The following is a 67,537-nucleotide window of genomic DNA, read 5'->3' as shown; positions in this document are numbered from 1 at the left end:
TGTAGCGCTATGGAGCGATAATCTTCCTCAGTAATACATACATCCAGCGCACGCATGTGTGCATAGAACTTTAAGACGCGCGTCCAAAGTTATCTGCAGTACACGAGTAAAATTTGAGACTCATAAATCATAATTTTTAATTAATAATTAATTTGATCATAATCCTAATCATAAATAAATGATTTGGTAGTGCATTCCATTGGCATTCCATTTCACCATAGATCAAGTGAAATGAAAAAATTTGACAAACACCGTCAGTAATACACACTAAATAAATGTTCGCTGCGAGAAAAACAGTATTTTATTGCTAAGAAAATTGTCAATCTCTGAGCACAAGAAGCATGTCACCAGCATGTCACCATTCCTGGATTATCATGGGCTGCCGGTGCCATTTCCACCCTACGCGTCAAGCGCGCGTTTATACGTAAAGCAATGGGAGCGCATTAAGTCACATATATCCGGCTGTTAGACTGGCCATAACGAGCCCAGTCTCCTTGCCGCTGGCCACGGAATCTAAGACTTGTTGCATGTGGTTAAAAGCAGTTCAGTTTCCGCTTGATTATAACGCCACTTGACGGATAAATAATGTTAGGAGTTTTGCGCAGTAGCTAATCGTGGGATTAGTGAATCGATGCTATTTTCATGCTATTCGAAGAATTGTTATCTGCATGTTGATGCATGAAATATTTTTTTAGCAACAAGATTGCTGATGAGCTTTCTAGCATCATTGCACACTAAGGAGCATGGGTATTTGACATAACTTAATTACTACTGGCATGTAAGACGCACATGAATATCGAACTTTATAAGGAGGATGAAAGATTAACTGGCCCATTTAATTGGAATTCCAGCCAGTAATTTTCAACAACATGTTAAGTGGTTCCACACGCATCGCAACTCTCAAAAGGCTATAACGGCGTAGATAATTCTGAGAAAATCTTGGCAACTTCATCGTATAATGTTCTAAGGGCGATATATATAATTTCTAGAATGAGGCGATAAGCTGAATTTCACGTCATTAATGAAAGAAACTTTATGGTTTCCAAGCAAGTGATTTAATTGAACCACATAACCATTCCGATAATTACTGCTAACTCAATCTTGCACATGGCACGTGTTATTAAAATGGTAATAAAAGAAATAAAACCTTACAGTGAGCAATAATTTATAAACTACAAATATTATTGTCCAAGAGAATGGGTCAAATTTTCCAGCACATTAAGTTGTGGAGCTCACGACTCAATAATAAACGGCCGGATCTGTAGCTCGTGCGAGACCGCAACGTCTGTTCACCCAATGCTGGTGTCGGCCTTCACGCTCTCGCGGCCTGTGTCTCCACGGCCTTCTAAATAATTAATCAGTTACATCGTGTATAGGGTCCCGTTAACGGTCAATTAAAGCGTACATGCGGTCAAGCGTTCTCTTTGAGGAAGCGAGTAAGCTGAGTATCGTAGTAATCAAGTGATTAACTTGCAACGTATATCGTAGAACAAAGCTGTGCTTAATTGGAGTAATTTTCTAGCATTACAAGATGTCACTTGTAATTTCAAGCATTATTAGATGTCACTTGAGACGCGTTGAGACGAGGTAACAAGAAATTCTACCTGCTCTTAGAATTGTGACAGAGTACTGTATCCTGCTTAATTGGTTCGCCGTTTCTCTGTTTACAAGAAACCATGGAGAAAATTACGCGAGAAATTCTCCAGAAAAAAAAATATTTCCAAAGCGAAATTTGTTCATGCAAAGGCATTTTAAATGAAGCAATTCGATCATCGTCTGGCCCGCGGAAATATTGAATAAGTGCAATGGGAAAGAAGTGTAGTTACTCGGGACAGGATTGATTTAACGAGACGCTTATAGTTCAATGTCACATTTAATCCGCGTTCGAGTCAAAACGCTTACGCATTGACCTCGGTTTTAGGACGCGTAGCTTTCGAGATCCTTTAAGAGGAGAGCTCATGACACCATCAGTTTAAATCAGTGAAAATCCCAGCACAATGAACGATTTGAATGAAAAGGTCATCATATTAGGGATTATTTGCTAGTCACGACCGCTCGTGTGCAGCGCACAAGAGGTGCCCTGCAGCCCTTATAATCAGACACGATTTTTACCTCAGGGACAATTGCATGCGCGTCCCATTTAAAGTTAAAAGAAGCCTTCATTTAAAGCCGAGACATCCATCATGCCAGCAGTTCCTGCTCCTTACTTGTAAGGAAATTCACGACCTTCATTCCCTTTCTTGACTGTCGTGCTCTGCCATTCGAGGATGAGGATATGGGAAGTGAGTAAGTGATGAGCATTACTTTATTCTTAACAAGCAAACGTAAGTCTTTGTATAAGTTACGCCATTTTTGTCTTGTGAAAACATCGCCGGGGCCACCATTCATTGTCGCTGAAATAAAAAAGAGAAGCGACGACTTCATTCTTCTCCATGTATATGAGAAATATATTTTTAGAAATGGAAGTTTTTTCGTTCATCGAATGAGTTTGAATTTGATTCAAGTTGAATTGTTGGATTTAAAATCTGTCTTCTTCATTGCGTTCGAGCCATTGTTAATTGGCTCAACTCTCTGCTTATTTTATGATAAAAACGTGGTGCCTCCTATGTCGATGAATGCATTGCATAGCTTTTTCATATTGTGGCTTTACAAGACCGAAACGATGACAGGTGAACTGTAAGAAAAAATCATGATTTATAAACAAGAATCCCCAAGCCTGATATTTACACGTCGAGATCTTTTTTGCACCAGAAAGTAGCAATTCTTCTTGGGCGACGAAACTTTAAAGGTAGAGTCAAAGGGCATTTTATTTCATAATTAATTATCAGATTGTCCTTTAAAGTGGGCCAAGTACCGGACGCCTTCCAGAGTGCAGCCATTAGCTTGTCGCACTCGATCAAGCAGCGATCTTCATCGATCTGCTTTTAATTTCAGGTCTTGGAGAGGAACAAAAACACGGTACAGTTGAGTGAGACGGTATTTGAAGGTGATGGCCTAAGTGAACGTTCAAATTTTTATCAGTGCAGCGATTGCATTAAATAATATATCGCTTTTTTATATTAAGTGACAAACTAATCAATGAAGAAACTCATACATGCAAAATCTTCGCATGTATGAGTTAGTTTCATTTGACTTTTGATAAATGAAAAAATACGACATAAATTCATAAATTAATTCTTGATAAATTTTGATGATTTTAAATCAGTACATCTGGACTCGTTAGCTTGCTTTTTTGACTTTGAATTTTCAACTATCTGTGTTCCAAGCATTTTCTTGTTGTCTCAGCCAATTAAATATGAATAAGTGCAAAATTACCTTCTTCAACACAAAAATAAAGTCAATAATTCGATCATAATGCAAGTCGAAAACACATACATATCTATCAGCTGATGTACAAACCCGCAGGTGGCCGCAATAAAGAAGTAGTTTTTGTTAAAACATTTCTACAGCGTTTTTTGAATGCAATAAACATCATATCTAAATTTTAGGACCCCGTACATCAAAAAGTAATTATCATTGAATGAAGAAGTTTATAACAACGAACCTGCATGGCGCTGGCGTCGCGCATGACCGCGGTGGGCAGAAGGATAGAGGCGACGCGGAGAGCGATTCCATCTATCAAGACAAGCCTTTCTTATCGCACGAACGCCGCTCTTCTGGCGTAGGTTTTTTCAGTGACCGAGCCAATGCTAAAGTGAAATTCATCGCATATGATATTGATTAGCTTTTCTCGTGCCCCATTTATCAATCCAAAAAGTGAGCCTGTCTTGAGGAGATAACGCATTTAAATATTATACCGCCCTTGAGAAAATCAAGATATATATGCGACCGGAGGTTAACTTTGAGGTTACCGATCGAGAGCAAGATTGGAAAGTTCAGATGATAATTTTTCAGGATTTGAAATTGATGCGGCTGCAGCAGTAGTCGGTAATTTTTATAAGATGATTGCTACCCTTGATGACTCTATGGCTTAATATCTCGGTACAAGCACGACGTTATAATGCTTAATAAAACTGCTAGCGTTAGAGGCTAACTGCTACAATTGACAGCTCTGCAGAAGCCGAGAATGGTTAAGCTCTAATACGCAACTTCATTCACCCAACGGCATAATCGAAAATTTCGTGGCATGAAACAACTTGCACGTTAAATTGGATGAAACATATAATCTGAAGCCAAGTTTTTTTAACCACTCAGTCACAAAACATCAATAAAAAAATCTATGCAATGCGGAATAGCCGAAACTTTAAACCCTAGTACTACCATGAGACGAGAAGGAAGAAGAAAATACTGAAATTGATGGTTATTTGAAGACAAGGCTCAAATTCAAGTCTAAATGGAGCCTTTTCAATAAAGAGGAACCATTATTCCTGAAGATATAAAGTCCTATTGTCGCCAGAAGATATAAACCAATTGCCCTATTATGACCGTCTTCTTGCCTCTCGATCAGCTCGCCCACCGACGATATCGTCGATGATCAAAGCTGGATCATCAAAGAGAAGGTTAAAAGCCCTCTGATTATTAATTATAGAACATATATTTCCTAATTTAATTTTTTGTTAATACAAAAAAACTAGTAAGTACATATCTTATTAATACACGTGCGATTTAGCGCATTTTCTCATTAATGGAGAAAATGCACTATATTGTGCTCGCCATATCTGTCTGTCCGTCCGTGACTTCACGTTTTCGTCGACAAGAAAATGCGCTCTCTGTCACTCACTGCAGTGAGTACTGAGTTACATTTTTGTTTATTACCGACGTTTCGATGCAACAAACATTCATTTTTGAAGAAGCATTATAAATATTGCAATTTTGATGGAAATAAGTACATAATATATGCAACTAGGTTACAACAGTAAAATTTTGTACCAAATATCACTCTGAAAATTCTCCCAGAGTTGAAACAAATCCGGTAGTTATAAGATAATGCTAGAGTCCAATGTGTAGAGATGAGGGGTTCAGCTATCGTCGGTCGGTTAATTGTTGTCGGGCCACTGCTTGATCATAATGCCGCTTAGTTCCTTCAGCGCAATGCGAGTGACGGTCTGGTTGTGAGCTTAATTTAAATTAATCTCTGATAATTTAAATCAACGAATTCTCTGGTAACCAATCGCACGTGTATAAACTAGCAAATTCTACCATCTAATACTAATCTTATTAATAAAGCATTCATAGAGCATAAAGAAAAATACATTTATGATTCACTTGATCTATAAGAACTCTAAGTTCATTTCTTCAAATAACTACTAACTTGCGAAGTGAGCGGCGCTCCGTGGCTTCATATAACAGCAAGTTACATTCGATCGCCTCACATTAATCCGTGAACATGTGAGGCACAGGTCAGGATTCGAATTTTTATTAGTCCAATGGAAACCTAAGTTTTATGGACCACAATTATTATTAACACATCGCTGGAGGCTTCATCATTTCAATTCCATTCGCAGTGATGTCGGCGATGCTATTCACGTTCTTAGTTACTTAAAGATTCTCTAAAGAGGTCGTACATTGCACGAGCAGATTAGTCATATATCATTTTGAACAGCGTTCAAAATGAAGGAACAATCACATGCTAATAAATGACACAACTGCTTCATCGGATTCAAACCTAAGTTCTTATGTGTTTACGTAATCAACAGCAGCGTAAAGGAGCTACAAAAAATTGTTTCATGACAGAAAATTATTTGAAATAATAATTGCATTTACTGTTGAATTGTATCAACAGTAAGAATTATCTATTTGCAGCATTTATAGGTTTTCAATGCTTGTGCTTCCTCTAATATTTTGTCGAAATCTTCGTCTTGTTTATGAACTGGCCACACAACATGGATGCCCAGCATCAAATTAATTTATCCGCTTGAACTGGAAAGAGAAAGAGGCGTGAAAGTCAATGCTCTACTGGAGAGAACATAAAATACGGGACATGTTTGTAGATTATTCAACTACCGTTTTTAATTTCATTAAGTCTAAAATAATTATATTAGCTTTGTAATTTTGTGTGTAATCATCTAGTTCTCAAGATTCTGTAAATGCCTTATTAATAATCGGAATTATATAAATGCTTACAGATAATCGGAAAGTAGAGGAAAGTATGACCTTACAAATGAATAAATTATATTTGGAAAAAATTCCGCTTTTCGTTTTTTATGTCAAAACGGTACTTATTTCAAAAACATGCCACGTATGTATGATAAAAACATACGTACAGTGCAGTGGTTTCAGCGTTCAGGATTAGGTCACGTTTGGCATGTCACCGATTGTAGACTTCAAATAATTCTAACTATCATAGCTACGAGTTTCTGACCAGAGACTAGCTACTCCAATCTTGATGTGCTTAACCACCCGACCACCTTACCAATTTCGCCAATTTTCACAACTAGCCGCAGGTTTCGAATCCTTAATTCGCAACCCCAATCATAGTGGCCACTTGGCATCCAGAGATAAAAGCATGCCTCTAACACTTGATAAATAACATTTTTGCTGGTAATGGCAATTGCTGATGAACTGTAACATTTGCGGCCAAAAACAAGGAATTTACTGCGTTCAAACATGATGTAAGAAGAATCTCATACAAAGCTTGTGTGTGTGTGATTCTTTAGAGTGAAAAACTTGTGCGATCAGTCGTAATTGGGCCTTCAGTTCTATCAAGTTATTTGTTTATTGATAACATAACTTCTGGCTCAATTTACTTAATTCGAAAATATTCTTTTTTAAAACTAAATTTGTGACTCAACGAGTTTTTAAAAAATAAAAGATTTCTTCCCACAGCCATTGAATTTCACGAAGTCAGTGATTTAAACCGAATTTATTCCGTTCCTCTGCAAATTCTGCTCCACCTATTGCTAGATTCGTTTAGTGATCGCCTTGAAGTCAATCAAAGCATTTAGTATACGAGACGAGCGTGATACACTAGGAGAGATCGAGCTATCATCGAGCGTCACCTCACTTCAGTTTGTCTCACTGAACACCGCGTCGACTCTGACTGCATATCGGGCCGAAACTGCCCTGCGATTTAATTTCTATCTGATAGTTAAAAAGTATTCTAATTAAACAGATACTTTTTGTTTGAAACTAGCGTGACACCGGAAAGCCCAGCACAAGTGAACAACATGCATCACTGCACCAGCGCCGCGCGTCTTGCTCGTGCAAGCTGGCAGCAGCGTAACCAGCGGCGGCATGACATGGAGCGAGCTGACCGAGCGATGTTATCGGGCAACGAGCAACTGCTTCAGCGCGAGCACAGAGCTCGTATATTACGATTTATCCAGGCAGAGATCTGACTACACGGGGCAGCTAGGCCATGGAGGCTCTGCTGCCGAAGTAAGAGCCTTGAAAGAAGTGATGTGCGAGGAGTATCATATAAGGCGACTATGGACTAACACCCTGCCACACCTGTATCATCTCCGCAAGCTTTAAACATAATAATTAAATCTGTCGTCTTGAGTTGAGCCTTTGTCAAGTCTAAAGCAATGACATGTAATCGTTGTAACAAATTTAAAAGCATCAGCGTCGATCAGATGACCAGATGATTAGCGGAGTTGGTGGAACGCTAAATGAGATGACGACAAGTTTTTTGGCAGTGATAAACCGAGCTTCAATTCGAGGGCACAGCTGACAAATGTGTACGCGGGTAGAAAATTCCCACTACACTAGCGGCGCTGTAGCTGTGAACGACCTGCAGTTCACGTTGATAATGATTATTTATACTCATTCATATGCTTTGCCGAAAGTAAGTTAATTGAGATGTAATCTATAAATTGCATTGAAAAATTCTACGGCGTGTTCTGACACATCTCCGAGCGTTCACTACAGCCTCTGATATACAGCCAATAAACATTAATTGGAAGCCATGCAGTGGGTCTCTATAATTAGGGTCTTCACTCAACTTAATATGGAGCACACGATCAGGAACCTCGCGAAACCCTTCGTTTGGCCATTTTATTTTTACAATCCTACAATCCTCGTAACAATAGCATAGTAATAAGTGACTAAAACCCAAAATTTAAGTGGTAATGGTCAACCGTCGTTGTCATCGTGGTAAAAATAATCAAGATTTACGACTCGCCAGAATTTCCTGGAATTATCCTGTTTTAGCTCATTAATTGGTCCCAGAGCATTAAATGGGTTAACGAGTATAAAAAAAAACGAATACAGCACAAATTTTCTCAGCATTGGTGCTCAAAGATTAGACATTATTTTTATGTGTGTGCAGTTAATATTTACAGCTCAATGGCATCAGTAGGGAAGATTGATTAAAAATAAGTTCAACAACATAGCTGAAGTAACATTGCAATATATGTATACGTGAAAAAGTTAAATGTATGCGAACAAAAAGTTATTGCAATCGGACATATGAAATTCTATCTGCACGTAAAAAAACACTTGGGTATTTATCGAAAATGAGTGAAATATTCAAATTTAACTTACTATGATACTTCGTCTGCTAATATTTTTCGTTACAACTCTAGAGCAATTACAAAAATACATTAGAATGATGTGCTAAAATTACGCATAACATTCTCAGTAAAAAGAGAATACCGGTATCAGTGAAATTCTCAAATTTAACATTCCAGATAAACTTTAGACGGCACATATGTAATGTATCATAGCTACCACATCAACTGCAGTCTAATTCTCAGCAGTGAATCAAACAGAACGGGTGACTTCTCATTCTTTATTGATGGAGAGCCCTTGGTCTGCATTGAGTATAAATTTGTTGCTAAAATGTGCCATCAGTTGGCAAAATAAATTACAATCGATGCACTTAACTTCAAGCAATTTTCTTCGTGAATCGTTTCTAATATCTTACAGTTCATCTCAACATGAATTTACCCTGCTTGTGAAATGTAGCTAGGGCAGCATTTGAAACCGCTTCTCTCTAGTTTCGACAGAGCTCACTCTGATTACTTAAGGCAGTCTTTATTTTGAAGCTAGCGTCCGAAAAATACATCATTCTAGTAAATGAAAGGTGATGCGCAGAATTATTTAATAAATAATTTTAAATAATAACTTTGTGGAATATTTATATTTTAAAAAAATTTTAATGAAAAACACGAAATCAAATAACAAATCTATGTTTCACTCCCAACGCATCAAAAAACTGGAGTAAACAAAGTAGTTTTTTTTTCAAATACACACATATATGAATTTTGGTGCAATTCTTCAGAAGACGGCTGCAGCTTTTGTACAGTTTATAATACGCGTGTTAAGACTGTGGGTTATAGGCTTAAAAAGTGCGACAGACATTAAACGAGGGAAAAACGAGCACTGTTTTTGTGACTGATAATCTAGATCCAACTAAAGTAAAGTATCTTTAAACTATGCATTTAGCTGACCGCTGCCTGCATATTTTATAGATAGTGTTTTTGCGCCCATCAATCACGCGGAACATTTATTTATAAGCGGGATCAAGACACAACTCAAAGCCATCACTCGACTACAGTAATTGGATGGTAGCTGTGACGAATTTTCATTGCTTCCGCCGAATTAGTTCTATCATATACATTTTCATTTTATTTTCACACTATTAAACATATTTGAAAGCTAAGCTAGTAAATGTCTCATATCACATTATATTGAATATAATTCTACCTGCACATAGTTTTAAACATTTTACAAATTCATTGTGTAATTTGGAAGAAAGTTTTACACGGGATTTAATAGCATCTAAAATATTACGAAGGAGCGAGGAGACTATAGACAATACAATAATTAACCTTATTAACCCTACTCACACCTTAGGCTTAAATGGAACAATAGAAGATTGCAGTTGCAATCGATTTTTCCTTCATCTAAGCCGCGTTGATGCTGACGCACACCTTGAAATATACCTGAACGTAAACCTTATATTGCAGAATGTCTCATAGAATAACTGAATGTGTTGAATACATACATGTATACGAGAGAATAAGTATCGTTTAACGCCGAATGCGAGTGATGTTTTCTTTTCAACATGAGACGCCCAACGCTGCATTGAATGGGGGTGAAAGAACTCGATGTGAAGCGTTAGTAATTATAGCCCCTGAACTAACCAACTAAATTATTAACGCATACCCTGCAGGGCGAGAGTGAATAGAATGTAGAGTGATGGCGACGTACAGCAAGTAGAACGTCTCACCACCCGTCCCAGCACCTGTCGTATTGCCCGTCCCAGCACCCGTCCCAGCACCCGTCCCAGCACCCGTCCCAGCACCCGTCCCAGCACCCGTCCCAGCACCCGTCCCAGCACTCATGTTGAGCCCGCGCATGTTGCGGGTGGTGATGGATGAGCGCTGAGGAACAAGAGCTTTGCAAGCCACGCATGGAAAAAATGGAAGTATGAACGGGATCTAGGTGATTGATTTATATGCATTAAAATCATAATTCGGAGACTCCATAAAAACTGAGGAAAAACTGGGCATGCAAGAGTTCTACCAAATTTGAAATTTACCTCGCTTGTCTTCAAAATCAAAGGAAATTTCATTAGATTTGTTCTTCTTAACGAAATATCCATGCCTACCGAACCGAAATTTCCTTAACATAAATGTATATGTTCACTAGAATACTGTTCAGGTGTTCACGCTGTTGTCCGTACGGTAGCCGGCGCTGATTGATTCTGTTGTAGCTCATTAATCACAATGTCAATTCAACTCCGGCTTCCGTTTTACCCGAAACACATTGGCCGAAAATTAGCATTGTACGGCGAAAACGTTCAAGTTCTGTAAAGTGTCAGAAATTGTGTATGAGGGCCAAGATTACAGCAAGAAATGTCTAGTCGCCTCGCGTTCCGATGGTTAAATTCCCTTCATTAGAGCTCACAGAGAGAATGCAAAGTTCGACTCAGCTTAGTTTAGCCGCTGAGCGTTTTGCCGAGCAGTTCTCGGAGGCCACTGAATCGGAGTAACGCTGATGGACGACCATCCACCTAATTTATGACCGAATAAATTGGCCTAACATGCTTAATTAGATGCTATCATAAGAATACAGCGATTCATTTTAATTGCAAAAGACGCCATCCGCAAACAAGCATCATGGTTTGTCACGTGTGCAAGAAATGAAAAAAAAAAAACAATACATAAAACTTTCATGATGGTCACCCATGGAATGAAAAAATCGAGAAACCCCTCCAAAGTCAATCATTAGGTGGCAGGCCTAATTTATTTCAAATATTCCTCGAAGAAGGCAAGATCGATCAATATTCTTGCAGCCACCTTACGAATCGCCCTGCCATTCTCCCTGAAATTTGCATTTAAAGTGCTAAGACTTATCGATCGCTGATGGACGACCATCCACTTAATTTATGACCGAATAAATTCGCCTAATATGCTTAATTAGATGCTATCATAAAAGTACAGCTATTCTTGTTAATTGCAAAAAAACGCCATCCACTAACAAGCATCATGGTTTGTCACGCGTGCAAGAAATGAAAAAAAAAACATAAAACTTTCATGGTGGTCAACCATGGAATGAAAAAATTGACAAACCCAGCCAAAGTCAGTCATTAGATTGCAGACCTAATTTATTTAAAATATTCCTAGAAGAAAGCAAGATCGATCAATATTCTTGCAGCCACCTTACGAATCGCCCTGCCATTCTCCCTGAAATTTGCATTTAAAGTGCTAAGACTTATCGCTTACAAAAACAGCTTCTATGAGTCCGAACCGAAGTCCTTATTATGGGTTCAGTGTTCATAGAAATGTATTTGCTCTTGAAAGAAGTTTCCGAAGACGTTTTAGAGATTTCCAGACTTATTTTTTTGGTAGAATTGAAAATACTGCCGGCAAGAGCTACCACTGAATTATTTGATTATAACATTTTTGGAAGGACTGAACAGGGTATGAAATTTTCATTTGCAATTGCTTCCTTTTTTGCCATTGAAAACTAATTAATATTAAAGTTCATTATATTAAATTCAAGCAATGTAATTGCAGAAAAATGAATTAATATTATTAATACGGACAGCTTGACTCATTACAGTCATGGAGCACAGGAACATGAACATGAACTCTCAATTAAACTCCTGGAAGAATATTACTATCATTTTAATCAAGCTGCTCAGGCTTCATCAGGGAGATCGATTGCAGATAATAAGAGCGATTAAGTGTGTTAATGGTGCTTTAATCAGAAGCTCATTAGTTTCTTCTCGCGCCCATCAGGGGACTAACATTGACAGATCACGCTTATTTAACTGAGAGTAAATTAGACCTGGTAGTTCGCGTGGACCCTTGAGCTTGTATGAAGTGCGCAAGGTGTCAGACTGCATGACTATAGGCAACCGAAGGTCAATTGAAACATTAATGAATATAAATGAAATTTTTCCGCTGATATATATGAGCCGGTCTCAAGAGACCGTAGTTCTAGGCTAATTATAGTGTTTCTTATCTCGAGTCTCTGGCCACTTCGTGCGCGCATAATGCCGCGGCAGGTCAGTTGAGATAAACGGAGCCTCGGATAATCGACTAATTCTCATGTTGAAGAAACCAAGTTGCGTAACCAGCGAATATAATAAAGAGAGATCGTGAGCTCTAAGCGGCAAACAACTTTTCTGAAGTTGAAGTAGCCATGTTGAATGAAGCCTTCAAGTAGGTCAACTTGACTGCAAACAATCAAGTTAGAAGGCTTAAGGCTCCAAGCTATATACCGTAATGCTTTAGAAGAATCAATCACTGTTTCGCTTTACTTTATAAATTTTATCTGACTTAGTTTCCAAAGCAGGTTTTTTATAGCAATATTAATCCATAATCGAGAATCCTCAATAAAATTTTAGGGCGCAGAATTCTAACGAAATAACTATACAATCTCACAGAAACACCATAGAAAGGATTGCTAGAGGAAAAATGGTTCTTCAAAAATCCAATTTGAGCTTGCAATGATGTGACGCTAATAGACGTCAGAGCAGTTTACGGCCGGTACGTGATGGCGTCGAACAGTAGTCATTTTATTGAGCAACTCCGAAGATAATTGTTTGATTGTGCAGAACTTTCGCTGTTCCGAGCACCGCAATGCTTCGCCGACTCTAGGGACTGCGTACGCATTTAAGTATCGTTATGCGGCGCTCAAACACTCCAAATGTTGCTTAAAAACGCACGGCCTCGAATGAGCTCCAAGTCTAAATAGATGCGTCACGGCCAATGATGATTTTGCGGTTAAAAATTAAAGGAATAAGTTTTTTCCTGGCAGCAATGTATGGTATCAAAACTTGGCATTGGTTGAAGCTGAAATGCGGTTAAAAGATGACATTCCGTGAGGCATCTGGGTGAGTAATTAAGTAAATTGGGCATTTAAAGATCAATTATCTATTCAGGATTATAAGAAACATCTACCAATTTCAGTTCGTTTTATGGCTTGAAAAGGATTTTATACCAACATGCTGCAATCTCCCTTCGAGCTTTTCAAGCAAATAATATTAAACAAACAAATTAAAGACTTTTTATTTGAATGTAAATTGGTCATTGAAGGAAGGCATGTCAAAATAAAATACATTTCTATATGTGTTCACTAATTGTGTAAAGGTTGCTGATCGAATAAAAAAGTATTTAGCAATGAATTTCAGGACGTGCGAATGTTGCACATGGCATTTCCAGGATATTTTCCTGCCAATTAAATAAAGTTACGAAGCGGGAAAAATATTTCAAAGACTAAAATTGGCTCTTCCATTATTTCAAAGAACGATAGCGTGTGGGCAGCCTGTTTTAGCAGCCAGTCACTGAATACTTAAACTCTAATCCATTGAAATTGAGGGAGTCCAAAAAGCCGCTTATTTTCTGGAATTGCACGAGCATTCATTAGCATTAGTGTCAGCAAGAGGAACTTTCTATCATCAGCAACTGCTGAGCTCACCAGCACAACATGCTCACAAATTCATAAGCTGCGCTTTCCTCTCAGTAGAAATGGAGATAAATTCTCACATGTTTGTCTACCGCGGCCACCCGTACAATTTTCCAGGGCGAGGAAGTTAGCGACCTCTCGTTACTTTTTTTCCTCAGCTCCTTCCAGCACAAGAAACGTGGGCGAACAAACTGAGAATCAATTCACTTAAAAAGAGATACAATGATACTACCAATTTAAATTTACTTCATTAGACATGTTCAATATCTTTTGAACTATCTAGAGAAAATAACCAAGAATATTCATTTATTACACGAACGCAGTAAATACAATGCCCAATTAGACGTATTTAATTCACGATTGGAACGCACCACTTGGCACGAAATACGCGCAGCATCGCCCGTCAAATCGACCAATGAAGACGTGAACGTCGAGAAGCTGAATGTCAATCACATGGAGTGTCATTCTCTAGTGTGTTGCTCGCTAATATTCCATATAATTAATATATCAAAACATCGTGACGTTCGTGATTACTATTCTAAGATATGAAACAACACTCATCACTTTGAAGCATTTATTGTTAATAAGAATCATGTCCATAGTACAGGTTTAAAGCCATGGATCATCTTTCTTCATTTGCAAACATCACGAGCTCATATCATGCTCGTAATTTAGGAACATTTGACAGGTGCAGCAACACAATCAAACAATTTTTATGTTCGCTGCCAAAGTTAAAAAAAATTACTTTGATGCATAATATATTTATACGAATAACATCCATGTTGATATTAGTTTTAATGTAAATTGACCACAATGAAGCCTGAATCCCAAAATTTTACTCACTAAAAATATATGAGACCTCATTCCTTCTTACTATTCATAAATGAGGTAGTAAAGGAAAAGAAACTCTAGCATTAATATAATAGGTGTTCTGCACTTATTTAACTGCACCTAATGTCAGGGTTCTGTTTATTCCTGAAATGACAAATTCGCTCAATAATAATTTTTATTTCTTAGCATCTTGTTGTTGCTAAATTAGCGAGTTATTGGAGTGCAGAAATTTACACAGAAATCGGCCTGACATAACTCGAAAATAATTCAGCTTTACGTGTGATGCGACAAGCGACACAAACCTCTACACAGGAGACGAACGGCGGTCGTGTAAGCAAGTTATGAATCAGAATTATGAAAGAAACATGTGCTAGCTTCAAGAATTATGCAAGTTCATACTTCAAGCCATTAGTTCAGCGGTCACGCGTATCAAGCTTTCGTTTACAGGCATTCAGGCCGTTTTTGTCAGAGAAAACTATGAAACTTTCCTCTTTATTATGCATTCATTTGTGAACAAAAATTCAAAACAGATTGTGAACGAAAATTCAAAATTCAACGGGAAATAATCTTTGTGAAAATAATTTCAACTTATAAACAATTTCAACTGATAGTCAAACAAGTTTTTATTAGTCCAATGGAAACCTAAGTTTTATGGACCACAATTATTATTAACACATCGCTGGAGGCTTCATCATTTCAATTCCATTCGCAGTGACGTCGGCGACGCTTTTCACGTTCTTAGTTACTTAAAAATTCTCTAAAGAGGCCATACAATAGCACGAGTAGATAAGTCATATATGAAATTGGTTGAATTTAACATCCACTATATCAAAAAACAAGCATACGAGTATGACAGAGTTTTTATTTAATTTTTTTGCTTTAAATGATATAATTATATAACAAAAAGGTATTCAAAATGTTTAATCTGATAGAATAGGTCAATAAATTTGAAACTGGGAAAAAACTCTTGAAATTGTATCAGTTTCGTATAACTATTTCAAATATATATTAAACAGCGACAAACTGCCGGATGGTAAACAGCGTTCAAAATGAAGGGACGAGCACATGCGAATAAATGACACAACTGTGATGTGGTGTTAGGTTTATGTGTTATGATGTGTTAGGTTTAAATCATGAGATTTAAACCTAAGTTCTTGTGTGTTTACGTAATCAACAGCAACGTAAAGGAGCTACAAAAAAATTAATTCAAGACAAAAATGTATTCGAAATAAAAGTTGCATTTACTGTTGAATTGTATCAACAGTGACGAATTATCTATTAGCAACACTTATAGGTTTTCACAAGCCCCCTGGATGGGGCTTGTCTTAAATTGTATGCTGAGAAATGAAACTCCAGCAAATTAAAACTGAATAAGTCAGACAAAATAGCGCGTGTAGTGACGGAACAGAACTCAATAAGTTTCGTTAGCATCACAAGCACCGGACGCGCGATAGTGAGCAACTGTACGCACGACTTCAAGGCCGGACATTATAACGCGCGCCTGTGCAACTCCGCGCATCGCGTAAGCCATCGACGGAAAGTAATAAAATAAATTTTTGTAAATAAAATTGGTTTTATTGAAAATACATCAGAAGAGCTTCATTTGTAAGCCATGAAGTTTCACCGAACACCTCACCCGAAGAGACGCTTGATGCTTCTATGTGTTATTTAAATTGGAACGGAAAAACAAAGAGAAATATTTTGAAACGACTACAAAGCTTTCAAATTGGAATTAGAAACACGCAAAATAATCCAACTTTGTTTACACATGCAGTATAATATGACTATCATTTATAAGAAAATAGTGAAGAAGTGTAGAAAAAAATATCGGATAACATTTCCGTCAGCAGGAAAAGTATTATCGGGAACAGACTGAAGCTAGAAAATCACCGCGCATTGCGAAATTAGAATGAAAAATCCCGCTGATGAGAAGCCGTCGAGTTGGCAATAGCCAGGCATCTTGCACCACGCTGAGTTGCGCTCGAAGAATCAGTGTAGGCCTGTGGAGGTTTGGCAGTGAACGTCCGCAGCGACGCCTGCAATTAGAATGACTTCACGATAGATGCTTCAGGGTCGCCTACAGGCGGAAACACCGCCAAGTGCTAACCGCAGAAATCTTAACACAAAATATCAGTGCTTCGGAGTGCACGGATTGCAGGCTTGTTATGAGCGAGACTGCGATCGTCGTGATCATAAATCTAAAGCTCGCAGAAAACAGCGGCGCTGCTACCGGTTATCGTAGGCATCATTAACTCGCGGGATTTGCAGATTAGATGCTGCGACCTAACGCTATCATTGCATTTTTAATGGCTCAATTGTGCCTAATTATTACCGTGGTCAGAAACTAGTACTTGAGGACAGATTATCTCACACGATTAGGAGCCACTGAGTCCCACAGATAAGCCCCCGCTACTCGCTCATCCGAGACTATCTGCCTCGTTAGCGCGACACGGCAATGACACCGTATACGTTCCTTGCACGGTTGCCGCACCTGCCTGTTCAACTAGCCACCTTACGACCACCAGATTCCATGCTTCAGGTTCCCTAGTGGGAAGCCACTTAATAAACCTAATTTCACATACTCTTTCCATTAAGGATCTCATTGAGAAGAAGCAATCTTGCTTTGGTGCTAGAATGGCACTTCTATCGTTGTCAGGCACTCGCGAACTTGCTACTGGCACTGGTTTTAGTATCGATTCTCTGGAATCCCAAAAAGAAATAAAGCTTTTTGTTTGTGAATATTTTCCTGAATGCATGGCGGTTTTATTTATCATGTAAATATTTTTCTCGACAACTAGATCATTTTGAAATGATTAGAATTAATACCTGGCGGATAATCCTCGGCACACGTTATTAAGAACCTCATGACGTCATAATAAAATATGGATTGATATAATCGCCTCAACACTAAATCAAGACTAAATTGTAAACAAGCACCTTAACAAAGTGGGCATATATTTCCAATCATGATACAGACACAGTCAAAATTTCATGTGATCTTCTGTATTATTTCTTCCGTAAACTTGATTTCACTTAAGTCCTTCATTTTAATAATGTCGATAATTTTTCTCGCCTAGAATGTCCTCTCCGACATTCTGGGCAAAATTTTCCAGAACAAAAATGAGGATATAAAAATAATTTTGATCAAAGGACGGTACTTGTTACTTATACTAAGGATTTGTTGCTAGCTGCACTTAATTCCATGCAGAACTTACGGTCAAGTCACTTCATATAAGAATTTTCATAAATGGCTGTGGTTTCCTATCGTTTACAACACCTCGGCGTTTCCGTGTTCGTTTCAATAGGGGTTCACATTTTGAGTAATACTAAACAGGGCCATGCGTACGCGCATATAATTTTCCGTTCAATTACGCCTCATCCGTAAAACCCCACCAAAAGCGGACACCACAGGCAGTGGTTTCGTACGTGTTTTAGTTTCATGTTCGGAGAGCAGAGATTTGAAGACGGTAGGGAGGAAACAAATTTGCTCATCTAAATCTTATGTAGATACGAGTAGTTTTTATATTGAAGTTCCATTAGCCTTATCATATTCATTCTCTGAAATTGAACCCCAGTAATCATAGAGCCAAATTAATTGGTTAGAAATGTCAGGTCTGTGCTAAGTATTAAGCCAATGATTTGCACCATGTTTATTTGTTATGTTATTGCACCTCGGAAGATTCACATCGATATCTGATTTAAAATCAGATCATACGCAAAGAACACAAAATTGTACAGTATACTGAAATTACAAATTAGTGACTGATTTATCCTCTTTAAGGATCATTTAGGCTAATTGAAAAAAAAAGCAAGAATCAATACTGCTACGGTTAACCACAAGAAACAATCAAATAACACACATACACTCTTTAATTGAGAGGTGTCAAGTGGATGGAATATTTGTCTACTTGCCACCAATGAGAACTTGTTTGCTTTCAAAATGCAAAAAAATGTATTTCTATTTCATAATCAACAGGACTAAAATTATGGCGCACGTTCCATGCATGAGACGTAATCAGTAACGGATGTGTGACGGCAGACAGCGGCGGCGTGAGATGAGTTTTTAAGTCGAGAAGCGCGGCTTCTTGGAGTGTTTGCGGCGCGAGAACGGATCAGCGTCAGAAAAATATCTGACATGAGAACAATGCAGAGGTCGATGCGTGACAGACACACTAGACGAAGCTGCGTGATGCTGCATGACTCATGCTGGTGAGCGATGACGTATAAAATGTTACTACGGAACAATTAAAATGGTTCTCAAACGATTAAAATAATTCCAGAATTTTTCTAACCGGCGGACGCGAAGGCTGTGTCAGAAAGCACGATTCATGTCTTTCATTTGCTACCTGCAAGAGCAATCCAAATTGCGTTGGTCGTAAGTTCTCGGTGTGTTCGGGTGAACAACAATTTTTCCTGGATTCAAGGGATTCAAGACTAATTTTTATTCCCAATATATTTGTAGGCAGACAATCCAATAGGCATGAGCAAGTATGCGCATGATGCACAGGTTTAATAAATGCCACTCATGAGTCATGGCACATGAGCGTGCAAGAGATATGCGCTTTAACTGCAGTGTTTGCAGTCAAGAAGGTGCAAGATAGCGCGCGACGTGATGCCGGCCTCACTGCGGTGATAACGCTTTAAGATATTGTGACAAGTTTAACACTTCGTTCTTAACCTTCTTGAACGAGTCCTCAACAGGAACGAATGCGTCTGGGGTGAATAATTCCAAGGACCCACCTTACTAATTCATCACTACTGCATTCGCACGTGTTATAAAATTGAATTTAATTATTTGTTTTTGTAAATTTTCATAAAAACTTTTAAGGATAGCGGTTTCTAATACGCGTAAAAATGTATAAAGTGCCTCTGCATCACCCGGTGCCGGTGGCGTTCAAAGGAAATTAAAGGAAAAATACCGTTTTAAATGGAGAGCTTAAAAATAACAAGGAACACGTCCAGTGCGTTCGGCCTTGAAGTGATAAAGACAGCGATGAACTGTTTCGCTACGACCATAATAAGTGATTCGACTATCGCAGGTGTCATTGAGAACGAGTTATCCTACATAACCCTTCACACGCTCTGCCACTCATAGGATATTCGTTCACCTGCGAATACCAATTGTCCCCTTGAAACTTTATGAAGAAACTGCAAAGCATAAATTAGACGAATTTGTTCGCGTAGCATAAAGGGCTATAAAGTATTGCTGATTTGACAGCATGCTAAATTTTCTCAGCTAATTGAAGCTCGATGAATAAATTGATTAACGCAGTCGTTGCTCTCTGTTCCGTTGAGTTGCCCCGCGCTTCAGATGGAGAACATTTTAATTATGCTTATTATACTATTATGAAAGCAGCGTACAATTTCCCGTTCACTATTACCCGCATCACAGGTAACTAGTAGAGGACTAGAGTAGTGATGGAAATTTTTGAAATGATATCGGGAAGATACACATATGCTTCGAGATATTATTTAAATGAATAACATTGTGTCAGAATGGCCATCGTCATTTCATTGTAAGCGATGAGATGAATATAATGAGTGTTGTAAAATGGAATAGAAATTATTTGGATGATGAGAGTAATCAATTATTGAGACGAATTATGTCACCTGAGTGATGCGAATGATGCCGTCATAATATTTATAATATTCAATTAGGATTATGTCATTGCTTGTAAAATGCCGCTGTAAAATTAAGTCAATAAACTACTAGAGAAGGTTTTATATGAACGCAGAAGAATCATGCACAAGCCTAAGAAATATTATATCATTGATCAGTTCAGTGCAGAAGACTGCAGCAAACTGACAATCATTAAATGAAGCAGCTGCTACAGTGTAGACCGCTCGCTGTATAATATTTAATGCATTGATGGTATAGCATTTCCTTAATTGATGTCAACGCATCACCATTCACGTTCCTTCATCTAACTCATCAGGCATCTAACTTTGAAAGAAAGCTGATTACGAGTTAACTTCGTCTAAACCGCTAGCGTTACTGTAGCTATATAGCATCAGATACTAGGGGGCCCATATATGTAAGGCAACCGCAAAGTCACATGCCTGAATTAAACGGACAAAAAATATAAAAGTAAAAATTTCTGATTTAGCAGTGTCTCAATAATATAAGTTCAGAAATTTGTATTCTAAAAAAGAAGGAGCCCCAAATGCTAACCTACAAAGTCAAATACCTGTTCAAAATATGCAAGTTCCTCAAATGGTGGTTAAAGACCAATAATTCTGAAGTCAACATGAGCAGACATCATTTAATGTAGCACTATGGAGCGATAATCTCTTTCAGTCATACTACATACATCCTACGCACGCATGTGTGCGTAGAACTTTAAGACGCGCGTCCAAAGTTATCTTCAGTACACGAGTAAGATTTTAAACAGAACCAAACCATAAATTAAATGGCTTGACAAGGCATTCCATTCGCATTCCATTTCACCACAGATCAAGTGAAATGGGAAAATTTGACAAACACCGTCAATAATACAAACTAAATAAATGTTCGCTGCGAGAAATACAGTATTTTATTGCTGAGAAAATTATCAATGTCAGAGCATAAGAAGGGATGTCAGCATTCCTGGATTCGCGTGGGCTGCCGATGCCATTTCCACCCTTTACGCGTCAAGCGCGCATTTAAGAGGCCCGTTCACGGACGCTCCAACTCTAAACTCGACACTCTGGGCGAGAGCAGTGTAAATTTCAGCGGCAGCGTCTGGCAGCGTAGTGACGTGGTCTATAANACAAGGCTCAAATTCAAGTCTAAATGGAGCCTTTTCAATAAAGAGGAACCATTATTCCTGAAGATATAAAGTCCAATTGTCGCCAGAAGATATAAACCAATTGCCCTATTATATGACCGTCTTCATGCCTCTCGATCAGCTCGCTCACCGACGATATCGTCGATGAGCGAGTCATCTAACATCTTAAACACCATCAACCTCGATGATCAAAGCTGGATCATCAAAGAGAAGGTTACAAGCCCTCTGATTATAGAACATATATTTCAGAATTTAATTTTCTGTTAATAAAGAAAAACCGTCATCTGAAGAATTGTTCAACTCTCTAATAATTTAAATCAACGAATTCTATGGCCATCAATCGCACGTGTATTAACAAGCAAATTCTGTCATCTAATACTAATCTTATTAATAAAGCATTCATAGAGCATAAAGAAAAAATATAACTCAGTACTCACTGCAGTGAGTGACAGAGAGCGCATTTTCTCGCCGACGAAAACGTGAAGTCACGGACGGACAGGACATGGCGAGCACAATAATGCATTTTTTCATAAATGAGAAAATGCGCTAAAAATATATTTATGATTCACTTCATCTATAAGAACACTAAGTCCATTTCTTCAAATAACAACTAACTTGCAAAGTGAGCGGCGCTCCGTGGCTTCATAATGCAATGTTACATTCGACCGCCGCGCATTAATCCGTGAACATGTGAGGCACAGGTCAGGATTCGACCCCAAATAAATTTCAAGATTCACACCTCTTATTCACTGCACTACAAATTGCATTAGAAGTGCCGTACCCTCCTGAAATTATAGATGCCAAAATAAATTTAAACACCATAAACTCCATGACATACTCGAGCAGACAGCTAAAGAAGCCTACCAAAGTATCGCGTCCAAGCGCAGTGCAAAACTTGAACTTAATTCCAGGTTTACTGACCGCATTAATTAGCATTTAACAGTGCACAACTTCGCAGAGAATTTGTGTGGTCTTGTGCGTAATAATAATCGCGTGAAACGTAACCCGTGTTGACCTCAAATGATTTGTGACGATCCTTTTGTACACGCGTCTGAGCTTGACGCCCATGAGCAGTCATAGAGCAAAGAAATGCATGCCATGCATGCGCTCGACCTGCGGCCGCAAGCATGCATTCAATATAATCCTGGGCGCATTATTTTATCGACACGAATCACAAATTATTAAATCCCTGTTGCATGCACGCCTAGGTATCTGCCCGTGCCCCACTTATAATTGCCCTATCTGACACCCTCTTCCAAGTTTATGCTGCTCTGCGCCAGTAATCATCGATCGACGATAAGCAAGAGAAAAAAGCCCTCAGCAAGGACAGCGAGTGAGGGGAGCCGTGCATAGAATACTGTACAAATTTCGAGTGTAGCATTTTCCGGCTGCATGTAACTCAGTGAAATTTAGTGAAAGATTTTCCAACTTTATCAAAGATGGTAAGTCTGTAAGATGGTAAGGCTTTGTAAAGATGGTAAGTTTTACCTATGAGATGGCTGTGGGATGAAAATGAATTTTGATTTAACAAAGAAATCAAGTTATGGCAACTATGGGTTACTTTTCTAAGTACTGCGCTGCACCTGGTACGATTACGACTATAATTATATATAAGTTCATATACAAAGATTGATGCTTAATTCCTACATTAATTGCAGCCTCGCGTTTATTGCACGCAATCTACATCTAGACTAGAAAATCTAATAATATTCGTTGGAAATAGAAAAATTTTTGTGCCGTTAGCTATTGAATGAGAGCAAAAAATTAAACTATCCTGTCGCATAAAAATATATCATTGAAAAGCAAAAGAAAAAGGATTTATTCAAGTAGAAAACCAGAACCCTAACAAAATTTAGAGTCGCCCCAGCTTCTGAAATCCAAATCAGAAGCTGCCGCGTCTGTAAATTTTCACTGGAAACATAACTACTGTTTTTGGTGTGTACTTCAAGCATTTCGCTGGAATATTGAAACATCAAATTAAATTTCTAAAATTATTTATTTTCGGATATTTAACTTCAATATTCATTACTCTATAACTTACCTACCGTTACATGAAATACACTTCCTGTATTCAGCAAGTCATCTTATGGCGCACGGCAGAACATGTCTTGGCAGAACATGTTTTGGCTATCATAATAAAAAAGGTCGCTTCGTAAAGTAAGTTTAGTCTCACGGATTCACGGCTATTTCGTAGTAGGTTGACATTCCTAAGATTAGATGGGTAAGATCTCACATGCACACTCAAAATGTTTCGTTAACTTCAACTCGAATCAACTGCTTTTATAGCTCGTAATAAAATCTGATGCGCTCGGTCGGGATAATGTTAACAGGGCTAGCTGTGTGGAACAGGCAGTGGCAGGAGGACGTGTATTGTATTTATGTACGAGTATACAATGTATCCTCAATACGCCATATTTTGTCAAGACTTTTAACAATCGTAACTCATTTTGAGTCTAGCAAGGCGGATATAGCAAAAGCCTTTATATTTTTGCATTTGGTGGACGTGAATGTATGATGACAATTTAAAATCGTACATCATTTCCATTTTTGATGTTAATTATGTAAATGCATTAAATATATTTAGGGACGGGGCATTAACTGTGCAGCTAAAGCGTTGGTTGACAAATAATTCTTGAGGTAAAACCTGCCACAACAGCATTCATCATGAGCGGCATATCGGCGGCCATTAACAAGGCTATATATATATATATATGGATGGGCACGAGTGATTCCTAAGATTATCAGAGCTGCATGGTTGAAGTTATGGGATTTTGCTATATAAAAGCCGATAAATCATCCGCATAAGTTTCTCCCAAACTGAATATATATTCATAAAGATGGATTTAAAAACAGACCAATGAGAGGAATGGCAACTTCAAACACGCCAAGTGTGAGGCATGACAGCTCCAGGCACGTCAAGTGTGAGGCATGTCAGCTCCAGGCACGTCAAGTGTGAGGCATGTGTCGAGGTCCGTGCAGTTCACACTCCGTACTGTCGAGGTCCGTGCAGTTCTGTGAGGCATGACAGCTCCAGGCACGTCAAGTGTGAGGCATGTCAGCTCCAGGCACGTCAAGTGTGAGGCATGACAACTCCTAAGACGGCATGTGTTTAATTCAATATCAAACACTTTCAAAGTAAAAATAAATCCTAAAGAAATAAATAGATTCCCATAACAGGCAAAATATTGGCAATTTTATAACCTTTGACAAAATTATTTACACCTTTTGACGGTCAATTCTGATTTATTTATATAAATGTGCATCCATGGTACAAAAAAGTAAGGATAAGGAAAATTTATTCTAATCTTAACCCAAAAAGTTAACTTTCCAATTATGGAATTAATTTTGGAAGCGTTTGCCGCTATTCATTTCTGGTAACCTGTCTATAATTCAATCATACACCAAGCAACTCATTCCCTCATTAGTGAGAATCGCGTTCCACTCCTTATCTCCTTATAGTTCCTGTAATAAAGGATCAATTTTTTACTGTCTGTGTAAAGCAGCTTATCACTATTAAATATTGAGACGAGTATTGCGACAATCACCGTTATCATGAATTCACTACGAGGCGAATGGAAGTGTACAACGCCAATTAACTCTTAGCTATAATAAGAGTTTTTGAATCAGATCTCCTCGAGCCCAATCTAAACATTAAAATAGATATGTTCATTTTCAAATTTCACATCTTCATCTGTTCATCCATTTCCACTCCGGAAAAGTTATTTCATAGATTGCAATGTTTCTGTTAGTAGAAATAATATAGTTAGTGGATATCTGTTATTCACAGAGTACAGTTCCTTTTTCGAACAATTCCTGACTAAAACTTCAATGCACAAATTTTAAGATTGAGATTGTAAGTTGAAATTTGTCTTCCAGTTATTCCCGCTCGTTGTTGCTGACTATATATAGTCAATAACTCATGCCCGCTAATGCAGATTAGACGGCAGAATTCGAAGCAGTTCTCAGTCATTTCTAGGAGCTATTTCTTATCAGATGTAGAATGACAATTGTGAACTGTATCTCAACGTACTGGTAAGAGCTCTGTACAAAGTCATGCCCATGACCTTAGGAAATTAATACGACGTGAAGAATGTGCATAGCCCTTGCGTAGAGTAGAGGACAATGAGTGCAGGGTTATGCATGGTATGTCTGAATTCTGGCGTGTATCATGGACAATAAAATTCATCAATACTCAAACTGCCGTCTCAAGTTCTGATGTTCATTTCAAAGGAAACTTAACCAAATATCTCCTTTTTATTTTTCAGTCAGTAGTTTTCAGTGAGGACAATATGAAACTAATTAACTGTAGTTAGTTGAAATAATTGATGCTTCAACAAAAAAACTTGCGTAAGCACGAGCGGAATCCATAAAAATCTTCTGAGTAACATTATACTCCTATTTACAAAATTCCAATTATCAATAACACGGTATTTATAAACATTTATAGGCGTATAAAAATTAAAATTTTCAGAGCTCAATTGCAGGCTTGCATGTCTCTTAGCTGCCGCAATAAAATTAGATGCAACATACCATGGGAAGTATGAAGGACATCGAACGTCCCAACATAATTCTGAGTGTAATGATCTATGAGTGAGAACGATGCTGATTTCATTCATACATTGGAAATTCATTAAATAAAAATTAGATATCGTGAGATTCATAGATCATGATATTGCTTCAATTATCCCTGAGGGTGTCTATAAAAAAAACTCCGCGTTGCGCCGACTCCACTAATCACGTTATCTTCAAAAATTAAATTAAATAATGTTATTTACTGTGTTTAAAATGTTTCCACGAATATTTTACGATCATGATAAAAAGAAAGAAATGAGACCAAAATATCCAATCAATTATGGAGTAATTAATATTTCTCGCTGGAAATTTGTCGCTAGCCGTATTAATTTGTATTTTATTTTAGCCGTATTAATTTGTATTACGGGCCACCCCAACCATCGAGCTTGATAACAATTTGCATTAGAAACTATTAACTAATAGCCAGCTAATACATGCTATGACCCGCCATGAGCAAATCACTTGACTTCCATCACTGCTCGGTACACTAAGCAAATGCAGTTCCTGACATCGTGTAGGTTCGATTGTGTGCCATGTCATTAAAACGAATCTATTTTGAATGCCTTTTGATTTACATGAAATATGGCTGCAGCTACTACTTCAGAGGCTCAGAAAAAGTATTTATCTCGAGCTTGATACACATGACACAAAGACAATTCATGCACGCGAATTAGCAATTGAAATTAATCCCGGGATCAGTTTATGGCACGCTTACAAGAGCACAAGAGCGGTCAGGCGGTCATAAGAATTATACGCCCCACGCAGCAGCAGCGCGCGTGCAACTGTAGCGAGGCACGGAGAAAGCCTGCAGTGCCGGCACTTATACATTTAATTTAGAATAGGCACTTCATGGTTAAAACAAGGATCATATGATTGGGAGATTGTAAGGGAAAGTATGAGAGAAATTATTAAATTAAATCATAAATTAACTATTAAATATAAATGGCCTCATCGAAACACTCATTTCCGGTGTAAATTCGCATCAAATATACAAACATTAATCGGTGAATAGGCATGAACTTAGGTACTTCAATAATTTACAAGGGTATTCAAAATCGCACACTTTTGCGATAAGTGTACCTCAGGAAACATGCACTAGCATTTTGTTGGCTCAACTTGTAATAGTTTGAAAACAGTACCTATTTCAAAGAATGATGATTTCATTTCCAAACATAAAGCGTATTTAAATTCGCATTTCTGACTAGTAACGAGAATGCACTCTTAATTTGGGATAAAAATATACCGAACAGCAGTAGGACTGTTGTGAAGATAGCTTCGCACGATTCCACCAAATATGCTCGTAACAGTGAGTTAAAGATTATGGCAAATGAAAAAACATTTCAGCTTTTGAGCGATGATTGAATCAGCGCAAAATATCATTTCCGTTCATGACCGCTTGAGTTACATAAGCATAACCACCACTCAGTACTCGATATGATATGAGTTATGAGGTTGCATTTCCCATACAACAGACACAAGTTGAACACAGCAGCACTAATGTAGCTGACGCTCTGAGCATCGCATCAAATCTTCGCTCCGAGTTTCACGCCGCCACTTGGGATCGGTCCATGAAGACTTCTCTTAGGAACTGTTGGTGCCCGACCGAATTGTTATAGGACGGGCACCAACAACCGACAGAATGAACCCGACAACAGAATGTTCCTTGCAACGTCGGAGAGTCGAATTTATAACCTTTGGCCTGACAAAATAGTAAGCGAGAAATCAATTTAGTTGTGCCATTACCATACTCAGCAGGTATCATTGGGTTTCATCTCTAGCTCAACACATGTAAATTGTGATTACCTTAGTCTGCATGAGAGATGGCCTCTTCTAGTTCTCGCGTGTGGCCTCTCCATTAAAAGTCTGCTCTGGTGAGGCACTCGACCAATAAACTATTTGTCAGATAGCAATCACTGGGATTAATTTGCGGCAAACGCAGGGCCAAAAACTATGTACGCCGTAAGGTACGAATGTCGTACGCGTACGTAGGTCGCTTGCCACGTCGCCGCTGTTGGCCGGGACTTCAGTAGTCGCGTTGTTCTATTGAATCACAAGCCCCGATGTTACTCTAAATTACGAATAAGAAATGAGCAGTTCGCTTTCTTAGTTATTACGCTATAAATTTACATCCATAAATTGTATGGATAATATGTTTTTTGTTCTGTTCAACTTTAATAAAAATATTGAAGGGTTGGTTGCATTTGAAAAAAAATTGCCTTGCACGATTTATATTGTGAACATTGTATATAAATTTTTGATTAATTTTATCTATATATTATTTTATAATAATTTTTAATTTTATGATTTTTTATTTGATTTTTTTTATTCCAGATTAGGTATTTATAGCATGGCACAAGTCGAGTTGATAGTTACAGGTCCGTGTAATGCTTAATGATTGCACTCGCTTTGCACCACAGTTCACTCTTTGCTCGGTTACTAAGAAATTTCCCAAAATCTTTGTCATTTTCACATAAATTCTCATTGTGCAACTCCTTACAATGGAAGTCTAGGGTCCGCGAGTTCTTTACATTCGTGCATGTTCATGTCAGAGCAAGCAGAGCTGCGTGGTTCAGTTTAACGTTGGTTAGGTCATGACCCGAAGATTTCGTGTTCTCTTGTGGTCACTTTTACCTACGAAGTGTATGCGTTAACTCTATTTTTGGAAATGCAGTTGAATCAATGTAATGGCGTAACAGTGAGAATCCAAACTCGAACAATTTGTTCCAAATTCGATCAATCCGAGATTATTAGGTAGAGATTTAAAGCGAGATTAACGTATGATTTCTCGTTCGCAGTTCCAGACGGTGAAGTCTATCCTGTTTTCGCTTGATAAGGATCAGAAAGGCACCAGCCATATAAGCTATGTGTTTCTTAGTTGATTAATTCAGCACGCAATCTGATATCTCATTTGACTTGGACTATCTGATGAGTCCTCTTCGATTAAAGGCCAAGATAATTAGCGATCTCTTGATACCGTGCGAGGCGACTGAGTGTTTCACATTCCGAAAGATAAATTTGAAGAATCCTGAGACGTATATTCCTTGTGCGATTGCTTGAACAATTTCTCAATCACATCCTCTTGTAACTGGACATGAGGAATGAAAATGAATCGAGCAAAAGCTGCAGCTAATTTAGAACTATTACAAAGTTCACCGTATTATAATGTTAAAACGATAACAAACGAAAGCTATAACTTCAGATTCCGAGAAGGCAGCATAAAAGAGCGAAGAAGTGTCGACACAATGCGATTAAGAGGAGTACTCCGCTCTCTATGGTGACCTCAGCGAAACCAAATCACGCTTCATTGAAATGCCAAGCCATGTTTGCGCATGACACGGGCGAGAAAAGAAGCAAAGTTCAGGCCACAAAGAGCGTCACTCTTGAATGGGACTGCACGGCTGCCGCCGACATCCTCGATCTTGTCCGACTGACCCTTTCATTGATGACCAACCTACGGCTTAGCTCGTCTCCAATTTGATCTCGGGAGTCCAACAACATAAAAAACCGGGACTTGAATTGCTTGATAGCAATACAAGACCAAGGAATGCAAGACATGAGCGGACCTTAATCCCAAGGGCGCTGGGGGTTGAGGGAGTCAGATGCATCTTAATCTCATTTTAGACATAATTTTTTAAGAAATAACTTTTGTGCTAAGTGCTTCTTTGAATGAAACACCCACTTGTTTCTTTATTCCCGAAGCTCGGCTAATCGAAAACTCGACTGTGATGATAGTGCGAAGTGATAATATCAATAAACTTTTTGCCTATTGTGCAGAGCTGCGAGGAGACAAAGAAAGGAAACGCTTCACTCAAAGTAGTAAGCGATTGATTGCTGATCAAATTTTATCAGCATTATTATAAGTCCGTACATTAATGGTCACTATATAAAGTTCAAATGTAGCTGGAAAGAATCATTGTGCGCATATGGAAATCTTTCCAAGGACATGAGTAATTGGGGCAAGACTTTTAGGACAAAGACAACCTAATCTTTTCATATTAGGTTTGGCTTTTACAGTTTCAGTTCGCAGATTCAGCCTCAATTACACATTTTAGCTGAAAAGTTATACGCCTCTGCGAGGTTATGCGAAAGTTTTAAAAGAATGTTGTTCCAGGAACTCATCAGGAATTATCTACAAGTCCATGTAATTGACACAGCCCCGAAAAATGGACAAAACAATAGAAATATTGTTCCTCGTGCCTTAGGAAAAGACGCCACATCCTAAGCGCAATGAGTCAGCAAAAATTGAATGACTTCTCTAGGACTCGTGAACAAAGACTGGACAAAGAGGGCAACTCGGGCGCCTTCAAAGATTGTCTTGTTGTTCTGAATGGCTGAGATGTCATGAAGAGAAGAACAAATATTAATTACTGTTTAAATGATTATAATTTTACCAGCGCATAAGTAAAAGGATTGAAATTGAATGTTATAGAAACTTGTTAAATTTCATCACAACTCTATGCTTCTTACCGTAATTCTGTAATACGTGCTCTAAACATTCGTTATCCGTTGTAGCATAGACTTTTTTTTTACGCGGTCTTTATTATTAAACTAACCAAGTAGAGGCTAAGCTAACGATAAAATGCAATATTTTTATTTTAAGGTTGCACATTCATAAGTCGACCACGCATTACCAGAATTAAAACGTGAAGAGAACGTCTTCGCACGACAGAACGGTCGATGAAACGATACCATCGACAAATGCAAACATTTATTGAATGATGCATATTGTGATCTTATCATAAATTATTAATGAGTAAAATAAATACTGCAACTGAATTTCACAAATATTTTCTAGTCTCTAAATAGCCAAAACGAGCGAGTTCAAGTCGGAAGAATTGACGCGTACGTGTGTGGTCGCCGCCTGAAAGCTAGTACGGAGACATCATGTTGTGAAGCCATTCACTGAGATACATTATTCTCGCCCAATAAATTTCTCAAACGCCAATTCAAATTCAATGAGACTGCAGGTGGAGTCTTAGTATGAATTTCGTCAAATGAGTTTCGAGTAGAATCTTAAATCGACTATGAAGGCACATATAGCACACAGACAAAAGAAACCAGCTTGTCTTTGAATGCTTTTAATTTATGGCGATTGAGATATTGCTACTCTATTACGTACGTTAATAATTTTTTAATTCATTCGTTATTTAATCAGAAGTTGGTTTTGGCGCTTTTTTTGTTCATGCAAGAATGAAATGAACACGTGACTGCATTTCGGATCAGAGGACGTACATGAATTATTTCTATCGTCCCAAGCTTACAATTTATGCTGCAAATTCATTCAATCTCATTTTCACACAACTTATCTTTAATTGTTCTCGATTAAACAAATTAAGCGAGATAAAACACTCAACAGCCCCAGTCGGGCCAAATTATCTTTATAAATTGTCTGTAGGTATACACCGCATTTGAGTCACCGGAAATACATTTGAGTCACCGCATTTGTCTGTAGTTATACACCGCATTTAAGTCTTTATAAATTTTCTGTATTTATACACCGCATTTGAACAGCTAGGTAGAGTTCGCGAAACAAGTTAATGATAAATTCGAATTTTTCAAGCAGAGGTCTTTTTGATGATGGTTTAGCCGTCATGCCAGATTAAAGACATATGGTCAACAGACCGACGCTCTTACGTGGCAGCTGCAAGGGCATTGAGGCGGCCGTAATAAATGACTTCACAGCCTGAGCTCACAGAACTCAGTCAATACAAGAAGCGAACGAGAAAGTGTGCGGGTCAAAAGTCAGGCTTGGTTTCGTCTTAGCTCGAAAACGAGATCGATCTGAGATGCGATGTTGGCTCGAATTGTGCAACTCGGTGCCGACAGCTGTCAACATAAAACTGCATTTCTCGGGAAACTATTTTCCCTAGACAAGGTAAATGGGTTATTTATTGGCAAGCATGGAGTGAGCCTTTCACTTGATGATGTTCCCATCAATATTTATAAACAAGTGCACCTTCGAATTTCTTAAGATATAGTGATGCAAGTGCAGTCTAAATCTGCATAAATGTTAAAATGTTAGAGGTAATTATGTTTAAATAATTATACGCTCGCATGGCGGTTTTAGCTTGTGGAAACCGTGTGCAAAAAAAAATTGAGGAATATCTCAACAATTTCGATAATGAAAATGTTTTTTTTTGCCATTATTGAAAATTCTAAAGCAACTTTATTCATTTGCAAAAAAGAATTAGATAAACGAGGTATTTGCCACGTAATTATTATTGCGGGCCTTCTCTTACGATTTCCTGTAGTACACCCTGAAACGTCATCATTTCCGCTGATTTTAGCTATTGTGAAAATTTATCAACATCGGAATTTTTCGATCACAAATTGGTAAGAATTACATAAGTCCATCGGCAGTGGAACTGCCGATGGACTTCTGCTCTTTTGTTGTTCATCTTGAGCTATTTTGGGCAAACAAAAAGGTATTTCAGTGCTGCAAGCAGAGAGTGTAACACAATTTGGACAACATGAAACATTCTTTCGTCTCAGTGTGTTCACTATACAACACAATGCAGTCGAGTAGTCCCGTAAAATATAGTGACGCGAGCGTGAGTCATCGGTACAGGAATTCACTAAAACACAAGTAAAATTGTGCGTAACTTTATTTCATTGTTGATTGACCACTCGGATGCAATAGAGGACAGATTCAGGATCGGAAATACTACTTATTATTGAAATCGGTTACATTAAGTAGCGAGTATTTGAAAAGTTTGAGTGACCAGCATGTAAACAGAAAATGTTGAGGAAAGCACGATTCTTATGAGAGTTGTGTCGATTTTGTATTGCAGAGATATTCAATTTGGCTAAATTTATCTATTGAAAATTTTGTTCATTTAATATTCTTATGCGTTAACCCATGCAAATACACCTGAATTACACAAAAAAAATAAGTAACGTGTCGGCATACACAATAAATAAGGTGAACAATATCATTGAACAAAAATGTTTTATGATCCAATCAAACAGATGATCAGACATTAATCCGTAAAACCAGAATCGGAAACAAAATTTGTTTGTTCCCGTGCGGTATCCATTTGATCAATCTGATTTTGCAAATTTCTCCCTATTTGATTTTGGTCAGAATGGCGACCAAAGTCCTAATGTTTCTTGCGGTGGCCATAGCGACGACGTACGAAGTGCAGCGGGCAAGTCCATTAAGCAAGCCTGCACCACTCACCGGTGCGCCAACAAAACTAAAACAATAGCCACAATCAAGCCCTCATTAACTGCGCTAAGTGCCCTCACTCTGATCTCGTTACGACTCCTATTCATATCAACAAACGAAAAAAATCCACTTAACCTTCTGTCACTCTCAGTGATATCCAAACAGGCGTTGTAGAACCTTCAAAGCACAAAAATAACGCGTTTTTTGATAAGGAATTTATGAGCGTCTAAGGTCAAAATAAAACAGAACTGCGATGGTCAGGTGCACAGTCTTGACAAAGAAAGAGGTGCTCACCATCACGCTCAATAGATCATTACGGAAGGGATGGTAAGATCAACATCGCCACAAAAGATGAAAAATCTCGAAGATTTCATTGAGCTGTCCGACAAACTCGACGAGCTCGTCATATATTCCACGGGTTGAGCAACCGATCCTCAGCCTTCCAGAACCATGGAGCCTCGGTCTCTCTTTTTGAGTCCAGTAGCCAAAATAAATCATTTTTATTCCTCTTAGGTGCATGATTAAAATTTATGTTCAAGATGTCAAGAAATGAAAATCAAACTATAGCAACAAGGAAATACTTTCTAGAGGAAAAAGAAACTACGCAGTAACATAAAATTTGGTCTGCACAGAGGATATAGATTGTCCGACCTTCAAACGATACATTACAAAAAATTTATCCTAGTCACTCACAAAACTGAGACGTGAACGAAGTAATTCATTTTGTTCCCTCTTTTTTCATCAATAAAATACTTCACCAATTTCCGAAAGTTGTTAGAAAGTTGGCGTGTGGAAGAATTTGCTGCAAAATATGTGTGTAACATCCATGGCACACTCTGGCGATCCAACTTTTATTCTGTAAGATAATGCGGGGCAAAGACCATCAGAATTTCTCCATAGAAGGATAACCTTTGGCAGGGCATCAGCTTAACCGAACCTTTTGCATTGAGTCGCTCGAGTGTGACAACAACATCCGAAAAAAATAATCGAGGTTGGAAAATGAAAAAAAAATAAAAGAGATGCATTCCTCTCTGTATAGAGGAATAGCAGTGGTGGTAAAGTAGGCATACCTCGTTTGTTCCGGCGAGGGCGAGCTGACGAAAGCTCCAGTAACACTTTTACAAGCTATCGGCATGTGTTCAGATTAGCTCCAACGATGGAGTCGTGTGCTCGTACCCAATGGAGGAATCGAATCAAATATGCAAGAATTTCGAGACACACGAGACACGATGCGTGCTTTGGCATAGTAAGGCATCGAAAAGCCAGCTTCAAATACATCGGTATTCACAGAATAAATCATGGAATTAAATTTAATTACGTACAAAACATTGCAAGAGGAATAACTGTAGTATCTACTATAGTCTCATGCTTCATGCAGACTATGTGGTGTAGAGCCGAGCTTGTCGTTCACAAAAAATAACTTAATCTGAATTGCATACCCAATAGCATTCGCTCAAAATTTTTGAACGCTTACAGCAACGATTATTCAAGCCCTTGAAAGAAGCAATGTATACATTACCATTAATGTAGCTTGGTAATAATCTAGAGTTCATTTAGGCAGAAAAAGGCATTGATTGCAGACTTATAGATTTAAATGGCTTTGATAAAATAATTTGCATGAGTGAGATGAATATCAGAGGATCTTTTTAAAGATCAGCGGGTGCGATGCAAAGTATCTCAGCACGGATCTCATTAGCGGCCATTGACCACGAGAAAGCTTCTGCGTGATGCCCTCCCTTCAATAACATCAACATATGTTAGGATACGAGTTTAATACGAATAATAAACTTTAGAATTTATTCAATATCTTGTCAGTAGTAAATCTTTATGCATCACGACCGTGCAGCAAATAAATTAAAAGCCGATTGAATCTGCATCACCTTGAGCTACACATTTCAATTACTTGGTAAACTTTTAGCATTAAAATTTCTATCACAAAAGAAATATCAGCTATGGATAAGTCGGAAAGATGTTACTAATTCTGACATTTACTCTTTGATAAACGGTGCGTAAATTTGAGCTCCAGTCGCCCCACTATAGCAGGGCACGGGCACGAAGCTGCATGCCTGACATGTGATTTTAACACGGTCATTTGTTGCCAATGCAAGACTTTTATTTGAATCTTTTGTTTGATTGACGAATAGTTAGCGTACCTCTCCACCACTGATTATCTCTATACATTAAATTTAAATACTAAAACATGCTCCATGCGGAGTCTGAATATTACAATTCAAACGTCTTTAGATAAAAATGAAAAATCCGAGCTTCAGTGGACAGAATATCGATATTAACATTAGGTACTGAAAACATATAAAGCTCTTAGCTATATTTCCGACTGCACGAAGCTTCCGATTGCTACTCTGAGAGCAACAGCGAAGTTGGGTGGCGAATTATCAGGTTTTATGTCAAGGAGTTGCGGCCACATTGCTCCTGATACGGCAGAATTTAAAGCGCTTCCTTTGAGCTTAATCTCTTCAAGTCTATACTGTTCTAAGTATCAATTTTATCGGAAATTAAATTAAAGTTCAAAGAGAGCCATTCAAATGCTTGATGGTAGACTAGTGAGTATTTGAGAATCAAAGATAAAAGGATTGTCCAACGGTCCCAAGAAAACACGTTTACCATGCATGTGTTGTTGTCGATGGCATCTGATCCATTATAATTAGACAACTTTCGTTAACTGGAACGATTCAAGTCATTCAAAACTTCTATAAGAAGCAGGACATTCCAAACTACTAGCAAATTTCAATATTGGACAGAGAGAACATACATTTCCTGGACATGATTGTACTCTGTATGCAAATCATTTAATGAAATCTTTGATGATTAATGAATTCATGCCTTTGCTATCAATCAATTCCACATCATTTACCGTGAACATCGAATCTATGAAGAGATTCTCGGAACACATCATCAAACAAAGAGTTGATTTGATCTGATGATCTTACGCAGTGAAGGCCAGAACCCATTTATAATATATTCTCACAGTCATGCATGATCGTGATTCGAATCGCATTTCAAAAACTTTACTTAATCAAATTTGAAGGAGTAGCAGATTTAAAATTGTGAAATTGGCGGTAGGTAATGGCCACGCAGCTTCAGATATCTAGCGATACCGGATGATAATTAGTAATGGCCTATTACTGTTGAGAATTAGTGCTATGAGAATGCTAGTAATATTCAGCCTTATAGCTAGATGACCTGATTTAATATCACAATAATAATTAACCATCGTTCACGCACACTAGCTCTAATGAGTTGACGTTGATGCGTTGTAATCTCGTTGCTCGTCTCAAAGGAATGTGGTCATTAATTGTCGCCAGTCGATAATTTGCTTACATTCGTTAGGCTAATCAGGAACACCCCATTGCCTTTGAGCAATCTAAGCAGTGGCGCAACGCAGCCCCTCTCAGCAGCTGGGATTGTGAAACGGTTGAAACAACAGCTTTGGAGCCCCAGATGTTAAGGCATTTAAATGGTGAAGCAAATTGAATATGAAGCGTTCTTTCATGTTATAAATTGAATTAAAAGCACTTGATATCCTCTATTTGTTCAACTTCTCTATCATTAGCCAAAATATATTACATCGCGGGCATCAAATACCCCCTGATAGATAGGAATTTACTACATCATCAATATTAATTATTTTCTGTATTAACTAATGAAAGAAACTAACTGCGCCAGTTTCTCTAACATCCATGGAACATGTTTGAAATGTTTTGTTCTAACACATTTAGGTAAGGAATAAAATCAAATATGTCTATTTTCAAAACATTTACCACGCAAATTATTTTAAGTAATATTTTACCACGTAGAATAACGAACCGTCAAATAACGACTATCTTGATATAGCAAAAAAAGCTTCATTTAAGGAGGCGAGTTTTACAGCGATTAAAAATCATAAATTGTTCTGCACGGCAGACATGACACGCCCTTGCTGTCATTTGTGTCAACATTCGAGATGCTTTAATACAGAGATATTGTTACGATATAATACATAGATATTGATTAGTACATTTCCAATATACACTATTATGCGAATTCAGTTGAAAGCTTTAATGACGCACCTACGTATATTCTTGCCATAATTACACCTTATAAATATGCATTCATATTTTTATTGATTTGACCTAATTCTGATCTTATAATTCTAACTCATTTTCAACCTAGTGTACGGGCAACACCTGAATCAAATATCACTTGCTATTGAATGGCGGCGTACAACCTTCGTGTTTGCTGTGTTGCAGTTGTGGCAGGACATCGAGACGGTGCTGCTTGAGTCTAACCTTCGTGTTTGTTGTATTGCAGATGTGGCAGGACATCGAGACGGTGCTGCTTCTCAGATTGGAAGCACAAACAACACAACGTCTACACCGTCCTGTAGCTCTGCCACGACGTAGGCGACACCGACTGTGGTGACTTGGACGCGCCGTACAGCAACTGCGACAGCGGCTACAATCTCCAGGACAGCGACAGCAACGCCAGCTCTCCTGCCACCCGCTTCGAAGTCACCAACTTAGAGCCTCCCAACACGAATGTGCCAAACTTTGCGGAATCGGTATTATGTAAAATTACCGAAACCTCTTATGCGGATTGCTCTGCTTCTGTTCAAAATCAAAGTTTGGCTAATAATATAACTTATGCACAAAATCATGCACCGCATCGTACACCTTGCACTGAAGTGAATTTTTCTAACTCTGAACAAAACATCATTAAAATGACGATGGAAAGCAGTGAAGAAGCATTTCCACAAACAGAAAAAACGTTTCTCAATGTACAAGCATCTATCAAAATTTTACCCGCCAAACATGAGAATTCTTCTGTACAAAATCATTGTAACGCAGATCATGATACCAACAAAAATTCTCAGGTAACGAATCCACTAACAAGTAATGACCAAATTGTTCGCACTGCCATATCTCGAGAAAACCCATCTGCGAGATGTCATGATAACTTGTTAATTGAAGGGCAAAAAACTGTTTATGAAGTAAAAAAGCTCAAGGAAATATCCTCTCATGTAGTAAATAAGACAAAATGTCCGCCTATTGCTTCGAAATCCATTTTTGAAGACGCTCACGAAAAATTCACGGAGAGCATATCAAAAACTACGTCAAAACTTACTTCTAAGGAAAAGGTGAATCAAAATTTGCTCGGGAAAAAATCGATTTTATCCCAGGTGCTAACAGCTCCATTAACACCGAAAAATTCAAGTAAGGGATCATACTATTTGAATCTAATGGGTAGAACCTACTCCCAAAATTACCAGACAAACAATAAGGTACCTGGTAAATCATCTAGTCAACCATCGTCTCCTACAAATGAAAAGGATAGCACAAGTCAGGATTCAAGCCTAAAGCAACGCTCTCAGTCGATGAGCATCTCCTGCAATTCTTTATATCCTTCAACAGTAGCGAGTAATAGTTGTGTGTTTGCGACTGATTCAGTCCCGGGAACAGCCATGCGAGATATCTCATCGAATTCTTTCCAGAAACCAGCAGACATTTTGTGTGCAAACGAAAGGGACGACACGAGTGAAACCAACCAAACGGGCGGAATTACAAATAAAAAAAGTCGAGGTTTAGATCAAGCAAATTCGAAAAAGCCTAATGATAACGGGAAAAGACAAAAAGGAGCTTTCGGGGCGATAACCTGTCCTACTAACAACCAAGTTCTTTGTGATGAGAAGCCTCAGAATAATCCTGAAAACTTGCATTCTAGCAACAATGAAGATAACTCGCAGATATCAGCTAATAATCAACATTCTACCGGCCAACACACCTTTATGGACCAGAGGAACTCCAGCCCTCGATCAGTCGAGTTTTCTTTGCAGTTAAATCAAAACGTCCACAAACATCATCCACAACAGACAAATCATCATATCAGTTCATCGAATTCACTGAATGGATATGATGAAAGCCGTATGCACGTCGATTCTACCGAAATTTCCACACACTCACAAATTTTTCAATTGCCACAAACACCTCAGCAACAACAGCAACTGACAAAACATCACTTAGAACTAAATTGCCAATTGTCTCATCAATCACATACTCCTCAAACTTACAATTCAACGGCACAACATCACAGTCTGCATTCAGCTTCTGTACAAACACAGCCTCTAAGCCAAGTTTTCCCATGCCACACTTCACATCTAAATGCACCACAAAGTATTCGTCCCGATAATCTCAAGGAAATCCAACACACGATGTCGTCGCAAACAGGTCAAAACACTTATACGCCTCATCATGCCACTTACCAGAATGACCAGGCATTGAAGTACACATACATAGACAATACCTATCAAATACCTTCAACGACAGAGCAGCGAAGCACTGTTGGCAATCAGGTTATGAGCTATCCAGCGTCAGCTCAGTATGCCGAGTCGCAAACTCAATGCGCAGAAATGGCACCAAATTGCTTTTCAAATTTTTCGCAATCTTATGTTGGGTACAATGACAATGGATTGGATGTAAATGCCTACGTCAATGAGGAATTGAATGCTTTAGAAAGGAATTCATTCAGTTCCACTCCGTACGATCACAATTTATTCGAACACACAGCATATGAAGACAACTCGGCGCTGATGGAATCGGAAGATTTCGTTGATCTCGACGCTCTGGCAAAAAGCGTCGCTGAAGGACACTGCCAGAATGCCGTGGTCCCTCACTCCCCAAATGAGAAACACTTACGAGAGCAAGCTCGAACTAACCAACACGTTGACCCAGTACCCTGTACTGACAACATGCATTTATCTCAAGATTCAATACAGCCAACATATAACAAAGTACCCCAGCAAACATCCTCTATGGTACCTGCACCGCATAGTTCACTTCAACAAAATCATCAAATGATGCCTCCAAGTCTTCGACCTCGAATATCAGGCTCTAGTTATCAAACTTCCATTGCAATGAATGGGAATCCCGTTACTTATACTCATGGTCAAATGTCTCCTCCAGCGTCTCCTGACACAGACGAACTCCCCAGAGGAGTGCTACGTCAAGGAAGACAGTTACCGCCAGGCCTCAACGGACATTTAACTCGTCACGCATTAATGCCCATTAGCAAAGTTATGACTCCTCCGTCATCTCCTAACCTATCTGAACTTCTTAGTTCAGGTAATGGACGGGGACCAGGACCAGGCATGAACCCAAGTCTGCTGCCAAGCATCAAAGAAACTACTACTCCAACCACTGAAGACTCTGAGAACAGGGCAATAAAAAAGCCAGGTGGTAGAAAGAAGATTACAGCACACACTTGCCAGACCCCAGGGTGTGGCAAGACATATACTAAATCATCGCATCTGAAGGCGCATTTGAGGACCCACACGGGGGAAAAACCTTACATGTGCGACTGGAAAGGTTGCGGCTGGAAGTTTGCGAGATCAGACGAACTGACCCGACACAGCCGGAAGCATACCGGAGACCGGCCTTTCCAGTGCCGGTTGTGCGAACGAGCATTTTCTCGTTCCGATCACCTCAGTCTTCACATGAAACGACACGTAACCGTTTAGTTATCCGTGTAAATAAATTGATTCCCTTTTCACTGTGCTTTTAACAATAATTACTTTATCAAACTCAGTCATGTATCGTACGTATAGATTGTATATAAAATATATAGATGTAACTTATCGGACGCGGTTTCTTAATAAAATATAATGCAACACGATGAATTTATGTTGAGCTATGCTCACAAGGTGCCATACGTGCCAATTAGTGCTTTCCAGCAAGTTAATGAAGACAATTCGGTGAATAATAGTGATGCACCACATTCATTCATAGGCATAATGGATCGTATTTCATTCTGTTAAGCTCGAGCTACAATTAATGTACTTGACAAAATTCTTCTCAACCATCAATGTCTGTAGCTCTCACTTTAGTGCGAGATTATTGCAATTAGGATATATTTCTAGCTATAATAACTACAGTTATTTGAACATTTCAAAGCTTGATCTCATTAACGTATTTTAACTGTGGACACTATGTAAGAAATGTTTTTTTAGAGTGGAACCTATTTAGTTTCCAATCAAGTAGTGTAATGATTAGGACTCCACAAACATACTTAGTGAAAAAAAAATTCTCGATCAGTCGAAATTCGCATTGACCTTTTTATCGATGTTTGCCAGTTAGATTTTATTTCACCAATTCCTTGAAAATCTTAAACTCACACGTCTTTAGATTACGATTTTCCATTTTGCTGTAAAAAATAAGCTCAAAGACAATCGCCGCTTTAACTCTGAAACCATGGTACCTGGCTTCATATTTCACGTTAATTTTCACTGAGATCGAAGGCGATGGAAAGTAAACAAGACTCACTTATTTCGTTAGCTGGAGGCTAGTTTGGCTTCACGATATTGGCCTTTCTTATTGACCAGGTAGGCAGCCATTCTTCCTTCCCTTCTCTCCGGGTTACGGCCAATTTATAAAACCATTAGCCGGTCGTTACCGGACAAGCATTAGATCACGCGACGGCGGTCGCTTGTTGGTTCAGGCTCTTCCGACGATGTTCTCGCTAATGAAAACAAATGAGGTCTTCGGTAAACAAATTCAAAGCAAAAAGCGTGCGCTGATGTCTGCTGCCTGACTTGAAAAGCCGAGCCCAAGGGTCATCGACGAGAGTGGTTAATCCCGAACGAACATGCAAACATGACTGGCGACTCACGAAATTCAGGAACGAATTTCTTAGCAAAACTACGCACAGGCGAAAGGATAGCAGTTGAGTATTGAACGACTATTATTGAGCGAGAATAATCGATATAATATTAATGTATTGTTGTTCAATATTCAAAAAAAGTTAAATGGGATAAATCAAAAACAACCTTCATGCTCATAATTTACGTGAATTTGATTACAATTCATAAGTATTTATGCGTTATTTTGTAATTTTCTCTATAATATCATTTTTACAAATTAGCATCTTTCTTCAGTCGAGACGATAAACTAATGATTTGGATACTATTGTGTTAAAAAATGAAACAAATATTTCAGTAATGTATTGAAAGCCTGCTGCCATTCCTCCAAGACGTAAGCCAAGCTCAGTGAGTGGAGGAAGAACCATCACGAGGTGTTCTAGACGCGTGTTCTGTGCAGTCGGAAGTGCTGGCCGGTAGCAGAGCAATGAGTCTCTAGGTTAGGTTAGGTTAGGTTAGCTGGCAATCAGCTAATGCAGCAAGGAGGGCAGAGGAGGCCTAACTCCTCCCAACCCTACGGCGCATGCGCAAGCTGGCAAGTCAATTTTCCCGCGCATGCGCTCCATGCAAGGCGCATGCCTACAGATGGAAAAAGTTTCGTAGAAAGGGAAATGTAGGGGTATGTGGGAAACAACATAGAATAGAGACTTATTAATTTGCTGTTGAGTCAAGCAAATGCGTTTGAAGAATTAATTCACTGGATCGATCTTAATTCTGCCCTTGCCTAGCATTATAGACGGTTTTATCTGCATATGTACCATATCAACAGAGTAAGAAGGAAACTTATGGTCTCCAACGGCAACCTTGCTCCAAGCAAACTTTTTAGCCAAACCGAAATGCGCAGTTTACTTTATAATTACGGTGTTGAAGCGGAAAATTTTCACATGGAAAGTTGAAAGAAACAATTCACTTTTGATACATGAGGCGTCGGTTCTAATACATTCACTCATCAGCAGGCTACAAATCTCATCTTAAGATTACAAAGAAAAGGCCTAATTTTGGCACTGTAAACTGAAAGAACCATCGTGTGTGCGAGTCAAACACGTCCGTGGCGACTGGCGAGCAAGATCTAGAATGGCTTAGTTCGTTGGGTAAACATTAAACACACTATATATTTTACAAATATTTTCTGAAAACCAGTCTCAAACCCAGCCATCGACTCCTGAACAAATTTTTTTCAATTCAAGATTCAATGTTGAATGGATATTTATCTTTTCAGCCATTCGTATTGCATGTGAAGTCATTATTGTAAATTTCAAATTGTATTGTATAAATATGACACATGTTCCATTTGAATCATCACAACCAACTAGGTGAATACTTATGACAAGTAACTTGTGCTTCTGTTTATTTCCTCCTACGCTTCCACCTACTGTCCATTACCATTTCCCACTCGCACGTGCATGGATGCTAGTTCCCTCGCTTCTGTAATAACTTTTTATATTCTGAATTTTTACGCTAAAAGTTATTCCGAAGTTATACTGAATCGCTACAATTTATTAACCAAGTCATCAATAAACAAACTGCAACGAAATATGAACGATGTGTATGGATGTTCGATGAGACAATATTTAAATGACTTATTTTCATGGCAATGCTTAATCTATAACCTGGTAAACTCGCATCATGCCGACGATTGTCAATACTTCGGTGACAAATAATTTAGCTTTAGTTTGTCTACAACCCAGATTTCCTTCATCTGTTTTTGCTGCGGATTTAATACGTCGTTCAGCGATAATAATGGACAATGGGAATGCACCACTGCGTTCGTTTATTAGCCCGAAAAATATGTACATTTTCCACGTAGATCTTAATTCGGACACGCAATTATGGTACACACATGAATGGGATTGCTTTATGGGTAAATAATTGAACAAAGTTGGAGGCAAAATGCGTATGAACTTTGAGTTCGCGGTTTATCATCTTCTGAATGATTTATTCATCAAAAAATTCATGAAACATATTCTAGTCTCGTCTCCATGACTAAGATATTGTTTTTACGACAAGACTCCAAATATGCGAGTCATGATAATAATTTTAAATACGCAAGGTCAGCGGGATTAACGCTGAATATCGATTGGTAACATGGATAACTCCGCTACGCCTTAGGCGACGTTTAATCGTAAATCGTTTTAGATGATTTATCTGCGAAAATTAAAAAGTTGCTCATCAATTAATGAAATATGTCTCCATTTTTCAAATCAGAACCGTATTGAATGTAGTCTGTAAAATGGCCCAGTCTTACCTTTGATTTCAGGTTAAACGAAGGTTATCAAAGGCTTTATTCAAATTGAAGCTTTTCAACTGACAACAATGTCACCTGATATCAATCGAAATTAGGTAAAAGATTCACTTTGATAATAATCGATATCATCAGCAGAAAATCCTCATAAGCTAAAAGTTGAACAGATTCGTATACGCATCTCGAACTGATGAATTGCGTAGTTTCGGCTGACCCGGTTTTTGCAGCTTGTACAGATGTTGTGTAATCAAGAAACTTTTTAAGACATTCGTTTTTTACATCGGATTAGCTTAATTACTGTAAACGTGTTCACCATCTGTAAATTAAAAGCTGTATCTCTTAATAATTATGCTTGAAATCGTCGTGCGCTTAATTAGTCGACTTATACTGAAGATGTGTTCTATAGTACGCAATTTTTACGATAATTTTAGAGTAAATTTAAAATTTTCTTTTTATCGCTAAAGGTTTGCTAAATTTTGAAAAGTTGATATCAAAATATTCAGGTGAGCATTTGATTCAGTTATTAAATGGTTGGTTCCATGTAATAATTAAGGACAATAATCTCCTCCTAAAAATTTGAATGACAATAATTCGTTTTCTTCAATTAAAACCTCATGGCAAAAAGATCAAACGTAAAGTTCCGGAAACTCAAGTGAGTCTCAGATCTCAGATAGCATACGTTGAGCAAGTTCTTTTCTAAATATTATTACAAAAAGTATAAATTTTAAATATCCATTACAGTGGTTTTCATTTAAAATATTGAAATGGACTCTCAAACAAAAGGCTTTGCCGGCTCCAGATAAACATTAATTTATTTGTCTGGAAATGGGCAAAAGTTAGCCAACCTGCCGGTTAGTCTTCTTTGGTTTCATCTAAGATCTTCCATTTAAACTAAAATCCTGTTGTGCCAAAATGTTAAATTCCGTTGATTACGGTTCTGGGAATAAATACAGTGATCCAACACTGAGCGCTAGGTAGTTTCATTGATGCATGTCTAAAATCAACCATGGAATATCTCGAGCTAATATTTTGTCCGTTTTGTGTATTGTGTCTAATCGGACTTGAGAAACGCTTGTCATTGTTTGCGAACAAGTACAAAATTGGCTAGTAAGTCCCCAGCCTTGAATTATATAAACATGAGCCTTACAAAATTTTGATTCATAAAATCGCGGTTCTAACTGAATGCTGTAGTGCCACGGTCTACAATTTTCGTCGTGTACTTTCCTATTTTCTTGTTCTTGACAATACCAAATAGAATTTCTTGAGTGTAAGATTCAGGGAGACAGAATAATAACTGCAATTATTGTGTTCTGCAAGAATATTAACGAATATTTAAGAGTTAGTGGGTTTTAATAATTTCCACGAACGTTAAACAACGATGATCACTTGTGCGAGAAGTCAAAACTGAATTGGAATGAACTCTTGTTTTGCGGCCGAACAGAAACAAATCATTCCATGTTTTGTGTTCATGAGATTTTAATTTTAAGTGTCAAGGCTAATTTATATATAGACAACCCTTCATTTGTTGCGCCTGAATTTATTGTACATAGAATAATTGACTTATGTACGTCCTAGGTTGCTTTAGTTTTTACATCTTCTTAGCGTTCTGTAGAGTAGAGAATTGTGCGCTTTCTGACTCATTAATAGTGGACGTGATGTCTTAATAAATAAGAACCCTCGTTTATTTTTTACTGCTTGTATCTTTTTCCTTTCGATTGGTGTGCAACGACTTTGGCATTTACAAGTCTGAATGTGTCCACTGCTTGTAAAAAATATTAAAATCAAATAAGGTGCAATTAGTACAACCAGATCAAATTCAACTAACTGATAAAACAACAAAATGAAGTAGGAATCTTTTGCGTCGCAATTAAGTAGACTAAATGCAACAAGTAATTCATCCCACGGTAAATGATACACTTTAGTTGCAAGATTACTCAGTCACTGGGAGAATGGCAAAGACATGATCGACACTCACAATATTACAATTCAAAATACTTCATTGGGACTTATTATCAGAGCACAACTGATACGGAGATCTGATACGGATAAATTTTAAAATTTTCATTTTAGAAGTAAAAATTTGTTAGGTTCATAAGTATTTCTGTTTGATTATACTTATTTTTCAAAAACAAATGCGAAAATATGATTTAATCTATACCAAAACTAATAGTAGAACTCGATCGTTCTTCCAAAATAGATTCCATCAGCATCTGTAATACATTTCTTATCGAACTGAAAAATTTATTTGCATACCAAGTGCTCATTAAAGAAAATAGAATGCAGCACCAGTTTTTCAACAAGAATGAGTGCGCGAGGGAGTTCTGCATACAAAAGTTAGTGCAATCTAATTGAATGCTACCTCCACGACCGTGCCTCGTCACGCCTCTTCTTGGAAACGCCCGCGTCTCGCACAAGAGCAAACGCTCTTATAGCTGCATTAGTGAACGCTAATTACCGTCTTCAGGGCGCGATGCGGCCCAGTACAAGTCTATATGAAAGGCTTTTCACAGCTTGCATTTTATATTCCATTTCACTCGACTCCAGGAGCAACATGAACTATAAGTGTTATGAGAAAAATTTTTATCTAAGAAAAATATTGATCGATAGCGGTTATACAGGGTACGTAAAACTTCAGTAAAGAGAGCGTGTTAAGTGTTCAAAGAAATAGCAGCCCACAATAGCAGCTAATTAAGTCCAAGGAAAATACAAATGGCCTGAAGGATCTAGGAGCCACGAATATCTCCGAAAGTTTTTGTCTTGAGTTGATGGTATGGACTTTGAACTCAAAATAAATTTAAGCCAATATTTTAACTATAAAATGTTACACCACCGGCTGAAGTAGGAAAAGGTATTAGATTACTGAGAAAGCAACCCACTAGCAGACTCATAGTTCTAGTGATGGAAATTACAAGGTTGGAAAGTAATGTGATAGCTCATAAAAAACTTTGAATATAGATTACCTCTAAATGACTCTGTATACATGCCAGACGTCAAATAGTTTGATCATTGATTATCAAAATGAATCTTTATGAATTAAAATTGTAAAAGTTTTAATCCTCTAATTCTTCACTTCACTGTTTATCAATAAATGCACGCACATGGCGGCACCTTATAAATATATCAAATTCGTTTGGTTAACGATGTGCAACATGTATTGTAGGTATTGATTATTTAATAAATCGTGAATCAGTAACCTCTTTGAAGCCATTATAATGATCAACATATTGAGGAAATTAATTAAGCAACAAATAAATTTATTTGATTCAAGTTTCATTAGATTTTAATTAGATTAAAGTAGTTTTACCCCTTCCATACATGAGGCCGCGTGCGCCAAAACTGAGGGTATACACTAGTATTTAGACATGCAAGTGGGGAGGTTAGACTAGTCATCTAGCCATGCTAATTAAGGAGGAGGCTAGTCTTATTCATCTAGCCTTGCTGGCAAAGCGGCTAGCTCTATTCAATAGATCATACTAGTTGAGAGGCTAGTTTATTCATTTAGCTTCGATGGGTAAGAGGCTAATTTATTAATATAGCCTTTCCAGTGAGGAGGCTAGTTCCAAGTCCTATTCATCTAGCAAATTTTATGAAGAATCTAGTTTTATTAATTGATTATTAATAGGTTCGCAGAAAAGAGTCGGCAAATGCAACCGTTTTTTCACATATTTGAAAGTAAATGTTTAGTTTAATCAACATGGGCGGCATTTGTCTTGAACGGGCACTTGGGGAAACCTGCCGTGGTCCCTGTACATTGCAAACTAATATCTGTGCACTGTGCAGCATGTTTTCTTGCAATCTATTGAAGTCGCATGTAATCGATTACAGAATTATATAAAATCATACCGTTGTTCACCTGCTTCGCAGAGCCTGAAAGTCTCTGGTACGTAAGTTACCTCGAAAGAAAAAGTTCAACAATTATCCAACACTACATGCTCCATGTTGACTTCCAAGAAGCCAACTGATTAGAGAAACGTAATATTCATCATACTTAATCTTGGCGGTGAGAGGAAATTGAATTCATTACTAAACTCACAATCAAAGTCTGCATGCCGGCATGATCTTGACCTGGCCAGCAATCCACAAGAAATCGGATTTATGCTTTCAGAGACAGGGCGAAAAATATCAAGTTTTTCACATCGTTAGTGGAACCATTATAACAAAGTATCCATCGCCTAATTAGCTGCGGTCACAACCATCAAATTAGCTCATGGTATCTGATTTATTGGAATTTTTTGTTGCATTTCTTGGGCATTGAAAGACGCGCCGCCCGATGTTGGGCAGCAAGACTCGCCATTTGTCATCTGAAAAACTAGCGTGCATTCCATAAGCTTTATAAAGCACCTGGGCTATCGAGCGAGGCTTCCTTAACGCGCTTAATGATGTTCGGAGCGCTCCAGAGCGCTATTCAATGAACATGATTAACAAAAATTGTTCGTCATCCAAAAACATTCTCAACACATTCTTTTTCTGTAAGTTAGTGCTCACAATTACCACGTCTCTAAAACCGTTCTCCAGAAGAAATAGTGCTCCAATCCGGCTTTTTTTTTGAGAAATTTCGGCATTTTCATCCAGCGTGCTTCATGCGAACATGAAGTTATATAGGACGAGCCAAATCTCAAGCTAGCAACTCTCTAATTAATTAACAAGGTTGTTTGTTGGCCACGAAAACTGTAAAAAATCAAAATTGGCGCCAGAGACGAAAAAGGACTTTCAGTGGAGTTCATTTAATCTGCAAGAATCCAAAACATGTGTTTAAAACCAAACAGCCACAAATGGCATATCGTCGTTTGCTAATTTCTTCCATAGTATTTGCCAAGACCTTATCCATGATTCATTGTTAATATGCTAATAAAGGATATATCATCGAGTCAAGAGGGAAATATTGGCTAGCTAAATCAAAACTTCACTCAAGAACACTCACAAAAAATAAAGCACTCGTTCGAAAATCCATTGGGACTGAATAAACTGAGTGGTCGCGTAGTGAGAGTAACCACTATCTCTACTACAATCAGCGAGCAGCCCGTGCTCGTATCACAGACGTACGTAGGTCAGTTGATTCTGAATACTTTCATGCATCGGAATAGAATTCAATCAAGCCGAGAAATATTCCAGTCCATTCTATCGCCCAACAACGACCGCTGAGAGTGCGTGGCTATGGCTCTCGGACGAGTGGGCAAGTCAACTTTGTTTACGTCCCGCCTCTACCAGCAACTCTGTTTACGTCCCTCCTCTACCAGCAACTCTGTTTACGTCCCGCCTCTACCAGCAACTCGGGTTGATCTGAAGAACCGTAACACTGCTACGTTACACTCAGTAAATATATGCTTTCTCTATACAGAAGGTACGTTTTCTCTTGTGTGGGACGAGTTTGGCTTCCGTTTAGATTTTTAGATGTTTTCCGTGCCGCTAAGGGCGACATATATGTTGTCCTGGCAAAATTTCAAACAGCCACCTCATCAAGCCAGGCATAGACAATGATAAGGAAAAACAGTAGTCATTCTGGGTTGTTTCCTTATTCTTCTTGTAAAACTGCGGGACAAAATTCCGCACATCAGAATAAATGAAAATGCAAACTTAAGATTTAGACCAAGTACAAATATGCATGGGTTTATATATATTGGTTTATTAAATATATTTAATACACCAAATATCTCTGTATCGCACAACTTCCGGCTAAAATAAATATGAACGTGGCAACAGATACAAATCACTAGGAACTTACGTGGATGGTGTGTGTGCCCTAGTCTTTAAATTCTAAATTGTCAACGGGAATTCAAGCTTACTTTACTGTGCCAAAAGAAAGGAAACGATTTTACTTCACACTGGAGAACTAAACTATAAACTAACTAATATAACATGAACAAGACAATATGACAATAATAGCAAATTGACCTAAAAATTAATTCAGCGGACGCTCAACTCCTAGTAACATCACAACTGTAATGAATGGCAGGTGGCTGCGACCCCGAATACAGCTCCCCGCCGTAAGGCTACAAACTCAAAGTGCATGTCGCACGCGTACTGGACGCGACAAATGTATGTTATAAAAATGTAAAAAACATTGAATCTTTTTCTTTCCATTGGTATATAAATTATTCACTTTGAATTCATACTTACATAAATACGAATTAAGTAATTTAGGTTCACCATTTCGAAGAAGCCTGTTCTCTAGGCTATTTTGGGTCTGTCATTCAATAAACTCAATTACCAATTGAAAATTAGATAAAATTGTAGTCCAAAAGTAGATGAGCAAGACCCCACTGCTATTACTATATTAGGAACGTAAGAAGCAAAACTATTAAGTGCACACTCGGAAGCGAATCTCGTATATAGATCGTTAGGCCAATTTATGCAGCAGACGTTGTTGATGTGACCGTAATCAGGAGCGGGCCGCTTAAACAACAGCACTAATTAAGGTCAAGTGCCATTGATTATGCATTCTTTGGTTGCTCGTGTCAGCCTTCTCCGTATATATTCTGCCTTAATAAGATCAGCCCAAAAGGACGCCTGGAGCTGCGGCCGAAATAAACTGCACTGGAAAGACAGGCTACACAGAGCAACAGCGCAGCCTAAGTCTTGGGTGGGTTGGGCAGCGTGCAAGAACAGTCTTATGAACAAGACAAGAATAACAGAGAAAGAAATAAACGGAAGAACAATAGCTCCACGAAATGATATACAATTACCTGCTTATAAATTTCATCTCCAATATTAAAAAGTGTACTACGCATTCTCGAAAATTCAACCTGCATGAAAAAATACGGAGTTTGGTTTCATGTTGCAAAATTTCTACATTGAAAAACAAGGAACAAATTTTCAATTATTATTATCATTTAAATCTAATTAAAATTGAATTGAAATCATTATCATTGTAGTATATAATTATTATTAGATTTTACAATTCAAAATCAGACGAGCACCAGCTTAGGTGCTCGATCCGCCCAAGTCCAAAATATAAATTCACATATCCATGGACAATGTAGACTCAATGCATGCAGGTACTTTAAGCAGCTGGACGTTAATGACCGCTCATGAGTTTATGAACAGGCGGGCAAGCCTCTTTTATTTATGAACATCGATGTAGGTACAGAGAGAGCAAACAAGAATTGTTTCATTAGAATTTGAATTATCACTTTCAGATAATTATAACATGCATGAAATCTTTCTTTCATTCATTCAAATAAACACACTTTTAATACTGAAATTGCTTGTGAGTCAGAACTGTTACAGATCGCTTACCTTGTTCTTGCATAGCGCTTTGTGCAGTCACCGATCCAAGCACTATATATATAGTATATAGGTAGTTTTAGCAATCCAAGATTGCTAGTCAATAATTTCACTTTTGACTTTGCCCAGGGAGGCTATAAGGGTCGAAAGGGAATTGCACTTGCAGAGGAAATGTAAGCGGGTTTTAGTAAACGAATTTCCTGTGTGAAGAAAAAGGAGTCCTGTGAAGCGGGTTTTAGTAAAAGAAATAATTAACGCAACGGAAACTATCGAGGAACCTTAGTTTTGTTAAACAAACAACGTGTATACAAAGATTTCCATCTAAGGCGCGTATTTTCTGCGCAAGAGGTTAATATATCACGGGAGAAATCTGAAGATATTTTCGCGGTTTGGACGTGTGATAAATATTTGTGATAATAACGTGTTTGAAGTTCTGGAGTAACTCCTCAAGATGATGACCATCTTTTTCTTCATCAGGCTGTAGCATTTATTTTGCGTATTTCTACATTTCTTGTCTGCGCTAAAGCTAACTATATAGCTTGTTTTTTATTCAACGTTCAATTCAATGTTTGAGAGGTTAACACGTCTAATCATATTTTTTGTAATTGTGAATGCGAAACAAATTAAATACCTCTATCGTGAAAACTAGAACATGTTGTAGAAGACTAAGGTTCTCTAAATAATCGGTTTTGCACCTATTTCCTTCACCCGCGCCTAAATGGCAGGAAAAATGGAACTTGTAAGATTCAGTCATCTGTTTCGAACAGTATTTTTTCGGGGGAAAGCACCGCAACATTCGGCACTCTGACTCATACGCTAGAGCGGTCTACAGGTTCGACTCTCGTTAGGCTAGCATTAGCGCTTGTCATTTAGGAGTTGGCGAGAACCCATCACGGCGACCAAATAATTTAAGTTTGAACGTTGCTTCTCTAATCCACTTCTGCGACTTCTGTGATTATATATCCAGGTAACTGTGTGGTGAACTACGATGGTTCAACCTATATATCACTGGCAATATTCACGTGTAGTGAATCAGGAATTTCCTATTCCATGAGCAGCTATTTCTCGTCAATCAGCTTCTTGTGTGGTGAGTCATCGGCTTCAGTCTTGACGATTCCTACACCAAGCGTCCCTTAACAGCTAACTTTTCTATTGAAATTTTGCAATTTTCAGTTAACGTGCTGTCACCTTCCCTTCATCACCTCTCCAACTTAGAGCTCCCGCTTTATGGGAAATATTTTCTTGTGGCCAGACGTCATTACTGCAGCTCTTAGATCTGGGCATAGTCGTGCTCTCCTCTTGGCCTGACTCTGCTGGGTTAGACGAGGACGTGGTTTCAGTAGCTTCACCGTTCACTCGGCAGCTGCGGTAAGCTTGCATCATCAATGGTTAGGCGATCCTGTAGGACTCGACAGCTAATTATTTTTAAATTACAACGATTCTTTGTTTATACACTACATTAGATAGTGCAGTTACTTGATTTTTTATTTGCTTATTTTTAATCTCAAGTTTGGGTTTGTTTCCCTGCAGGTTGGATGGGAAAGACCTGCCAAGGATGCCGAGTCAGCCATGAAGCTTTCAGGCGCTTAAAAGAACTATGTTATACTTAATTGTCAATATTATTTTTAAAATTTTGCAGGAATATTGAGGTGATACCAGAAATTTATTATTGGTGCATGTTTACATTGTTATTCTTTCACATTCAATTCGTCTTTTTTGTACGTAATTGATGTATTACTCAAAAGTTTGCTGCGTCGAAGGATTACACGGATAAAAAAAACAAGAGCGATGTATTTTTAACCAGTGGTGCTGCCTAAATATCAAGGTAACTTTATTGGAATCTGTCATCGTTTTATTTTCCGCAAAGCCTGCTTAGGGACCGTAACCTTTTTGTCCGCAAAACTACGATTTCGCCACGATGTATATACCCCAGTTCAGGCTTTTTTTTCAGGAATTTTCTTTGCTTTTAAATTTTTAGTTCAATTGCGATTCAAGTAAAACAAGTGACATCAATACTTCTATACGCTCAAAAGATATTGGAATTTTAGTTCATATTATTTAACTGATGTCTTCAGGTGCAATATACACATTAAACTTTAAACTTTTAAATTAGGAAAAATCCAAAAATAGTGCGCATAAACGTTCAAAATTTTTGATTTCTATATTTTAAAACGATACAGTAGCATTTTTTGGAAGAAACGCACATTAATTTCTCAACAATAACAATGCGTTTCGAATATGCCCCATCCTTATAAATATGAGTGAATACTCTAAAAATGTTTACGTTATGGTGGAAGAATAAGATAATAAGATAGTAACAACAATGATAAAATCAAGCAGAGGGTAAATCAATTCAATGTAGCTCTCGGTTTAACCCAAGCATAGTGTATGCCAGAGTCAGTCCAGGACCCATCACAAGGAGGCAGCTGCACTTCAGGTCCTACGCTAGCTCAACCTAGTTAGCGCTAGCTTCCCCCTTCTCTAGCTGGGAATTTATTGAAGAACAATCATGCTCATTTATTCGTGCGCCTCTAAATGGCATAGCGCAGCAGCAACACGTGTTTTTGGTCGACCCGAGCTCTGTACAGCACGCGGCTCTCTGTTGGCAGGTATGTCCGGTTACGACTTCTCGCAGCGATTTCGATGTAGGCATTCGTTTGAAATATTACATCACCAGTCACTTGGGCTTTGCACGAGTATTGAGGATCATCTTGACTGGTCTCACAACGATATGGTGCCGAAGAAATACGAGCTCGCCTCGAAAATTTCGCTGCAAATGGGATTTTAGGTTGAATTGATTTGAAAAGAAAGAGGATGAATTGCACGCGTCCCTTAACATTATTTGCATCCAGGAAACTTTGAGTGAGTCTCCGCAATTATCTTGAGGGCATCCAGACAATCAGTATTGAGCAACGTAATTATTGACTAACTTTGACTTACTCGTATATTATAGGGAGATGCAACGCGACAGGGCATATACATCGTGATCATGTTTGTCCGGGAGTAGTTTGTGGATAAAAAATCTTCGTGTGTTTACCAACTGACATGGTTAGCTTTGAGTCCATTGTGTCACTGAGAGTTTGCCTAACACGCTGAGTCGACAGCTCATGCAGCATAAGCGTCACGAGGACAAGAACTCGGTGGGAGGAAGTACGTAGTCCATAAGAGTGCTGGGCACTTTAATAGATCCCCCAAGTAGCATGCAAGATCGCCGCAATGTAACACTCATTAGAGCTTCCCCATAGTCATATATATACCAAAGCCTTTGACAAGGTTTGGCACACCGGATAACAAGATCGATCTTTCAACTCAACCTCCACCCATCCTTCACCAAAACACTTCACCAAACTACCTTACAGACATAATAGCATCTTTATGAATAAGGAATCACACAGGTTCTCCACTACAACTTCACGCAGATGTCCCCCCAATTAAGAGGCTTGTCTCTCCCCACACTATACAGCTTCTTTACCCACGACCACCCACCACCACTACCCAACACAGGCTACATAGTTTTTGCAGATGACATAACACAAATAACCACAGGACATTATTCACGATGCCATGAAGCAATACAAACACAAAACGCTATACAACGATCAACATCTTCGAAAATTAATGGCTCACAAATAAATTAAAATAATCCCATCATTAGTCGAAACACTGTCGACAATTCACAGAAAACACTCACTATCCATACACGAACAAAGGAACAGTTTTATAGGTTTACACTTCACTACACACGGCTTCAGCTCCCAAATACCGAAAGGAAAGGTGATGGCCCTCACCAATCTGTACAAATACACAAATTTTTACCCCTTCCCACCCAACATAAAACACACGTCATACCTCTCCTTCGTCAGATCATCCCTCATTTACCCCAGATACCGTTACACACCCAATCAAAATCATCCATATCCATACTGCAGACAGTACAAAACAAAGCCCTTAGATTTATCACAAACACTCACAGGTACGACTTCACATCCTCCCAAAATATACACAAACGATGCGATATTTCAACAATAAACACACCCAGCAGGCATTCGGTGGTTGAATCAACGTTGAATCAACTACGCATTACGACATTGAGATCGGGGTGAAAGGAGGTTTAGAATGAAAATTGAAGCAACATCTTTCATGCAACGTCGTGCTGACGTCACAATTTAACGTTGAATCAATGTTGCTACTACGACGCTGCTGCAACGTTGAATTCTATGGTTGCATCGACGTTGAATCAACTACGCATTACGACATTGATATCGGGGTGAAAGGAGGTTTAGAATGAAAATTGAAGCAACATCTTTCATGCAACGTCGTACTGACGTTACAATGCAACGTTGAATCGATGTTGCTACTACGACGTTGCTGCAACGTTGAATTCTATGGTTGAATTGACGTTGAAACAACTACGCATTACGACATTGAGATCGGGGTGAAAATAGGTTTAGAATGAAAATTGAAGCAACGTCTCTCATGAAACGTCGTACTGACGTTACAATGCAAAGTTGAATCAATGTTACTACTACGACATTACTGCAACGTCAAATTCTATGATCGAATCAACGTTGAAGAACCAACCTGTTTTTCGTCCGAAGCAGGATTCGAACCCGGGATCGCTGGAGACCGCGCGACGCCTTAGCAACCTTGACCACGGCTTTTCAACCTGAAATAAACATTGATTCAACGTTTAAAAATTAGTAAAAATTCAACATACCAATATCGACGTTATTTCAACGTTGAAATAAGGTTGTTTTACGTCCCATCTAGTGTTGGACAGATTTCGACGTTGATATGACGTTTAATTTTGGTTGTTCAACATTTCAACCTGAAATCAACCAATAATCAACGTTGTTTCAACGTCAGATGCCTGCTGGGCAGTCATTCACCAACAAGTGAGCAAAACTTGGCTTTGCGCGCCTCATCTCTTCAATCAGCTCACATTCCCCGGAGACGCCTCAGTAAGGCAGCATCGGTTATTCAAAAGCTCCAAATTACATGCACTAGATCCCCCACCTCCACCCCTGTAAAAATAACTACACCGCGGACCATGCTGCACCCGGGCGGCAGCTGTTCCGATCGCTTCTGGGTGTAGCGCTGGTCCAATAACAACCCACATCATCCAATACACCACCACGCTGACGGATAGACGCAACTCACCGAGAGTGACACAGTACAGACGAAACTGATGAACAACTGAAAACTAAGCAATACTTGACAAAATTCATCTTTTGTGTCTCGAGCGATTCAAATTCCTTATTATCATTATCACCAGCATTATCACCTTCATCGTCACCATAGCATCTTATTGAAAAATAATATAAACAAAAAAAGCAAAAACGTATGTAAATACTATGATCGCGCATAATTTTTATTTTTGTCAATGATATAAGCGTAAATAATGTAACCACTAGCTTCTCATATAATGTAAATAATGGAACCAACACCTTCTCATAGCCCACCCGCTTAAACCATCCAAAGGCCTGACAGGTTCCCAGGCCCCAACCCCAAACCCCCATCAAAACCCCCATCACCTAAGCCACTCTTTCCTAGTGACACCCCAACAACAACAAAACTCGAGGGCTCGCTTTTACTAAGGCCCACGACGTCGACAATGCAGAGTTATTGCTGAAATCAGGAACGGCCAATTGTCTCTCCAAATGAATTTTGAATCAATTCTACTGAGAAATATTTAAGTTCTGTAGCGGCGCAATCCTACGAAATTAATATCACTAACATTATCATTCTATATAGAGAAGGAAGGTCCAATAGTCCGCATGCAGAAGTTTTGTTTTAGGTTATTTTAATATTATGCATGCTATTAAAACGAAAGTAAATAGAAAGAGAAACTAAAACACTCGACCATTTAAGAAGTCACTTGAACGAGGCGTCATCCGCCTGCACAAAAGAAACTGGAAAAGAATCCAATATACCATCTCAACAGCTCAACCCCACAACTGAGACTCGCAGCCAAGCACCACGAGCTGTAGCAGGGCGCTCAGGAAGAACATAACCCACAACTGAGACCCGCAGCCAAGCACCGCGAGCTGTAGCAGGGCGCTCAGGAAGAACATAACCCACAACTGAGACTCGCAGCCAAGCACCACGAGCTGTAGCAGGGCGCTCACGAAGAACATAACCCACAACTGAGACCCGCAGCCAAGCACCGCGAGCTGCAGTATACGGCGCTCAGGAAGAACATAACCCACAGCTGAGACCCTCAGCCATGTACCGCGAGCTGCGGTAGGGCGCTCAGGAAGAACATAACCCACAACTGAGACCCTCAGCCATGTACAGCGAGCTTCGAATGGGCACTCAGGAGGAACAGAACCCACAACTGAGATCCGCGGTCAGGAACCGGCGGGGCGCTCCGGAACAATGTCATAAGAACGGCGACCACACGAGACTTCAGACGAGCAACGCCACGCATCTGAAGACCTCCCCGGAGGAGAATCTTTGCTTAGCGAAATCGGGTTACTTAATTATCCCGAAACTAAAAGATATCAATGCTCAAAAAATCGATGTGGTCAAAGACAACTGTGTCATATATTAGTTTAATCTTTTAAAACTATAATTGAGAATGCACGCATGTATATTTTGAGTACATGTTAAAAGCACGGTGCTTGATAGATTTATGTTAACGTTAGGCACCTGGAGAAACAAAATGGTAAAGATAAAATTCATTTGTAAATTTCTGAGAAGCGATCAACTGAAGTAGCCGTCATTTGCAAAAGTAGATCTAGTGAACAGAGACGTCCCACTGAACACATGAGTTCAGTAATGATCATAACTCGAAGTTATGATTGTTATTTATTCATTCATACCTGCGGTATAAAGGTATATGCAAATCAATTACGATTCCAACTATTTATGGCCACAGCAACAATGAGACATCTTTTTACACGCAGGGTCTTGAATGCAATCAGAGGTTCAAAAAGTATGTAGCTATAGACTCTTACTCGTTCAAATGCATGAATAGTCGCAGTCTTCAAACAGAAGCTATCTACGATAACATCAATAAAATATGAGGGACGCTCTATGATCGTTTTAGAATTCATTGTTGTCTACAACAGATCGTTAAACATATTATCCACGTTATACATCTCCTAAATCAATGTTCCCGTACTGAGATGGGCAAACCAAAGATTCATCCATCTATAAATCAGCGAACAGGCAGTAAACTAATTGCGTATCGACAACATTAAATGAACCATTGCATAATTATCAGTACCTCATAACTGCGGCTACAATTGAATCATTTCATTGAATAGGAAATACAAAATCCGATATTTTTGCTTCTGACTAATTGATTCAAACATAAATCTTGTTTTGCCGCCTAACAATAAAAGAAAAAAACTTAATAAGAGAATATAATAGACACATGCTCGAATAAACTACACGCTTGAATTACTAGCCAAATAACCTCGATCGAACTAACTTGCCGATTCTTTGAATGCATATCTCAGCGAATTCTCTAAAACATTATTTTAAGCCTGATCCTCAATGTAGAAGTATAAACTATACAATTTTGAGAGACTCTATATAGCTGACATATACCCAAGCCGAAGTAGAAGGGAGACTTTTCTATTCGGCTGTACATGTTCCTGGCTGGACCAATTACCATCTGGCACTGAACATGTAGCCAAACAATGCTTAATTTCACGCTAAACTTTTCAATGCAACTTAAGAATATTGAATAGGCCTTTGGGGAGTAAATGATTTGGTTACTTGCGTCTAGTATACAGATTGAAAAATAATATGAAAAAAAGAAAGGGAACCTAGATCAGTGACATATGGGGTTTAGAGTGTATACGGTAATGCCAAGACGCGAACGACGTGTAGAAGGCCGCATTGCACTTGCATAGCTAGGTCACATTTGTACTCAGAAGATTTTATCTTTTTTTGAAGATGTGGTTCATTCTTGAACTTTAAGTCATTGAGACGCTATTCAAAATTTAAGAGAGCGAAAGGTATGCGAGACAGCTTCGCGAATATGTATTCAGTTCTCCTGATATCGTCTTAAACAATAAACATATCCTATCAAAAATTGAAAGAGGGTAATTTTCATTCAATCTGCCGCGAATAAATGATGGTAAAAAAATGTTCACGTAGTTCAAACGGTTTCTGGCAAAGAAATACGCTTCGTAAAATAATTGTCCGAATTTGTCCATGTACTGATTTTAGAATTCACTTATTTATAACATATTTATGAAGGATTTCGGGTATGAATTAACGCTTGAATTTCCCAGAACATTCGCTAACTCTAAGAGGTATCGCTAGGAGAATATCGTCGAAGGGTTCATTAGATTCGGATCATTGGGATTTTCTACATTTCTCTATGATTAGCGTAATTGCATTTGTTCGTCTCCAGGCTCCGCAAAATGATCGTAAAATCTTGACGATTCTTTGTGCGTCCCTCTGAAGTTGATGCGTGACGCCCTCATAACTTCATCTCAAAAAGAGATGCGAACACACAACGAATCCACATCAATGTTTCGTTGCTACGTAAACGCGTCTGATTTGTTATAAGAAGGATTATGACGTCACGTCCTGGCCGTTTGCCTCAAAGTTCTGCTGCCTCCTAACAATTTTACCAAAGTTCAAATATCTCTTTGCAATTGCATCCAGGATCTGATGCCTTCAATCAATTGCGCCGAAGTTCTATTGCCTACTTACGATTACATTAACTCTTATAGCAGCTCCTAGCAATTGCGTCGGACTCCTGAATCATCCAATCATATAAGAATCGAAATCTGATACCTCCCAGCAGCTTTGTCTAAGTTCTGGTGCATAACAACATTTACGTCCAAGTTCTAACGCATCATGTAATTTGCGCCCAAGTTTTGGTGCATCTTATCTATTGCAACGAAGTTTTGATGTCTAATAGCATTTGTGTTGTTCTGATGCCTTTTGTCATTTGTGTCGATGTTGCAGTTACGTCAATGTTCTAATGCATCCTATCAATGGCATCAAAGTTCTAATGTATCATCATAGTAATTACGTCAAAGTTCTGACGCTCCCTAATTCTTGAGTTAAAGTTTTGATGCTCCCTAGCCTTTGCGCGCAGTTTATTTTCCGCAAGCGGAGATCCTATTTACAATTTCGCAATGAAGTTAATTGGGCCGAGCGACTTATACTTGGCGATTTTTCTGGGGGCAAGTTTTTGCTTCCATAACTCGACTTGTATTTGATACACCTATAACACAGTTTTGTATACCTATATATAAACTCGCCCCTACATGTTAATCAACAAAGTGAATCGACGAAAAATGCATTACATTGAAACAGGATCAAAAAATTATTAATAATTTAGTCAGTACATAAATATTGTCATGCTTTTATATAGTGATGAACATTCTTATTCACCAAACGAGCAGGGAAAAGACGTAAGACTTATATTCTCCCTTTTGCGAAACCAAACTGAGTCAGGACGACCCACACACACTCAATACAAAATGGACATCGCTATTTTAACAAAGTTTTATTTATCATTTCTCATATGCGCTACGATACCAAGTTTGCAACATTCATATTCAAAACAGTTTGACTAATGTAGTAGGGTTTTCTTACCAATCAAGATTATACCACATCACATTCAGGCGAAAACGCAAGGAAATCATTTCGCTTCACACGCACACTTGCACTCTCTAATACAACAGCGATTCTACGTCAAATTCGATCATCGAAGTTTGACTCCAGCGCGCATGCGTGCGCTTACCTCTTATTTTGTGGCGCTCCTCCCACAGCTAATATTAGGGCTCCATGTAACTCCTTATCACAATTTACTGCCAAGGGCAAGGGTGACTGTACGTTAAAACCAAGTTATATAAACTGTGAAAAAAACCATACAGTTTGCCTCTTGATTCAAAAGTCAACACTCAAATTCGTGCATAAGAGGTTCTCCAGAAGATAAATTGTTCGTGTCTTGGATTTTTACCATTCGACGTCTGCCCTGCGATTGCCTTGATCGAGTGGCATGTTGCCCAATGTTGTATGGTAGTGAAAGATCTCATCCTGTATCAGTAAAACAAATTGTACGCCATCGATATACTATAAGAGCGTTTCATAAATTTGAAATAACATTAATTCGAAATGAATTCTATATTCCAACATCAATTAGCTCCTTGTAGGATAATTACCGTTAAGAGAAGCCTGGGCCCTGCAGTGTGGATTGAAGGTTAGAATAAAATAAATAGCCTATGCAGTAAATTAAACAATTCAGGATTTCATTTGGACTGGCGTGAATTTTCTTTTATTCATGACATTGAACGGGCCTTCTTTTTCTCGAATGGAATTTTCAGAATTACTCGAAAGAATATATCAAGGTTGACAAGTTTTCAAATTTGTAATTGAGCTAAAATTAAAAAAAATTGTTGGCATTGACTTTGCATTGTGGCTTGACGGGCAGTGCTTGACTGCTTGGAACTTGAAGGGTGGCTTGCTTGCTTAAGGGAAAAAGCTCGAGGTCCAGTTTCAAGGATAAGTGTTGACTTTTAAGAAGAAAAATGCGTGATGGAAGATTGTCTATAATAAATCATAAATCAAATAACCTTTTCTCCTAACATTTAAATTACAATGTGTCGACGCTCATTTGTTGTATGGGCTATTTCGATATATGAAATTGTTTCTTTTAAATTCACGGAACGTGTTGCCAAATGACCGGATCAGGCAAGAACGGCTTAAGTTTAAAAAGACTAGTATTGGTATGGTAACTCAGAAGCTGTTCTTTAATGAAAGTTCAGTTGATCAGAGAGAAACTTTTACCACAATAAGAAATTTGTTAGTGATGTTACCGTGCTACCGGGTGGGACAAACCCGTTGTCCACTTCAGAGTTAATTAAACAGTGGAATTGCTATTAATGTTGTTTAAATGAAAAAATTTTCTATTACAATTTCAGCATATTTAGGGATAGTTACAGCAAAACAAGTGAAACAAATGGAGAAGAGTGTGGCATTGATCAGTGGCTTTAAATGACAGTTCCACTGATAAGGGTTATGAATACTGTTCTAGGCCAAACCTTAGTTTATTATAGGGAGCACAGGGTAGGACTAGATTGACTGAGTGACACCAGGTTTGCACTTCCAGCCTAACACAATACACGTAACGCCAGTGGCTGCTAGGTACTAAATGGCGGAACTGAATTGAACGCGACTGTCGTTAGTTGTGCAAATAAATCACTCTGAACTAAAATGGAAATAATTAAATTGAGTCAGATGTTACTGAAAAATAGTGAATTAAAACACAGACTGGTTGAGTGATAAAAGGTCAGATGCCTTCCGGCAACAGTGAAACTTATTTTCTTATCTCCAACCAACTTGCATTAAAAGCTCTAATATAGACGACAAATCCAATATATTCTCATTAAAATCATTAAAATCCTTTGAATCAAAACCCAGACCTCAGCAGTTGAAATCACCCCCTGGATAAGTTTAACGCGAAATCAAAGCGCTTGCTGTTGCTTATAATGGATCGAAGAGAACCTAAATGAGGCGGAGTTCATCTATAACAAGAACCCGGAACCACCACACCAGGTTTCGTCACACGCGTATATCAGACCGATATATTCTGTACTATAACTGGCAATTCTTCGGTTCATTATCGTACGTATTTTTTAGTGTCATTCATTTGTACCTTAAAAGCAACAATGAACCCATAACGATGGTAGTTGTTTGCCAGCCCATAGATTGCGCCGAGCTACACGCCTGCTCGCTGAAACTTTAATTCAAAATGCAGACCGACTTCAGAGATCTTATCTTCGTTGTTGCCGTACAGACGCAGCTGATTTTCCTGCCTGTGCTACACACTCATGTATTTTAAATACGAAAGACGAACCCTAGCACGTCTCCATCCAGAGAAGTTCATCAATTTCTGTAAATTAAAAGACAAAATGAAACAATTTCTTTATAAATTTATTCATATATTCCCCGAGAACTTGCTCACAAGGTCGAGGATATGCTTGCAATAGTTATAATGTTCATGGGATAAGCATAATAAAGTTTACCGGCTCGCATTATTGGTGATATCATTAGGATTACGCGTGCTGCCTGATAAGGTGATAATTTTAGGGTATCAAACACTTCCAGGCTGGGTATGATTGGAAGAGCGGTTAATGTTATTCAAATTTCATTGAGATAATATCACACTGCGATATGTTTATAAATAAAAATGAATAAAAAGTGGTTTTCAACATTTATGAATTTTGAGACCTTTAAATAAAACTCGCACGTGCAGGGAATGTTGAGATAATTTGCACAACAAAACGAAATGCAAATTAATACTGTCGTGACGATCTTATGTGACCATAGTCATGCCCCTTGAACTTTGTGGTAAATTTCAGATAGTTTTTCAGAGCCTTCGCACAGAGTGCTAACTATTTCAATTGAGAGGATTAAGAAGTTTATAACTTCAGTGAGTATTCGCTTCAATATTCCATTCTACACAGCGTTAATTGTTGGAATGCGTCATGAGTCAGCAGCACCAGATTTGAATTACGATATACTAAATAAATGTTTTGTCCATGTGATGAACAGGTTTTTTTGCTTCGACGATCATAACGAATTTGCTTGATCGTATCAATTGGTTGACTTTTTTTAATTCGACTTAAAATATATTTTCAGCTCCGCAACGACAAATTAATCGATCAAAGTACTAAGATAAATTACACAGACCGGTGTTTCAATTTGAATCACGCATTTGCCACGCACTAAAGCACGGTACAAAACGCAGAGATACAAAGAAAAATCCGAATTTATAATTGCTTCATGTCCCAGAAAATGTACTAGTAACACAGAAGACATATTAAAATTTAATCGAAAATATTGTGATCACAACTATGCGTCCTTAGTTGACACTATATAGCAAAAAATGCGTGAACGCCGTGCTGCAGTAACTGTTTCTGTCAGGCAGGAAGAGGCATGAGCATTAGAACTCCATGTTGCAGCAACCGTTTTTGTCGAGCAGGAAGAGGCATGAGCATTAAAACGTCAGGTTGCAATAACCGTTTTTGACTTCGTCAAGCAGGAAGAGGCATGAGCATTATAGAACGCCATGTTGTAGTAACCGTTTTTTGTCTTTAATTGTCAGGCAGGAAGAGGCATGAGCACGAGAACGCCGTGCTGCAGTAACCGTTTCTGTCGAGCAGGAAGAGGCATGAGCATTAGAACGCCATGTTGCAGTAACCGTTTTTGTCGAGCAGGAAGAGAACATGGCATTAGAACGCCATGTTGCAGTAACCGTTTTTGTCGAGCAGGAAGGAGAACGCTCGTACATGCTATGATCGTAGCCTGCAATTGTTAATCAGATAGTTTCAAATACTCCATCACTCAGTTTGATGCTATTCTGAAATACATCCTACGCGTAAATCTGATCCATCATTCGCTAGCGTGTGCTTGGATTAGCTCATTCCTATGCCTAACAAGTAACATCAAGTTCTTTTAGAGATGAGCCCTCAGCTAAGATGTCTGGACAATATTCGTGGACGGTTGTCGATTTATTGTATCGTCTTATAAGGGTATCTTGCTTATATCATTCGGTTCCATTCGCTTCAACTGGATCAACCTTTAAGAGGAGAAATTTTTATGTGGACCTATAAGAAAGGGGCGTCCAGGTTAATGGCTTCCAGCGCTGCCTAGCATAAAAGAAAGATTTAGCACTGAGCAGCACTGCAGTCATTTTATGACTTTATTTATGCAGCTGCCCTTGTAGCTGCTGCAGGCGAACTCTGAAGCTGCATTTGACCCTCGCTGTGTAAATCTAAAGCTCCTACGCACCTTCATTAATTTCCGTCTCAATTTTCGAAGGCACGTGCAATTGTTTATCCGAGAATATCAAGCGAGTTGCATGAAAAAGATCATCAATGATATCTCTACTAAGCTGTGGTGAATTAAAGGTGTACGTTTCACTTCATTTTTTCAAGTTTATCAGAATTTTTTGATATTTTTTGAGGACTAATAGCACGATTTATTTCACTGCACGCGTAAAGGAGAATTTGAATGATTGGTATATCTCTGTCCTGTGTCTCTTCAGCTTCACTGAGAAAAATTCATTAGAGTTGCTTTCAACAACTATTATCTCACTAATTATTTTACATAGTAAACAGTAGAAATTTGATTCGAAATCAAAAAGCGTCATAAGTTTGAACTCAGCATATGCAATATGCATGTATAAAATTACTTATATCATTAGTTATCTTGAATCGAAAGTTCACCAGAAATTTAAAAGTAAAGTTATTCACCATCTCTCCATTGAAAACTTTTCGCAGGTCCGTTTCAGCATAATTTCAAAATTTTTGGAACATACAAGTACAATCAGCGGTAAAAACCTTTATAAATACAAAAGAAATTAAAATTAAGCAGCGAGAAAACGACAAATTGCAAGGCAGTAAAATTAAAATTGCAAGGCGGCAAGAACTATGCGAGTAATTATGATTGGGTTTTCATTTAAAAATATGCAGCGATTCCTAAATCCTTAAATCCGGACCACCAGAAGTGGAACCGAGGATCTTGATATCGCTCTGACACGTAATCACGTAAAATATTTTCTACTAAACTAATACTGTAGCAATAATGACAGTCTCACACTAGTTGGCTGTAGTTCTCTGCCGTGGTTATCAATGCTGTGATACCATTTCACCTCTGACGCAAGCTGTAAAGTCTCCACAAACGGCAATACAAACTTTGAAGTATATGAAATAATTTCTTGTGTCGTCAAATTCATCGTTCAGCGTGAAGGCGCACAGCAGATAGAGTGAGAATGCTTAGAGAGGGGCAAATTCAAAGGACAATTTCTGCTTCGGTGCTCAGAAACCCGAATTTAGAAATGACGTTGTTAGGGACCACCTTTAAATATGATAATTTCATCGATAGTTAGGTTACGTGTTTTGTCATTTTGTTTTTGAGTTCACTATTACTTGACCTCATGTAGACCCGCCCTGTATCTAGTCATTGTTATGCGATCCACCACAGAGGTTAGTACTTGCATTGTTTATCGTGTTAATCTTTCGTGTTGATGTAAAGGTGGCTTTTCTGGTGATATTGAGTATTGCTATTTATATTAGTTTGTAATTTATGTGTGCTATTTTCATTTGTTCGTGTTGCGTTAAATTAAGTCTTTAATTTGTATTTATTTGTGTTTTTTTTCAGCGGGGCTCCGAACCTAGGACATGATTACGAGTTAATAGGCAACGATAATAGGCAAGACACACGGTTTATAGTTTTGTAATTTGTATTCTTGTATTTATCGTTCATTTATTATTATAGTTCTTAATTTATCCGTTTTTATTCATCCTTTATTTGCGATCATTGGCCAAATGTTTGGGGTTAAAGAAATCCTATTTACTGATTAGTCCCCAACAACGTCATTCAGACGTACGGCGATGCGCAACAAGCACAACTGTATATAAAAATCCAAGAAGAACGCATCGAGGCAGGAAAAACATAGTTATATCTTAAGAAGCCACCAATTTTGAAATTATTTACCAGCAAAACATGCGAGTTAACATTCGGAAAATATTTTTTGTTTCATATAAGCTACCATATTATGGGGAATTAAAATAAATAGTTTTAACATAATCATCATCAGTAACTGATTCAGAATGTATATTAGCTAAAAAAGTTTTAGTTTACTAAAGAAGAGGCATCATTGAAACAAATTTAAATGAAATAAAATATAATACGAATGGACTCGAATTCAGAATGCATATCATGGACTGTGAAACAAATTCTATTACCTCGGTGTTTCAAGGCTTGAAGACCATTCAATTGGAAACGAAAGGCCAGACGTTGAAGGAAGAAGGTGAGGAGTATTTCATGGGGAGTTTTTCATTTGTGTCCCTCCTAGTTAATTGCCGCTATGCATTTGGTAAGTGAGCAGCGTACGTTTGCTGTCGAGGCGTACCTTCTTTGATCGTCCCAATCCACAGATTTGGCTCCTTGAGATTTTTTTATGGGGTTACCTTAAATCAATTGTTTGCAATGATTGTCCGTGGACCCTACCTCCTTTGAAGAACAACATACGCCAAGCCATGTCCAACACACCCGTCAATATGCTTCAGCGAGTCGAACGGAACTTCTAAAATTAACCAACTGAATTCATTGACAATGGGGACCGTCATATGTCCGATGTCATATTTAAAAGTAGGTGAAACAAAAATTCAGGTAATTTTTTTTCAATAAAATTGATATTATAATGATATCTTCACTAATTCTCTTTTTATTGAGTTTCCACATCAAGAAGTTTTTGTGAA

The 67,537-nt window shown here is 38.3% G+C and overlaps 1 protein-coding gene across 1 annotated transcript; it reads left to right on the top strand.

The window, feature by feature from the left end:
• Positions 1-7,106: 7,106 nt before the first annotated feature.
• LOC108674131 lies at positions 7,107-44,526 on the top strand. The gene is made up of 3 exons (XM_018162043.2): positions 7,107-7,245; positions 37,312-37,433; positions 37,526-44,526. The coding sequence occupies exons 1-3, from the start codon at positions 7,107-7,109 to the stop codon at positions 40,649-40,651; spliced, it is 3,387 nt and encodes a 1,128-aa protein (XP_018017532.1). The 3' UTR covers positions 40,652-44,526.
• Positions 44,527-67,537: the final 23,011 nt, after the last annotated feature.

Source organism: Hyalella azteca, unplaced genomic scaffold (genome assembly GCF_000764305.2).
Source record: "Hyalella azteca isolate HAZT.00-mixed unplaced genomic scaffold, Hazt_2.0.2 contig3072, whole genome shotgun sequence".
In the NCBI taxonomy this organism is placed as follows: Eukaryota; Metazoa; Arthropoda; class Malacostraca; order Amphipoda; family Hyalellidae; genus Hyalella; species Hyalella azteca.
This window is presented reverse-complemented; position numbering and strand designations above follow the sequence as displayed.

Excerpts from the sequence above, each read along its gene's own strand:
- LOC108674131 (XM_018162043.2), top strand. The coding sequence starts at position 7,107 with ATGCATCACTGCACCAGCGCCGCGCGTCTTGCTCGTGCAAGCTGGCAG. Across the intron at positions 7,246-37,311 it reads TCAGCGCGAGCACAGAGCTC|TGTACGGGCAACACCTGAAT; the intron begins GTATATTACGAT and ends TTTTCAACCTAG. Across the intron at positions 37,434-37,525 it reads TGCTTGAGTCTAACCTTCGT|CTCTGCCACGACGTAGGCGA; the intron begins GTTTGTTGTATT and ends ACCGTCCTGTAG.